We start from the raw sequence: 69242 nt of genomic DNA, 5'->3' as shown, positions 1-69242 counted from the left end.
AAGACAAGGGTGAGGATTCAGAATGAAGGGGACAGGGATCTAAGACCACTACCCTTCAGGTTGGAGCCCGGGAAGATCCCATGGTAACTATTAGGGTTGGTGGCAAAAACTTTGAAGCCTTGGTGGATACTGGGGCTACATTTTCAATGATTCCAGAAAAACCCCCCTGTGCAGGAACTAGTGAACAGCATGTACTTGTAGAAGGGATTGAGGGAATGCAAACTCGACTCCCTGTTTGTAAACCACTCCTCACCAAGGTGGGAGACCATTTGCTCGAGCACTCCTTTGTGTATTCTTCAAGTTGCCCGGTTGCACTCCTTGGGCAGGACTTACTCACAAAATTGCAAGCTGAAATCTTTTTCAGAGACGATCAGATGGTGGTCCAGCTACCTGTCAAGCAGAGCTCGAACTATCAGATGGCTCTCCTGGAGGACCGACGCCCTGCAGTAAGTCCAGAAGATCACATGACCGGAGTAGACCCCTCGGTATGGGCTGATGGAACCCCTGCGCGAGCTAAGTTCGTCTCCCCGGTAAGGATCGTACTCAAGGATGGGGAGGGGCCCGTTTGGGTAAAGCAGTACCCACTCAGCCGAGCGGCCAGAGCTGGACTCAAGCCGTTAATAGAGAAATACAAGAGGTACGGATGGCTAGTGGAAGGGTCTTCACCCTATAACACCCCCATTCTTGGAGTGCCAAAGGCAGATGGGGTCTCATACAGACTGGTCCAAGACTTACGGGCAGTAAATAAGAAGGTCCTTTCAGACCATCCTGTAGTCCCGAACCCTCACACGATTTTGACACAAGTACCGGGGGAAGCTGAAATATTTTCAGTGCTAGATTTGAAAGATGCTTTCTTCTCTATTCCTCTTCACCGAGAGAGTCAAAAATTGTTTGCTTTTGAATGGGAGGATCCAGATACTTTCCATAAAGCCCAACTCATGTGGACAGTTCTTCCACAAGGATTTATAGCAGCCCCCCATATTTTCGGACTTGCCCTTCAGAAGGACTTGGGGGAATGGAAGGGATCACACCCCGCAGTGACTCTCCTCCAGTATGTGGATGATCTGCTAGTTGCAAGCCCAAACTTGCAGCTCTGCGAGGAAGCCACCAGGTCACTCCTAAACACTCTGGGAAAAAAAGGATATAAAGTCTCTAGAGAAAAAGCCCAAATATGTCAGCCTGAAGTCACATTTTTGGGATATAAGCTCTCAAAAGGAGTCAGAGCCCTGAGTGCAGATCGCATACAGGCGATTCAAGGTCTAACCCCACCTAAGTCACCCAAGGAGCTGCGAGCATTCCTAGGGCTAACTGGGTTCTGTCAACTATGGATACCAGATTACGGTGGGAAGGCTAGACCACTGTATGAATCCCTGACTAAGGAGAGTCTCACTAAATGGAAATGGAATAAAGAAATGCAGCATGCTTTTGATCTGCTGAAGGCAGCATTAACCCAGCCCCCAGCCTTAGCCATCCCAAACAGTAAAAAGCCATATCGACTGTATGTTCATGAGAATTGAGGGGTTGCATCAGGGGTGCTGACACAGCCATCGGGCCCGACCTGGAGACCCGTGGGATATTATTCAAAGGTTCTAGATCCAGTTGCACTCGGGTGGCCAGCCTGTCTTCGGGCTGTGGCAGCCACAGCAGTGGTTGTTGAAGAAGCCCAGAAGATAGTCATGGGTGCGGATATGGAAATACTCACTCCTCATGGAGTTCCCCAGATCCTAGGGACTGAGGGAGGGAAATTTCTTAACCCCTCCAGACAATCACGGTATGAGATATTTTTGCTCTCTAATCCAGGACTTACTTTCAAACATACTACAGCCTTAAACCCTGCAACCTTGCTGCCAGAGCCAGGGCAACCGACGCATGACTGCCTTGAGGTCCTGAATCAGACCACGCAGGTGCGACCTGATCTTGCTGAGGACCCAATTGAAGACCCAGATGTTGAATACTTTGTGGACGGCTCCAGCTCTGTCATCAATGGAAAAAGACGAACAGGATGTGCAGTGGTAACCTTGGATAAGGTAGTATGGAGGGAGTCATTGCTGAGCTCATGGTCGGCACAGGCCGCAGAACTCACTGCGCTCACCCGAGCATTACAGCTGGGGACAGACCAGCGAGTTAATATATACACTGACTCTCGCTATGCTTTTTCTACAGTCCATGCGCACGGACTATTGTGGAAAGAAAGGGGTTTCATTACTGCCTCTGGGAATAAGATTGCTAATGGCCCCCAGATTATCAAACTACTAGAGGCACTCCACCAGCCTAAAGAGGTAGCAGTCATTCATGTGCGGGACCATGGGAAGGCTGCTGAGAAAAAGCATAAGCTTGGAAATGCAAAGGCTGATGCAGCAGCAAAGGAAGCTGCATTTACTGGGGGAGAAGCGGAAGAGGTATCCAAGCAGGCTATGTCCCATGCCATATGGCCATACGTTCAGGATTTAGTCCCACAGTATTCCCCTGAAGAAGATAAATTTGCACAGAAAGCTTGTGCAGAAAAGAACTCCCAGGGGTGGTGGATAGTACCAGGAGGGAAAGTCATGATACCCAGGCCATTGCTTCGGGAGGTGCTGCAACAGCTCCATGCAAGAACCCATATGGGAGGTTTGGCCATGGGTGATCTAATGATCCGCCAAGCAGTAGCCCCAGGGCTATATGTAGAAGCTCAGCGCATTGCTACCAGGTGCATTACATGCCAGAAAGTAAACCCTCGAAGGAAACCCCCTGTGCCAATGGGAGGTAGACCCTGGGCAGCGTACCCTGGACAGGCATGGCAGATTGATTTTGCCGAGCTCCCACGATCCGGACATCATGGGTTTTTACTTGTCATGGTAGACCAGCTCTCTGGTTGGGTCGAGGCTTGGCCCACCAGGACTGCCACTGCAGCTGCAGTAGTGAAGTATTTGTTACAGGAGATCATTCCCCGGTATTCCCTGCCTGAGTCCATCGAGTCGGATCAAGGACAACACTTTGTGGGAAGAGCGGTTCAAGAAGTCGCACAAGCTCTCAAGGTTACTTGGAAACTACACACACCATGGAGACCACAGAGTTCAGGACAAGTGGAACGTATGAATAGAACTTTAAAGACTTTGCTCACCAAAATCTGTATTGAAACACGCCTTAAGTGGCCTCAAGCATTGCCGCTAGCTCTTACTTGTATTCGAAACACTCCCCGACGGGGCCTCAAATTGACCCCATATGAAATTATGTTTGGCAAGCCGCCTCGAGTCTTACCTCCTGGGATGCGAGAGAATGTAACTTTTGAATTAGGTAATAGTGAACTTCATACATATGTTATTGCCTTGCAGTCTGTCTTGTTTTCTCTTCACAGGTATGCAGCCTCCTTTCAGCGTCTGCCTTTAGATGTACCGGTACATGACTTCTCCCCGGGAGACTGGGTCTTGGTGCAGCGGTGGAAAAAGGAGCCTTTGACTGAGAGGTGGAGTGGCCCTTTCCAGGTACTTCTAACAACCCACACCGCTGTAAAGATTACTGGCCATGATCGTTGGATACACCATACCCGTGTGAAACGACATCCACAAGCGTCAGAGGACAACAACTCCCAAGACGAACTCACTCCGGAAGCTGAGTCGTCTTCGGAACAAGAAGCCAGCAAGTGGAGCTGTGAACCTACTGGTGATCTCCAAGTGCGCCTGAGACGGCTTAATCAAAGCTCAGAAAATTAGACAAGAAAGTAAAAGGGAAAATATGGTGGGAATCTTAATGTGCCTTGTTGTTATCTGCATAATGAAAGAAGCAGAATTGAGCAGCCTTAACCGCTGGCTCACACCCTCGCTTTCCCAAATTGCTCCCCCAGGGACAAATTTGTATGTTGATATGATGGAAAGAATTGCAGGTACTTTTAATCTTACCAACTGCTGGGCCTGTGGGGGGCTTTGGGAGGCCAGAGGCCAGTGGCCTTGGAGGGCTTTTCCTTTGGCCCCGAAATGGCTAGTAAGTAGTAAGGCAGATGTTAAAAGTACTAGTCAAAAATGGGATGAGAACCACAGTTGGGAACTTTCCCAAGTGGCGTTAGGAGAGTATTGCATCAGTAATAATGGTACAGGAAAAAGGTTGGGACACAGCCGTTGCATATGGACTTTAAAAGTAAGATGGATGAACCTTACAAGATTAGAACGGCTTTATTATCCTAATAGCCCAGGGTATAATCGGCTAGTGTGGCAGCATCCCAATGGAACAATTGTGTGGTTTAATAAATATTGGAGTGCCACAAATCAAAGTGATGATCGGACAGATTGTACAGACAAGAACCAGGATGGGCTATGGGAATGTTCCATGAAAGGAGGCCACGCAGTTGCTGGTCCTTTGGGTCCAGAAGGAGGCTTGGGGTTTCCCGAGATGCCCTATGGTTGGTCCCCTCCAAATGCCACCAATAGAGAAAATAGGGCCTTAAGAGGATACTATTGGATTTGCGGACGACGGGCCTATACAATACTACCACAGGGGTGGACGGGAACTTGCTATATGGGAGTAATTGTACCAGCTTTCTTTTTGTTACCGTCTGAGGTTGGAAATAAGCTAGGAGTCTCTTTGTATGATGATTGGAAAAGGGCCAAGAGAAGTATTGATGTAAGTTTGACACAGGGTAGCTCCCAAAAGTGGAAGAAGGATGAGTGGCCCCCTCAGAGGATTATTGAGTATTATGGACCAGCTACATGGGCTAATGATGGGAGTTGGGGATACCGGACACCAATATATATGCTGAATAGAATCATCCGGTTGCAGGCAGTCTTGGAAGTAATTACTAACCAGACCGCCACTGCTCTCGAGTTATTGGCCCGACAAAGTTCTCAGATGAGAGCAGCCATATACCAAAATCGGATGGCCTTAGACTATTTACTTGTAGAGGAAGGCGGAGTCTGCGGAAAGCTCAACCTTTCTAACTGTTGCCTCCAAATAGATGACAACGGGAAAGCAGTCTTAGAGATTGCCAAAGAGATTAGAAAAATAGCCCATGTACCAATACAAACGTGGGAAGCCACATGGAATAAGGACTGGTGGTTTCAATTATTTGGAGGACCCTGGTGGAAAAAGGTAGGGTTTGTGCTTTTGTGTGCTCTAACTGGTTTGATTTTTATCCCTTGCCTTATTCCCTGTCTCACTAGATTGATAACCACCACAGTGGAAGGAATGCAGGTTGCAGCAGTCCCTCTAAAAGCACAGACTGCTACAAAGGTCATGGTCCTCAGAAAAATTCCTCGTAATTATCTTGATATGCCCGAATGAAGTAAAGATCAGAAAGCATCTCGAGGGGGGATATTGTTAGAAATATTATTAAAAATGCATTATCAATAGCAGATTTAGGGAAAAAAAAACAAAAACACAGCTGCTACCCCTCCTTGTCTCCTTAATGGGAGAGGGAAGGGGGGGGTTGGAAATTGATGGGAAAAACCACCAAAAGCCCATTGTACTAAGGTATCACTCCCTCTCTGTCCTGCAAATTTACTATCTCTTTGTTACACTAAATCACACTTTCTTTCATGACCCCACATTCCTAAGGCTAAGATAAGAGCAAATGCCATTTTTGCCTTCAGGTTGAACCTTGAGTAACCTTGGGTTCCATCCACGCACGCGTGATAGCCTAATGCATATTAAGCCTACCCGCCCCGCATACTTAAGTAGTTAATTATAATGCACATGGGACGTATGAAGCGACATGTTTACATATATGTTTGTATGAACCGGAAATGAGTTGTAAAAATTCCTCCTTCTACACACGTGGTCAGGAGAGGGGGGATAAAAGCCTGCTAATAATTGTGCTCGGGGGCAGAGTGATTGATCTTTTGTCTCTCTCTCTGACCCTATTTGCAAATATATACCTTTTGTGTTGCTAATAGAGTGTGTCTGTGAAGGTCTTTTTCCACCTCCCGAGAAACGAACCACGATTTTTATATCACCAAGATATGTGGCTACTGTGGAATGCAGTTTATAGTTAAAGGTAGAATAATTACTCAGCCTGTGTGAGGGACTGCATTTCATTTTTTATTATAGTGTGTGCACATTTTGAGGACCACCTAATAGTCTACTGCAGCTTTTCTTTTTTTTCATTTGCTGATGCTAATAGAATGGTTGCATAAAGGTGAAAGGTAGAATATGGCCTTTATGTAGTAAGTGGACTTTGCTAACAGTATTTGATAAGTGTTACATTCAGCCAATTCCAAATGGGAAAAAAATTACGTTTAGGATCAGGATAACATCTGTGCTTTCTCTTCCTTTCTCATTCACAGCTACCCCTCCCACCTCCCCAACCAATCTTTCACCTGTCTTTGCATTTCTTCTCTATTCCTCCCTCTCACGTTTTCCTCTGAAGTAGCTCTTTGTTCTGACATCCACAGATATCATTTCCAGTCTGAATTCCCATTTTTTCTGCTAGAACAACTGATAATGAAAGACTGAGAACATTAAAGGTTTAAAGCTCACAACCAGGGAACCAGTGAACAGGGACTGCCAACAGGGGAGCAGTTTACAGGCAGTTCTGGAGGCAAGAGTAGGGAGGAAGGAGGAGAGAAGCCAGGCCAGCCACTAGATCCTCCCTAGGAAAGGTAAGTGATCCAGCTGCTTTAGCTAACTGCATGTTTGTTTGGTGGCTGTGTGCTCCAAGAAGCTGGGAGTGAGTGCTGAGTGACTGCTGATTGTTGTTTGTTGTGGGATTGCTCACTGTGTGATTGCTGCCTGGGCCTGAGTCAGCCCAGGTCCAGAAGGGTATAAAAGGAGATTCCCCAGGCGACCAGGGAGCCAGAGACCAGGGACTGCCAACAGGGGAGCAGTTTGCAGGCCAGTCATGGACAGTTTCCAACAGAGTGAACGAGGAGGGGAGCTTAAGTGAATGAGGAGGGGAGCTTCTATGGGGGTGGTGACACAGGCCCCTGTCCTGCTGCTGCCTCTGGCCTGGAGCTCTTGTGACGCCTCCACCCAGACAGGCCCCTTGGATAGGGCAGCAGTGCCCTGTCCATGGGGCTTGCCTGGCAGGACCTCTGAGGCCTGGGGGTAGCATGGGGGCCAGGGGTTCCCTTGCCTGTCCAACGTGCCTAGACTGAGGCTCTGGAGGGGCAGGTGAGGGAACTCCAGGCAGAGGTGAGCAGGCTGTGGGGGATCAGGGCAATTGAAGAAGAGATTGATGGCTATTTTCATTCTCTGCAGTACCAGACTCCTGGTGGAGAAGCTGAAAGGGAATGCCCTGAAGCAGATGCTGGTGAATGGAGGATGGTCACCTTGGGGGCTAGAACTCCCACCACAGAGACAGCTGCCCGGTGCTGTTGGGAAACAAATATGAGGCCCTCGCTGCAATGGAGGAGTGTGTGGTGGGAAAAAGTTCACTGGAGGGGCCTGCCACCATCACTGAGCAAGCTGAGGGCCAGCCAGATAAGCAGAAGAAGAGATGCCGCGTCATTGTTGTGGGTGACTACTTGCTGGGAGGAACAGAGTGACTCATCTGCCATCCAGCTCCCTGGTGCGGGAGGTCTGTTGCCTGCCCAGAGCCAGGATCAGGGACATCATGGTGAGAATTCCTGACCTCATCTAGCCCTCTGACAACTATCCCATGGTCCTTATCCATGTGGGAACAAATCAAACAGCCAGCAGTAGTCCAGATCATCTCATGAGTGACTACAGAGCTCTGGGGACCAGGCGTAGGAAGATGGGGGCGCAAGTGGTCTTCTCATTGATCCTACCAGTAGGCGTCACGTCACCTGTGTTAGAGAAGTCAACCCATGGCTTCGGAGTTGCTGCCATCATGTGGGTTTTGGCTTCCTGGACCATGAACCACACTTCTGTGCAAGAGACCTCCTGGAACATGATGGGCTTCATCTTTCTGCAGAAGGCAAGAGTCTCTTTTCTTACAGGTTGGCTGACCTCCTACATTGGGCTTTAAACAAAGTATGATTGAGGATGGGGAGGCAGGAGATGGAAAGAGTCTAGAACCTACAAACTGTGAGGCATGCAGCAGTACACCCCAGGTAAGTACCAAAGGGCCCTTTGGGCATCAGAACAGGGGGGCACCATCAGGAGGGCTCAAGTGTCTCTATACCAGGGGCCAGCAATTATTTCAGGTGGAGGGCCGCTTACCCAGTTTTGGCGAGCTGTTGAGGGCCGCATGGGTAGCACCGCTCCTTGACAGGTGCCCAACTGCATAATGTCCCAGGGCCAGCACTGGTGGGGCCCAGAGCAGGGCACAGGCTGGCAGGGGTCTGTGGAGCCAGGCTTGGCTGCACCAGCAGGGAGAAGTGGGAGCTTGTCTGGCTTTATAGAGCCCCTGCTGGCTGGGACCCTGTACTCCTGCCACCCTGCTCTGGGCTCCACTGGCACTGGCCCCAGGACACTGGTGTGGTCCCCATGCTCCTGCTCACTCCCAGTGCCCCCCAGCCCTGCAGTACAGGTGGGGGACAGCGCACAGCCATGACCTCGCACTCACCGGCAGGTAATGAGCTGGTGCTGAGTGTGAGGAGGAAAAGCAACCCCTTTGTCTGATCTGTGGCCAGCACTCCCTGCTGCAGCTGCTCGCAGCCCACGTGGGGTTGTCATGTGCAGGCACAGGCAGCCCCACATGGGTTGTGAGTGGCTGCATCAGGGAGTGCCAGCCATGGGGCGGGTGAGGAGCCACTTTTCTCATGCTCAGAACCAGCTTGTAACCTGCCCCTGCAGCCAGCCTGGGCTCCCTGCTGGCTCCGGGCTCACCTGTCCACAGCTGGGAAGTGTTTGCTACCACTGCCTCTGCGCTGCCCAGTGCATGAGCTCCTGGCAGCAGCAGCAGCAAATGCTGCCTGGTGCAGCAAGTGGGGGTGCCGCAGCTGCTGCTGCCACAGTGCAGCTCCACTGGGCTAGCCCAGATCCACGTGGGGCACAGGCTAGCAGCGAGGCTAGGTTACAAGCTGGTGCTGAGCATGAGTAAAGTGGCCCCTCACCCACCCCATGGCTGGTGCCCCCCACTGCAGCTGCTCAGAGCCCATGTGGAGCTGCTTGTGCATGCTCAGGACAGCCACACATGGGCTGTGAGTGGCTGCAGCAGGGAGAGCCAGCCATGGGGCATGCAAGGAGCTGCTTCTCCCTGTGCTCAGGTTTTCCCTGGGCTCTTTCCCTGCCTGGGGTGCCCCCCCCACTTACCTGAGATTCTGGTGCCAGAGGAGCCACATGGTCCCAGGCCAGAAGCCCCTGTGGGGGCTTCCAGATGGGGGGTGGGGCTGGGTGGGCCTTGCTGTTGAGGGAGCCCGCTGGGCTTCCCCAGGTCCTACTGCCCCGGTCCCTGTCATTTTTGACAGGAACCAAGGACAAATCAATGTTAATTTTCACGGGCCATATTTTGCCCACCCCTGCTCTATACTAATGCTAGGAGCATGAGGAATAAGCAGGAAGAACTCACACTCCTGCTTGCAGACAATAACTTCAATTTAGTGGAGCTAATGGAAAACTGGTGGGGCCCTACCCATGACTGAGTGGTACACATTGAGGGCTACAGGTTGTACAGAAGGGACAGAGTAGGGAGGAAAGGGGGTGGGGTTGTTCTGTATGTAAAGGAGCATTATACATTTACCCTAATCAAAATGGGATCAGAGGAGGAGAAAGTTGAGGCACTGTGTGTTAGGATACATGGAGGTCAAGGGGAAAGGGACTGTTAGGGTAGCTTGTCATACTTTGTTTTAAAGTTGCACCTGTTTATAGAGTGGGGAATTATAGCATTGTTTAAAGTTTTCTTTTATATGCAGCCTAAAGTTCTGTATAGCCTCACTGTTATCTCAATTTTTCATTTAGCTGGTATTTACAATATCAACTGGCCTTGTTTCTTGCAAGCAGCTTATATCCTTGAGTTTGTTCGCATGATGTTTCTTGCCTTTTTCTATCACTGTGAGAAGGTTTTCTAACACAAAATAACAATAGTTTTGTTACTAGCTCAGATTAACTGAACTTGGCACTAACCAGCTGAATCAGAGGAATGGAATAATTAAATACGTTAATGAAAGGTGATAAAGGAGACCAATAGACAATGCTTAAAGTAAGACACTGGAAAAAGCCCAAATTAAGAGGTGTGCTCATAATGGGAATATTACACAAAGAAATATGCTGACTAAATAAAATATAACCCATAGGCTAACTGCATATAGACCAATCCAAAAGCAAGGAGTCATCAAAAAAGTCAAGTTAAAAAAGCATGAAAGGGGAAAGCAAAAAAGTTAAGTGGTGTTTTTGTCTTCATCATCATTTACACCATAAATCCAGCTTTCAACACCTGTCTGGATCATCCCAGCCAACGATGCACCCTTTGCTTCAAAAACTGAGTAGCTGTCTTTTTGATAAGGCAAAGTAACATCTGGGATTGGGTGAGATCATTATACTAAGTGTTTTTTCTCTCTAAATATAAAAAATAGCTGAGATAATACTTGTTGTATTAATACAGTTAGACTTTGATTTTAGGACACTAAGTTGTCTGTGTTCATATGTCACATTCCATCTCAGGGTTAATTGTGCTTTAACAATCCCTAAGCACCACTTGCTGGTCAGTGGTGTGAACAGGACTTGGTCGTGGGAGTCTGCTACAGACCACCACATCAAGCGGAAGAGCTAGACTTGGAATCCTTGAGGCAGCTCTCAGAGGCTGTACAGTCTAGAGACATGGTTGTCATGGGGGACCTAAACTACCCTGACATCTGCTGGAAGGAGCAGTCAGCCAAATCCTACCATTCACATAGGTTCTTAACCTGTGTGCAGGACCTTCACCTAATACAGGATGTATACATACACCTAGGAGGAATGCCTTACTGGACTTGGTGCTGGCTACAGGGGAGGACCTAGTAGGGGAGCTGCAGATTTGTGGTCACCTTGGGGACAGTGACCATCATTCAGTCAAATTCATTATATGTCGTAGGGTGGGTAAGATAACTAGTAGGGTGGAAGTGCTTGACTGTAGGAAGGCTAACTTCAGTATGCTTAGGAGTCTAGTCAATGATGCACTGCAGGAGAAGAGTATTGGTGAGATGGGAGTCCAGGAAGGGTGGTCATTCCTAAAGGAAGTGATCCTTCAGGTGCAGAGGGAGACTATCCCAGTATGAGGGAAAAGGGAGAAAAGGAGCCAGAAAACTTATTTGGCTAAACAGGGAAATCCTGGGGAGCCTAAGGGCAAAATAGAAGGCATGTAAGTGGTGGAATCAGGGGGAAGCTACCAAGGAGGAGCATACCTACTTGTAGGGAGGCAGTTAGAAAAGCCAAAGCAGATACAGAGCTGAGGCTGGCAACACAAAGATAACAAAAAGTCTTATTTTAGGTATGTAGGGAGTAAAAAGGAAGGTACAGGGCAGCAAAGGACCCCTACTGAACAAGAAGGAGCAATTAGTGACAGACAGGGAGGACAAGTCTGAGCTTTTCAATGATTTTTTTGCCTCACTGTTCCTGAACAGGGCTCAAGATAAGTCTCTTAATGGGTTCTTAGATGGGCATCAGAGGGACACCAGCCCACCAACTGTCAACGCTGACTTGGTGCAGCATGTGGATGGACTGAATGTGTTCAAGTCAGCAGACCTGGATGAGCTGCATCCGAGAGTACTGAAGGAATTGGCCACTGTCAAAGCAGAACCACTGTCATGGCTGTTTGAGCACTTGTGGTGCTCAGGTCAGGTCCTGGAGGACTGGAAAAGGGCCAATGTGGTTTCTATTTTCAAGAAGGGGAGGAAGGAGGATCCAAGTAATTATAGACTAATCAGTTTCACTTCCATCCTTGGAAAGGTCTTTGAAAGATTATGAAGGATCATATTTGTGGGAGTCCAGCATGAAAAATAATGCAGCAGGAAAACCAGCATGGATTCATAGCAGGTAGATCATGCCTGACCAATCTTCTTTCATTTTATGACAGGGTCACAAAATGCTTAGATGCAGGAGCAGAGGTGGATGTAATTTCCTTGGATTTTAGCAAGGCCTTTGATGCAGTATCTCATCCCATTCTCGTAAAGAAATTAAGAGGCTGTGACATAGATGTTTACACAGCTGGGTGGGTGGCAAATTGGCTTAATGGTTGCACCCAGAAAGTGGTAGTAGACAGGTCAGTGTTGACCTAGATGGATGTGGGCAGTGGGGTCCTGCAGGGTTTGGTCTTTGGACCTATACTCTTCAATATCTTCATCAGTGACTTGGATGTGGGTGTGAAGCATACTTTGTCCAAATTTCTGGATGATACTGAATTCTGGGGTGAAGTGCACATTCTGGAGGGTAGGGAACAATTGCAGGCAGACCTGGACAGGTTAGAAATGTGGGCAGTACACAGTAGGATGCAGTACAAGAAGGACAAGTGCAGAGTGCTTCATCTAGGGTGCAAAAATGTGCAGTGCACCTACTGGCTGGGAAGTGACCCTATCAGCAGCACAGAAGCGGAAACGGATCTCGGAGTCATAGTGGACTTCAAGAGGAACGTGAGTCATCAATATGGTGAAATCATCAGCAAAGCTAACTGCACTTTATCATGCGTCAGCAGATGCATGACAAATAGAACCAAGGAGGTGATACTTCCCTCTGTGCAGCATTGATCAGACTGGAGCTGGAGTACTGCATCCAGTTTTGGGTGCTGTACTTCAAGAAGGATGTTGATAGACTTGAGAGGGTCCAGAGGAGGGCCACTCTTATGGTATGGGGCTTACCATAGCCCTATGAGACGAAACTGAGGGACCTGGACCTCTTCAGCCTCTGCAAGAGAAGGCTGAGAGGTGATCTTGTGGCCACCTACAAATTCATGAGTGGGACACAGCAAGAGATTGGAGATGCTCTGTTCACCAGGGCATCTCTTTGGGTAACAAGGAACAGTGGTCACAAACGGACAGAGCAGATTTAGGCTAGATATCAGGAAAAACTTCTTCACGGTAAGGGTGGCCAAAATTTGGAATGGGTTTCCAAGGGAGGTGGTGCTCTCCCCTACCTTGGGGGTCTTTAAGAGAAGGCTGGATAGGCATATGGCTGATCTGACCCCAGCACTCTTTCCTGCTGAGGCAGGGGTTTGGACCCAATGATCTGTCAAGGCCCCTTCCAACTGTAGCAACTCAACTGGTGAAATAGTGTGTAGATATATATCTTCTCTCTGACTTTGAATCTAAAAACAAGCAAAATACTAAGACACCGTTCACTGACATTTGGAATGATATTCAGTTTATATTTAGAGTAGGATATTTGCAACTCTGAACTTCATTTTTAAATGAAAACTATATAGTGAAGAATATGATTAAAACCTCTAAGGTCTGATAAAGTTCTTAAGCTGGTTACATAGCTAACACTACTGACAACTCTGCAAATTGCTTATTGTTAGGAAAACAACATAGCAGTAAAACATCTTCACAAACTATTGCAAATATCTCTGCAAAGATGCAGTGAAGTAAGGTACATGACAAGCAACTGACAAAAGTGAATTTGAAGATCTCTGTCACGTATAACACAAAAGCCTACCTATGACTATGAATGAGAAATGTTATCATTTAAACTTGACTTCAGGCAAATATTATTTCTAGGCAAGGTCTGGCACTCTAAAGAGTATAAAACTAGAGACATCAAAGATAAATGTAACAGGTTATACAAGAACTCATACCAATGATGGGAAAATGTACTGCTAATACTCCCCAAAATACAACATTATTCATTGTTAGATTGAGACCCATTTCCCATTTTGAACAAGCGCTGAGTTGAAAAAGTTGTGGTGTGGAATTGGACTTGGTCACTGGGGCTCTGTATTTCTTACTACAGTATGAGAAGATATTTTCTTGTTATCTGTGATAGAAATGTAACAGACTCATAGGGCATGTCCAGATGTTCATGGATGTTGGTTCCCCGGGGACAACTAGTGACCTTGTGCCAACTTGGCCAACACTTCTTGTCCCTGGGGAATGCTTGTGCCACATGTGCTTTGGCATGCGCCAAATTGCCCCAGGTGGTGTAGGGGAGGCACTGTGCTGGCCCCAGTAACTTTACCTGGTGTTCAGGGGGCTTCCCAGAGCTGCAGCCATGGTGATCCTGCCAGGCTTGAAGCGGCCTGGCTCTGCTGTTTAGTAGTGCAGGCATGCTGCCCCAGCGTGCGTTGATTCGGGGTTTTTTTCCTGAAGTTTTTTGGGCCCCTGGATATCCAAGGGTCAAAAAAATGTGGAAAAAAAATGGAGCAGTGCACGCTTGGGCAGCAGGCCCTTCCAGTGCAGAGAACATCAGAGTGTGCAATATGTGGTATTGCAAACATGTTTGCAGTGCCACATACCGCACGACTGCACTTGTTTAGTATGGAGAGATCAGGGTGGAGCTGGCAGGAGCCATGGAGGGTAAATGGCAGCTGGGGCAGGGGGCAGATGTGGAGGCAGGGGGAAAGAAGATGCAGTGGCTGGGGGCCAGAGACTGAAGGGGTGAGGCATCTGCACAGTTGGCGGGGTTGTTGGGGGACAGGATAGGCAGACATCTGCTACAGCTCCAACTCTGACTCCAGCTCCAAGCTGCAGCTGTAGCTATAGAAGCAGCCACCTACCCTCCCTCACTTGTACTTGAATCCATGTTAAATGGCAGAAAAAAAATCCTGTCTTGGATTTGAGTAAATACGGCCTTTGATCTTTGGAAAAACTTTGAGGTTGACTGGGATGGAGTATAATGCCTTCAAGTTATTCTAAGCATTAGTAAGCAATGAAATGGCTACATTTTTTAATTTAGTTTTTTGTTAAGCTACCAATAAGTTAAGAAGTTTCCAGAGATCTAAATGGCACCATATGAAGAAAATATTTCCAACTTGCAGTCAGAGAAAATATCTAAGCCTATTTGCAAATGTTAAAGATTTTAGTAAATTTTAGCAAATTACATTCAATATTTTGACTGTTTAAGCTAACAGAAGCAATGAGGTCTAAAATCCTGGCCTTATAAAAATCAATAGGATTTTGTCACTGGCTTCAAAGGAAGCAGGATTTTAACTTAGCTCTGTATAGACAATTCCACCGAATCTGCACTTCTGGATACTCTTGTAGTTAGACTGAGGCCCTCTGGCCACATATATGATTTTCTGATTTGTGTGTATAAATATAGGTATGTAATTATGGGTATAGTATACTGGTTTATACAGACTTGATTATCACCATATTTGCTTGAATATAAGATGACCCTGAATATAAGATGAACACCAAATAATTAGATTCAGGGAAAGCAGTGGCTAGGGGCCCTGGTGCCCTTTGCCCTACCCACTTCTTCCCCCTGAGACCTTTCTGCTCCCCTTGGCACTTGCACTCCTTACTCCCCAGCTTCCCATAGCTTCTACCTCTCCACCAAAGTTTCAGACTCTTTCCCACTGCATTTCACAGTCTCTGGCTTTTCCTCCCAAACTTCTCCCAGTCTCTGCCCTTCCCCCCCCTGCAGTTTCTACCTTTTCCCCCTCCCCATCCTTATAGTTGGACCCTGTTCATGGTGCTCCATCCTAGAGCCCAGCATGGGGAAGCTCAGCACTTGCCTGGCCATGCAGCAGTGTCATCTCTATTGATCGACTGGGCAGGGGATAGAGTTTCCATGTGCCCTGTGCCTGGGAGAGACCTCAGCCCGAGTTGGAGCTGAACTGGATCTGACAGTAAAAGGGAAGGAAAGGGGTGGGGGCAGGAGCTGCCAAGGGGAAGCTGCAAGATGTGTTGTTGCCAGGCTTGCCCATTTTCAAGAGGCCTAGGCCTAAGCTGCAAAAGTGTGGCTAAGACAGAAGGCCCCAGAAGCCAGTATCTGAGTGACCAGAGCATGAACCTTCAAGGATGTAACAACTGGTTTGGTCAGCAAAGCAAAGGAAGTCGTCCATACATTGAATTAGACGCAATCAAACAAAGCACAAGGCTTGAGAGGAAACACTATAAGAAAGAACCTTAAGTAGTGATTGCTATAGCCCAATGTATTGAATGTTCTTTTGCTAAAATAGCTGTATTTGTGTTAAAAGGCTTTGATGAGTTGTAAAAAACAAAGCAGCCTTGTCAGACCATAAACTAAGGTGAAAAAGTAGCAGGCCGGTGTTAAACATGAAACAACATTCCACAATGGGAAGGGAAAGGAATAAAGACTCCTCCCTTTTGCTCCTTTTTCAGGATGTAAATTCCAACTAATTGACACCTTCAGGGCTGTAGTAAATATAGTTCAATCCAGTTCCAAAAGTTTTGGTGAAACAAAGACATTTTAAATAAATCCTATCAGGGGTCATTTATTACAATATTGGGGCCAGTCAGCTATAAATATTGGGCATAGGTTAGATGGGACTTCTGCATTAGTTCTTCTAGAAATTGGACTACTTTGGAGCTCAGCAAACCAGCCCAAGTGCCTAGGGAAACAGAGAAGCCTGGCCAGCAGATCTGTTTCTTCTCTGGATCCAATGTTACATAAACATTGTCTTTATTGATACAAATAAGTCTTTGCTGTTGCATTTCTGAATAAAGCTTCTGAGTTGTGTCTGGGATGGTTTTATTGCTCATTAAATTTCTTCTCACCCATAGGTAAAATTTAGGTTAACAAAGTGGAGGGGCAGGGTGAGGGGAGGTTGCTATAAGTTTGACTTGGGCCCTGACCCAGGCTCGGGGCCAGAGTCAGAGTTGCAGCAGCAGCCTACTCCCCCCTCCAATTTATATATGAATATAAGACAAGGGGCTTTCCCCCCATGCTGACTGGGGGAAAAAAACTCATATTCAGTTACATATGATATGTTGTCACGCACTCAGTTTCTTCAAGGAATAGTGATTCCCGGAGAATAACCCTAGTCACAGAAATTTACTACAAGCACATGGACAGTATTCTTCTATAAATGGCAGGGATATAACAATAAAAGCCATAGGTATTTTGAAGGGCAAGATGATTTCAGATTTAAAAGGTGATTGAGAAAACTAAAACTGCCAATAGAAGACAAGGAGAAAAGTAAGCAGTTTGTGTATCTGAACTGTGATGCCATTTTTGGGAAGTTATTAAATGCATGGGAGAAAAATCTTAATAGTTGAACCAATGCCAGAATGCCATTTCTGGGAATAGTGAATAACTTCTGAAAAGCAGTGAAGCTTTTTTTTTCCCCATAAAAACATCAGTTTTGAGAGAACATGGTTCATTAGGAGTTTTAATAAGCAGCAGAGCTGAGTGGCTATTCATTCCTAGTTTTAAATAGTATCACTTTTGCTCTGCATGTACCCCTTTTGGGTTTGCTTTCCATGGACAGTCATGTGATTGAGTTTTACTGCCATGACATGATTGTTCATAGGAAGCAAATTGCAAAGTTACATATGTGAGGACTCAAAAAAATGTCATTAAAATTGCATGTATTTTAACGTATATGTAAGTAATCACATCACAAGCATTTTTACATTCATCCAATCAGGAAACAACCATAATGGTCTTGGTTCTTCCATGTCTAGTCATGTTCACCTTAAAAAGTGTGCATATTGACTATAACCAGTGAATTTTTTTTAGAATAATTGAGAGAATTGAAACACTCTCCAAACAAAACCAACAAACACTTTTCAGATGACAAATTGTAGGTGACTGCAAGCTGTTTGCAAATATTCTGAATAAGAAAAGCAACTAGTTGGATAAATTATTAATTATGAAATGATCAGTAGCCTCTAGTAAGCAGATAACATGGAGTGGGTCATCTCAGTGTATGCTTAATACAGAGCAACCTCATTATAATAAACCCCACTGGAGTGGGAGAGAATTTAATTTAAAATGGTGTTTACTAAAGTAGTGTTAGTCAATTTACTGCAGCATAATACCAATAAAAAAATTGGTACTTACTTTTTGGATTGTTAAAACAGGACCTGTTGCTAAGTATTAGAGTGATGCTGTCACTGTAATAGTTCAAGAAATATGCAAGACACAAGGAATTTTGTGGGTGATCTTTTTATTGGATCATCTGCCTGGTTTGGATAGACTTAGATAAGCACCAGGCCTCCTTCTTCAGCTCTCTTCAGTTTATTATTAAGAGGTTGTACTGTATGTGTTTACAATAACTGAGGCAACACAGGCAGTCAGTGAAGATGTAAATTGAGGAGTCAGTGGGTGAGAGACAGGCTGGGTGGGGGCATGGGCAGAAAGAGGATGAATGTAGCAGTTAAATAGCAGAGAGGTACCTGGGGAGTCAGATGTCAGGCAGGTTATATAATGTGTCATAAATCCAATGTCTATATTTAGTCCATGATTTTTTGTATCCAGGAGGTTGATGAAGTGGAGTTCATAGGCTCATCTCTGAGAAGTGTTTTGTAGGTTTCCTTTGAGGATCAGGACTGAGAGATTGGAGAGAGAGTGGTTTTCTTGTGAGAAATGTGCCCCCGTGGGTAATTGGGGATTCCTGTCTTTGATAGATTTCCAGTGTGTATTCATTCTGGTGCGCAGTTGTTGTTTGGTCTCTCCTACGTATTTTCCATCAGGGCATTCGGTGCATTGGATGAGATATATTACATTTCTGGAGGTGCAGCTGTAAGATCTGGGAATGCTGATGGCTCTGTTGTGGGGTGTAGTAATTGTGGGGGTGGTGGAGATGTGTTGGCTGGTTTTGCATTTCGTGTCATGGCATGGTCTGGATCCATTCGGTGCATTCTGGGCCTGAGGAAATTGGCTTCTGGTGATGAGCTTAGTGAGGTTTGGTGCTTGTTTGAAGGTTAGGGTGGGTAGCTGTGGGAAAATCTCTTTAAGACTAGGATCTCTTTTTAGTATGGGTTGCAACTGTTTGAGGATTTTCCATATGGGTTCAAGAGAGGGGTGATATGTCATAACCAGCAGTGTGCGATTTGGGGGGGGGGGGAGGGGGCATGAATTTCTTCCAGGTGGCTCTTTCAAATGTGCCATCTATCTCTCTGGAGGAGAGTCCTTGTTGGGTGTCAAAATCCCTAGACTTTTAGGATGCCCCTGTACTTCAAGCAAAAGAATTTTCAATGACAAAAATTAGGTCACAGTCCTACAAAGCACTGAAGCTTGTGAGAAGTGTTGCTGACTTCAATAAGATCACACACAGGCTTTAAGTTAAATACATGGTCAAGTGACTGGCTGAATAGGATTGGATTTAAATATGCATTTAAGTGCCTTGAGAGTTTAGGGCTGAAGTGTTTTATTCAATCTGGGCCCCAGAGAGGAAAATCCTTCCTCTTTGAAAATCTTGTCCTTCCCTTGCCAACGGCAACTTCATTCTCTTCTGCAGTGTATTCTCTAGAACTTAATTCATCCTAGCATTTGGATGAGCTGACTCATGGGATGTCCACCTTTTCCTTGGGGAGTCTCCATAGATATATTTGAAAATAAACTCTGACAATTGTCTGAGCAGCAGAGTGCCTGCTGTGAGAGTATTAGCTTTTGGGTCTGATTACATCAAAAGTTTTAAGGGACACTTGAAGGAAGTATTATTTTTTAAATCCTCTCACACCTGATTTATTTTGTTTTTCAGTAAAGGCCAGTACAATACTTTCTTCAGATATTGACCTATTAAAATATGGAAGCTAGCTGTGTACAGAAGGTGTTTCCTCCATTAATCTGGTTGCCATTCCCTCTGTGCCACTGAAATTCAAAGTTAAACTTATAAATTATCTGATCTTAACATTTAAAATATGCCCTCTTCTCCTGCACAGCAGACGGTAATGAGCAGCCTGCAGTCATCTGGGCTATGTTTCCTTTCTTTAATTGCCCCTAGAATTAAACAAAAAAATGGTTTCCCAAGTCTCCTCTACTCTATCAGTGAAACAGGATAAAATACTGCAGGTCCTAATGAGCCAGCACACTTGGAGTTTTCCTCCTTGGTCTTTAACACCACATTTACGTTTTTCTTCCAGATTGCTCTAACTTCTGCCTCTTTATCTCCATAGAAATCAAATGCTATAGCTCAAATTCATGGAGCAGAGAAAATTTTGTACTATTAAAGAGAGATCGTCTTCCTTTCCTTTGCAAGGAATTTTGTTTTATTTCCCTAATGAAGGAGTTGGGTCTTGAATTACAGAGCTTTTTAAATCATAACATTTAATTTCAAACTTTGTCCTTTACACTCTATTAACTGAGGTGCTGTTTCTCTCCTTTCTCTCATTTTCAACTAGAAATTGATCTCATTGGGCATAAATGAATAAAGACTTCAAAGTATTTCAGGTATTCTAGGTTTCAAAAATTGATTGCTTACCTTTTTAAGGCCTTGTCAACACAAGGGATCAAATAATGATATGGTTGTAACTGAATGGGTTAGAAGTATTTGTAGCATTAATAGCACACGGTGTCCTTGAACATTGTCAGCAGTATGCTGTGTTAGAGGTAACTTATTTGCAGAGCTTTCAAAATAAACGTGAGGTAGAAAATGTGAAAGAACCCTAGTAGCCAAGTAGCCAAGCACCCAGTTACTCCCCATGATGTAACTGGGTGCTTGAGTGCCTTGGGCAGCAGCATGCCAGCGGCTCTGCTGCTGGCCGCAAGACTGAGGCTGTGGCTTGTGCCCGAGGCTGGTGGTCTGGTTCCACTTCATTGTGCTACTGGTAGCCACACTGGTATAATTTAGTTGCAGTTAGCAAAATGCTAACCTTTATTGAAGGCAAAAAAAAATTGTGACGTTCAGGGCTTTTACTTAATTTAATGCTAAGTGATTAATTTGTGCTATATGCAGTATGCAAACAGAGTATGCAAATCTCTTGTATTTGGTAACCAGGCATTTCATTGAGTGGGGTTTGGAGAGCCTGCTTTTGCTTGATGCATGTGCCTACCTCTGTAGGTAGGACACAGTAGGAGAGAAAGACTTAACATGACTGCAGGTGCTACGTTCCCAGCATGGTGTTACCTTAATGAATTTTTTAAATTAAAACCTTTGTCATAATCTGACAGACTTGCACAAACTTCCGTGTTGGGATGGTCTTCTGAAAGCACTCTAAACTTCTGTGGCCATACCCTGATCCACAGAGTGGCATTTCTCTAGCCACTTCAGCACAGCTCCAGCCAGAGTGCTGGTAAGGTATTGGCATTTCATTCAATTTAATACTAAAAAAAACCTTTTCATACAACAGAATAAGTTAGAATACATAGTATTCTAACTTGTTCTGTACAGGTAGATATGATAGAGGTATACCGCAACTGACAGAGATAAGAGGAACTATGCTAAGTGAAAGCTGCTTTAGATATATCACAGGGGTTTTTTTCCCTTCGTTTTATAATTAAAAGATGATAAAACAATGGTTTCTCAACTGTATCCTTTCTGTTGCTGTATATATCCATAAGGATATAAGCAATAACATTTTACTACACTAAGACAAATACTGCACCCATTTTGAGAAACTGTCTTTTGTCTGATATGGGTTAGGGCAAAATTCAGGGGGTTTCTAATTTGCATCAAAATTAACTTCCTTCGATGATTTCCAAATGTGGTTGCAAGATGCATGCAACCTTGAAATTATGTATTCAGACCCAGAGCCTGGGCCCTACTTTTGGATTGGAATAGCTACTTTTATGCTGCAGGATGGCAAAACAGATCAGTATCTAAGCACTTGCATTCACTCTGATGAATAAAACCAATTTAACTTTAATAAGGCAAAACTGACTTAGCTGAGAACGTTACTGACAGATGAAAAGGGTACAAGCAAGCTGCCTTTTATTCCTCAAGTTCAGTTTAAGTTCACATCCAATAGTTTGCCTGTGACATCTTAAATGAAAATAAGTCCTGCTGATCTTTGAATGATGCTGTTTTGCAAGTAGTTTATGATCAATGTAATACATTCATTTAATTCATACTTCAATTACAGCAATAAGATGCAGAAGTCAATAGAGTTTTACTGTGTATGGCAGGACTGAATATGGCTGTGATAGGACTTTTTCCACAGCTTTGGAATGTATCTTTTGTGCAAGAAAAGATTATTGTTATTATTTTAAATTATAATTACATTAAACCGGAGGCATATTAATGGGTCCACCCCAGTTTATAGTAAAAAACCTAACAAACTTCAGTAGTACTTGCATTATGAGTATTTTCACAGAAAATGGAATTTTGTTTGTCTATTTTTCCTTTAGCGTAAGGACCCCGCCCCCCGCCCCAACCCAAAAGTATGATACAACTGGAATGGAAAATTTTCCACAAAATATTGATGTCACTTTCACTAAGACCCAGATCACAATAATTAGGATCAGTTCAGATTGGAGACACAATCTGATAAAGAATACAGCTGTCAGAAATGCTCTGAGTCTCCACATGTATGAGAATGATGCATGGAAAAGATGGAGGAAACCACTTCTTAATTCATGCACATGTGTGCATTTCTTATGGGCTAGATTTTGGGACATAAACAAGTCAAGTCCTCCAGGTACAACTCACTTGATTTCAGTGCCATAGCTTGAAATGCAAGGTGCTACTCAAAGTGAAATAAATGTGTCAGTACGTAGGCCTTGGTGCCTTTCCAGTGAAAAAATACGTCAAACTTACTGTACCTAGCAATTGGGAAATTAATTAAAAATTTGTCTTTGTGTAACCAGAATCATGGCACTTCATGTAACCTTTATGAGCTTGTCTCAACAAAAATAGCATTTGCAAGCTGATTCATATTTACAAGGTTTGAAAGTAAACAAATCCCTTCCAAATTGATGTGTAATTACTTTGGGAGTGCCTCTGATAAGCAATTCCATTCTGCAACACCTAGGCTGAACACGAATATTCAAGGAGGCTAGATCCTTGATCAAGTTAAAAATAGTCACTCTATCTAGGGTAAGTCAGGATGGGTGAGGCTAGTGGGGAGGGTTAGGGGAATCGGAAGGAGCGTGGGAAGCTGGCTCTAGGGGAATTTAGGAATTGACAGGAAGACTGCGGGGGCAGTCAGGATCTATGGGAGGGATTGGGGGAAGGTGGGCTCTGCAGGAGGAATTGGGTTTGGGGGTACAGAAGGCATTTGCGGGTTGTCTGGGGGCAAGCAGGATCTGTGGGATGATTGGGGGCAGGCGGGTTCAGTGGGGTTTACTGGGGTCTGTGGAGGGGTTGGCAGGATCAAAGGGGCTCATGGGACCTGGGGATATTTTTAGCCCCCTGACCCTTCCTTCAGTGAACCTGCACCTCCCTCCCTCCTGCCTCTCCCCTGACTGACTCAGGTCCTCAGCACCCAGTGTTGGCAAATGCTGATAAAACTGGCACTGCGAGTGGCTTGTGGTACAGGGACTTGGGGAGATGGGCAGGGAGGGCTGCCTGGTCCTGGCAGGTTGGGGGGTAGGGGCTGGGAGGCTAAAAATAGCCTGGTGCCAGGGGAGTGGGTAGGAAAAGTACAGCCCTGGGACTATGGCAAGCAGCTGGGCTTTCCCAGCCCTGGGTCTGCGCTCAGAGCTGTACAGAAGTTTGAGTCACCGGTCTAACCTAAATTGATTGGATTTGAGTGCACATCAGCTGAGGTCTATCTTAGATCAGGTTTTGCCATTTTTAGACCAGTCCATGTGTGCCAAACTTCTGTACAGTTTGCACTTAGATCCCCCTAACTAGGGACCTAAGCCTGAAATCTGCACCTGGGCGAACTAAGTTAGATCGGGTGGCTATTTTAATGTGATCTAATCTCCCCGTAGCATCCCTAAGCATCTGTACTTAGCCCTGTTATTACTTTTGTGGATGGTCCATGCAACATGAGGAATCTTGACTATAAAAATGAACTGGAAGTTATTTAAAGAAGCTCAATGCTGGATTTTTCTCTGTAAATAGCCTGAGAATATACCTTTAGTAGAGCCTAGGGGGAATTGAAGGAAATATTTAGATGATTTTAAGCTGCAGTGCCCACAGTTTGTTATATAGTTGCATTTCATATAATGGGGAATATAATAGCAAATGTTGTTATATAAGTTTTAACAGATTTCCTTGGAAGGGTTTGCAAAAGTCACTACTAAGTTCTATGAAAGGAAACAGTTGACTACATTTGAAATAGTGACTCTTATGGTCTATGAGAGCTGTTACTGGTATTTTAATGGGAGCGCTATTCCCCGCTCTGCATTTCATTGAAGAACTGAAAGAATTCTTGACAGACTTTACCGTGGGACCATAACCTTTACAAAATCTTTGCTTACACATTTAATAAACGACATATATAAAATTACCAGCTTATACCCATAGTCAGTTACTGATTACAGATCAAAACATGGCAGCAAAAATAGGTTTGTATGTATGGTTTAAACTGGATAGAACAATGACAATTCATAATGCTGTTAGGAAGTGTCTGGAACCTTAAGTCGTTTATTTTAAGACTTTCTAACAGTTGAGATTTCTCAGAAACATCATTTTTTGTTTAGTAAAGGTTGTGGACTATTGTTTCTCTGTGTGAGCTGGCTTGCTCCAAAGCACATTCTTCATCTATTTCACAATTTTTTGACTTGGAAATAAACAGCATTCCCAGATTTTTGCCTGCTATGGCTGGGCTGGATTTTTATTTTTATTTTTTTTACCCCTGCTCTTTGTTCATCCAGGAAAGGGTAAAAGGCACAACTCTTCAATGATGATTTTACAGTTTTTACCCTCATTTTAAGATTCTTTCTGAAGTTCCTATTGAGTAATGCTATGCTTTGCACCTTGAGCTGCTGCATAGTCTTGCTATTCAGCTTACAAGGTTTTCACTCTATTAAACCTAAATCCTGGCAGTGATATGCACAATTAAGGGAAGAAAGGAATGAATCTTCTCACAATATGGCTCCATTACGTAACTGTCCCTCACAACCTTGAAGATGCTGAAATTTCCAGGATGGTACTGTGTGATCTGTGGGGGAGGGTAGTGGTGGTCAAAACATTTATTGTCTTCCCATTAGGCAATATTAAAACTATGAGAGCCTTGGGGCCTAATTTGACTGAAAGTGACCCTGGCATTGAATAAGTTGGTTATAAGAGAATACTCCTGTAGACAGTCATTTTAGTGACTCTTGGGCAGCAGTTGTCCAGGCCACTAGTATAAGGAATCCACTGGAAGGATGGAAGAAAAGCAAGCACAATCAGGTGAAAAGTGTGTGTGTGTATACTTTCCCCAAAAAAACCAGCTGGTAGAAATTGCAGTTCACATTATTTGTGAGCATGCACGCACACGCATGCACACACACACACACACACACACACACACACACACGCACACGTGTGCACGCAGTGAATTAATTGACCCACTTAACTGTAGTGAGTGAAAATTGAGTCCTTGGCTCCACTCCTATTGACTTAAATGGGGCCAGGATTTTAACTATGCTGAATGGAATACTTAGTTATATCTCTGAGCAAGAAAAGAATACTTACAAAAGCACACAGAAAAATATTGTATTAAAGTGTGAGCAAATTTGCCACTTCTGTGAATGACTATATATTAGAATAATGTGAAACTAGTGTATCCGTGTCAAAACTAAAAGTGAATTCAGTTTAGGCTCATGTATTTGCTTGCTTATTACTTGAATATGAAATACAGTTTGAGAACAAATTGATATTGTATCGTTTTTTCCCTAATAAAACTGAAGTCAAACTCTCCAGCTGAGTCCTGCATAGCATGTTGATTTATCCAATTCCCAAAGAAATTAGTGATCCAAATTTGTTTGTAGAAAATTGCTACCAAGACCATGAAACCTTTTCAGACTCTTGCTCATTGGAACACTAAAATAGGCAGTCTTCCTTTAAAAGAACCCATCAGAGCACCGAAGTGTTAAATAAGTATATTTTCCAGTCCCTCTGGAGGAAAACATATCTACTCTAGGCATTGATTCAACCCTCAAAATAATTTGATCATACTTGTAAATGACATTCTGACAAAAAAAATTACATCTGACAGGGCTATATCAATTTGGGCATAACTTCTCCAGCACAGCTCTTGTTAACACACTATTACTTGTCTTAGGAGAATTACTTGTCTTCAGGCATTGGCACAAGGAGTTGCCTGCTAATCCCAATGGTGTAAAGGACAAGGTAGAAGAGCCATCCATGATGGAGACAGGTGTCTGCAGGTATTTAAGCACCTCTGAGCCAATCTGCCATTCATCTGCTTCACACAAAAATGTGTTTGGTGTTAATATGCTCTACAGCCAGCATATGAAGAAGGCAGTTCTACCAACATCTAGGAAAGTGTGTACAGGACTCTGCTTTCCTTTCTAGGCAAGGGTCATGTTTAGGATTTCAGATTCCCAAAATGTGTTTACTTACATGTGGAAAAGAAATATGGTGAATCACAAGATTAGTTTGCTAAGAGAAGGTTTGACTAGCAGATTAACTCTAATGTACCACATTTCCTTGTATACAACACTCTCTGCAATACAATATATAGCCTGTTTTTTAAAGGCAGAATAAAGAAAAAAATCTTTTCTTGTAGTAAATAACTGAGTAGCAGCAGCTAGGAAGCAGTGCCTGCTCATTCGTCTGCTCCCTGTGAGTTGAATTCAGATCTTTTGCTTTTGGATCAGAGACTGTTCTTACCATATTTCGTACAAATAATGTGCACTACAATTGCCAGCAGGTGTTTTTTTGCTTTTGTTTTTGTGTGTGGGGGGGAATCCATGTTGTATGCAAGGAAATATGGTATATAAACAGTGACATACTTCCCCTTCCCCATCCCTCACAGCATCCCTCTTTTTTATAGTGTGGTTCAATGTGGAAGCTACAGATAATCTACTTTAAATCCTAATTAGAGTAAACATCACTCCACAACTGATCAGCTGGGCCATTCAAGTATCAGTTTCTGCTGCCTCAGTCTAAAGTAAGCAGAAAGTGAAAGAGAATGGATGGAGGTTTATCTGCTCCTCTACCACCTTCAGGTTGCTGGGAAACAGCCTGTCTGTTAGAGCACTGACTTCTTCCCCAAGACACACATGGCATAGGATTACTGAGGAGACTGGAACTTAAAGCTGCACCAGACACTAAAACATAACAGTTTTCTTCTGATTTTTTTGATATATGGTACTTTGTCTTTCAAGGCATAGAGTGCTCTCAGCTCCCATAGAAAGGTAGTGTAAATTGAGGGTAGGAGGCAACAGGTGAGTTTCATGACTCTTCCTTTTTTGGTGGCACACTACATGATTATGGTCAAATAGGCAGAATTTTCTATGCTCCTATTTTTCAAAATTTAAAATAGGAACAATTTTATTTAATAATACCTTTTAAAGTCCTTGTGTCGTTTACTGATGGAAAAATGTTAGATAATGTAATTGCTAATTTTTCCATTTTCAAATTCTACCCTCTGTAGTTTGGTACAGGTGACTTTCAGGTAGAGGTTTGTTTTGTTTTTTTTAATTAGGAAAAGTGACTATGGGGATTTTAACTAGTTTATATTTTAGAGTTGCCAAAAGGCTTTTTCTCAAAAAGTCCTAAAACTTAGACCGAGATCATAATTAGAAAATAATATTCCAGGAAGGTTTTGTTTAATGGCTTTGCAAGTTCAATTTACAGCAGAGTAATTTTCACTCCTCATTCCATAGTACTGTAGATGTCTGTGGTATATTTGGTTGACACACACGTGCAACACATCCAAGGGCACATAAAATGGCTAAAAGGAATTTAGGTCTCAATAAGTGTAGTTTGGAGGTCACTGCTACACTTCAGGTATTTCAGGGGTTGAGAATGGTGTTCAGTTTTTAAAATGAAAAATGAGGTCCTCTAATATTAAGTGCTGTAACTAATGAAATGAGGCTAATGAATTGTGACCTGCGTTATTACAGTGAAATATTTACAACAGTTGGAAATCTCAATTAGATTACAGAATTTTTACCTGATGGATTTTATGGAAAAGTGAAACCAGGAGAGAGGCTAGGAAGTCTTAATTTGTTGGAATGCTGCCAATGATACTCTGGAGGGCAGTTGTAAGTCAGGCAAATATACCATCTGCCCACTAGGGGATCTATTACTGGGAGCTTAGGGTATACGTGTCATTGGCAAATATTTGAGCCGCTATAGAAGAGGCCTGCCAAGCCAGAGTAAACTTACAGGAAATAACTTTCTGCTTAGGCACCAACAGCAAGTATTTTTTTTAAAAAAAAACAGTGTCATGCATGACTGGCATAATGACAGTAGCAATTGTTCTTACCACAATTGTAAACTGTACCAAGAGCACAAGAGCCATTTTGTGTAAATTAAAGGGGGGAGGGGGAGGGTTCTGATTATGAAATTTCAGGTGATTTGCTATTTTCTTTCCCTCCCTACTCTGACTAGCACAGATCACTCTGTCGTGGAAGTTGATAAATGTTTGTTCCAATGTTAATGCTTGTAATTGAATACAAGAAGGCAGAACGTTCATTGCAGGTAAAGGATGCCCTTAATACTTTGTGAAGTGAAAAGGATATAATTAATCATTACTTTCTGAGACTGTAGTGCAAATAATTGAGCAGAATCTGTACAGATGAGGATCTAAAAATCTGAGGCATTTATTAAGACAATCAAAATATACTTTAATAGTTTGTACAATTATAGGTATGTTTAATTGTTTGCTGCACTTGGTCTATGGTCATGGGGGTTACTTTATGCCACCTAAACATAGGCTGGGAGTGGCATGTGTAACTGTTTGCCACTCCTGGGATCCAGGCAGGGAACCCAATATAAATAATTCAGGTTGTGTTGGACCAGGAGGGTCCAGTGTGTCCATGGGTTGAGAGGAAGGGTTTGGTAGGTCTGGAGGTGAGGTCTGGTGGGATGGGGGTGGAAAGCAGGCAGTGCAGGGGTGGGTTTGGATCTGTGTAGGAGTGGCTTGTCATGGTTGTGGGGGAAGCTGGGAATAACATACTCTTAGGACTGGGGCAGGTGGCTGGTCTTCCCCAGCCCCACGACTGTGCTGAAAAGATGTGCAGGTGCTTGGGATGTGTACTATCTTAGATTGGATTCACCATTTTTTGACAGATTTAGACTGAATTCCTGCATGATTTGGCATTTAGATCAATCTTACCCTGGTTAGGCTGATTTAAATGTAACGCTGTACATACCCTATATCACAAAAATATGACTGGATATCTGTCAAAGAACAGTCTTGAACTGGGAAATACAGTGGAACACAAATAAAATTTTTAAAAATATTATATGCTTTCAAACTTCAAAAGTGGTTTTCATTTGAGTTTAGAGTTATAGGTCATGGGCTGGAGTGTGTCTCATTTATTTTACTGGAAGTCTTGATAATCTAAATTTGTTTTGGACAGAAAGATGGATTGTCTTCTCACTTAACCAGTGTTAAGTCAGGAGCAACTAGATTATTGATAATAGAGATGCACTAGTGGTAAACCACTATGAAATGATAATTTGTATCATGCTTGTGAATATCTATTGCTGAGAAATGCTGTATAGCAGTAAAATCCATCCTTGTATTTGGATGAAGTGTGGCAGTTTATACTTTGATTATACCAAAAGAGCTAGGCAATAGAGAAACAATAGAATGGGTGAGGCATATTCTGGGCACAGACAAAAGTGACAATTTTTGCTTGATCTGGCCATAGAAATCAGTCTATAGCCATGACCAAACACAAGTGTATAGCTGGGGACCCCTTTAAAGAGGGCCAATTATGTGAAAATCTGAACCCTCATTTGATGAGGGTTCAGATGAAGATGTTTCAAAACATAGTGTCTTCTGTAACTTGTGTCTGCACTGCCAGCCTGTTGCTGTTTTCAGAATGGGAGGGGAGAAAGGGAGTGGAGGGGTTCAGTTTGGGGTATTTTCACCCCTGTTCACCCACTGCACCCTCCAGCACCAGGTGGGGAACCCCTAGAAGGAGCTCCCTATGCTGCCTTTCCCTTTCATTCTGAAAACTGCAGAGGCTTGTAAGGAGGGGCTGCTGCTAAGAGGAAACTAGCTGTAGGCTGGCAGCCAGCAGCTAGATTCCCTTTTCCCTTGGAACCAATAGTGAACTTCTGTTTGGTCTGCAGGATTGTTGCAACTTGGAATGCTTGCTGCAAAACCTTCTCCATTACAGCAGAGAGCTGCAGTTCTGTTTGTGCCCTCTGTCACTTGCCCACTTTGTTTGGACTGTGCACAGACCTTCTTGACTAACAACACTGCTTTGTAAATGTAAATAGAACAGAATACAAAGATCACTGAAAACAGCATCTGGTGGCAATGTAGATTAGTTTTTCCTGTTGTTAATTGGAAATAATAAAGCAAGATTCTGATCAAGTGCAGTAGCTGCAAATAGAATTCTATGGTCTTCTCTCAGGATTCATCACACGCACACACACCATTTTTCATTCTCTTACAAAAGTGGGATGAGTCAAAGATTCTGATGAATCACATCCCTTGTCTGAATAGTAAAGGTGCATGCAGAAGATGCATACACAAGTTTTGGCCTTATAGATAGCCACAAGGTCCAAATGTCACTTTTAGTAGAAAATATATAGATCATGGCTTCCTTTGTCCTTTTAGCTAGTGCAGAACATAAAACTAAAAGAGCTTGTCAGTATAAGCAATTCCTGCAGGATGTCCTTCTTCAGTTGAGTTTTGCATGTTTGAATACATTTTTCACAATCATAAATTCTAACCCAGGATACTGCTGCTGGTGGGCACTTATAAAAACTAGACTCTGGCATTTTTAGCTTCTGGTACATGAAGTTCAGTGCACTGACGTCTAATCAGATCAGGGTTGTCACCTCAATTTCTATAATGCTAATAGGATGACACTGGAGCACGAAGCACACCACCGCCAATCAGCTTACATACTCTGTACTGGAAAATTTAAGGTCTGATTCATCTAAGCACTTAAGCCTGTGGTTAACTTGTGCTTATGCCCTGTTGACTTTGCTGAGAGTCAAACAGGTACTTAAAGACTCATTCAGGGTCACAGAAAATAATAGACAGGAAATGTAGAGCTTTCTTCAGTCTTGCAAACATTTCTTTTTGACCGCTGTTTCTGAAGACAAGTTACTGATGTGTAATTGTCAAGTGACACGTTCTTGAATTTAAAATGGTACTCTCAATACTGGTCCTAATTCTATACTTGTTTACACTCAGAATCTTAATAATTTTAAAATCAGGTAATATGGTGATGAATCGCCAGTCATCAACATCTTTGCCAAGACATGCAAGAAAATGGGACTGCTGCTTAACATTCAGAAGGCTAAGGTCTTCCATCAACAAGTTCTTAATGAATTCTTAATAAAGCTCTTAATGAATGGTCTCCAGCTCCAGTAATTCAAGTTCACAGTGATACTCTGGAGAATATTGAGTATTTCCTGTACCTCAGAAGCCATCTCTTGCAGAAGGCTAACATCGATAAAGAAATCCCACATTGTCTCAAATGTGCAAGTGCAGCCTTCAGACACCTGAGGAAATGGGTTTTTAAAGATCATGAACCGAGTCATGGACAATGTACAGATGATACCTCAAGTCATTGAAGAAGTACCATCAATGCTGCCTCCAGAAGATATTTTGAATCCACTGGGAAGACAGGTGCACCAACGTTATCATCTTTTTGCGTATAAACACCATGAGAATTGAAGTGATGATCAGCCAACATCAACTTCACTGGGCTAGCTGATGTCTAGGTGTCTGACTTCAGGCTCCTGAAGAAAATTTCATTCTCCCAGGTCAGTCAAGTTGTATACTCAAGAGGAGGGCAAAGAAGGTGCTTCATGGATGTCCTCAAGATCAACGGGAAAAATGCATCATCAATATCAACTCACAGGATACTATTGCCTAGGTACTTTGAAACCTTATGATGACAACAGGAGATTGAAAAGTGGGAGCAGTAGAAACAGCATGTCAAGGAACAAATCAAGAATCTAGAGCCACCCACCCTGCATGTAAATATGTTCCTGAGTTGCAACAGAGTCTGTTGATCCTGGATCAGCCTTGTCAACCATATTCAGACCCACAGATAAGACTGTAACAGGGGCTCAGGCAGGAGCTCCATTATTAGGATAGCCACAGGAGCAGGTAATGATAGAGAGCACTTTGCACAGGTGAGGGGAATGACACACTGAGGGAAAGTTAGAGTAATTAGCCTGCTGAGGCTGGTATAAACTGGACAGCAAGCGAGCTCACTTTGTCTTTGGGCACTGGAAGATAGAGGGAGGACTGCAGAAGAAGAACAGGAGAGAGGGAGAGAGAGAGATACCCGATCTGCAACCCAGGGGAGTTCCAGGACTGTAGACCCTAGGATGACCCTGTTTAGCTGATAAGAAGGTGGGGTACTCACCTGAGACCCACAGCCGGTCCGTTGAGTATGGGAAGACCTGGGGCTCTGGGAGATTGCTGTGCCAAGGGGAACTCTGAGGGAGAGTGCTCCAGCGTGGTACACGGGCAGTAGAAGTGGCACAAAGTCATCTGTGCCACTGGGATGTCTAGGAGCAAAGCTGGGTCTGCTATTAGGTAGGGAGGGAGCAACAGAGGCATCTCCTGGTTTGGGGCCCACAGAGGTGCGGAGAAGGCAGTCTGCTAATAAATCAATTAGTGGAGAGGGCCCAGCCCAGTACAGAAATAACCTAAGGCATCTGGGGCACTTTCAGGCTTCCAGAGTTTCCTTCTCAGGTATATTGGTTTCCCTCACTAATGAGGTAATTAGCAACGTGAAAGCAACTTTGTAATCCACTGCTAGGAATAAAATGCACTGTGTGAGTTCATCACCTGGGTGGTCTGTGGTGTTTCCTCACCCTTAAGAATAACACTGGGTCACAGGGCACTAAGGTGTCTGCTCCTTTAAGAGCAGAAACTGCCTAGAGAGAAGGTCCTAGCAGTCAGGCAGGAACCCACAGGTGCAGGTTACTGTAGTAGCAGGCCTAAGGAGGGAATTAGGTTGCACCTGCAGCTGGTCAGCTGACCAGAAGAGGCAGGGCCCTGGGCACATATAAACCCCAGGGCTGGGACTAGAGAGGCAGTTCCCTGCTGGTAGGCGAAGGGGAAGAAGCTTTCAGGAAGGAATTTCCTAGAGACACTGCAGCTGCCAGATCTGCTGCATTTAAGGCTAATGGGGCTCCAGGAGGTCACCAGGGACCCTTGCCTACAAGACGCTTAGTGCTAGGGAAGAAGTTTGACTCTTTTAAAGGGACAGAGCACACTCTGAACCTTTTGGTATTATGTTATAGCCCAGGGGCTCATATTTTTGGTTGCCGCTTTATAATAACAGTGAATTGGGCTGAGGCTATTGGGGAAGGAGGAGGCTTCATTGCGGGGCCCACTACAGTGTGAGGACATCAGTGCCAGTGTGGGCACAGTATTTGGGGTGAACAGACCCCAGTGCCAGCATAGGCTTAGGATTCAGGTGAATAGACCCCAGCGCCAGACACAGTGTGGGCACAGTATTTGGGGTGAACAGACTCCACTGCCAGCATGGGCACAGTATTCAGGGTGAATAGACACCAGCACCAGAGTAGGTGCAGTTTTCAGGGGTGAGCGGACCCTAGTGCTGGGGGCGCAGTGACAAAGGGAGTGAGTGGATTACAGTGCCGTGGGGCTCTGAGAGAGAGACAGGGCTGCAGAGAGCCCAGTGATGACCAAAGGCCAAGCTAAACTAAGGCCTTGGAAGGACGACATGTGAATGCCATCTGCAAGGCTTGTGGTGTGGTAAAGGGGCAGTTTGGAGCATCTAGTCCGTAAGGCTGAAGGTGTCCCAAGAGGCATCCATTTTGGAGCAGGACCCAACAGGGGTCCGAGAACCCACAGGGTTCAGTGGGGCCCATCAGGACCGTGCCCAAAATACAAACTTGAGCCTCCCTATTTATTATAGTTACAACAAGACATGGCAGGAAAGAGAGAAAGGGTGCCCACTGGGCAGGATTGGCACAGTCAAGGAGCCCTAGGGGTATCATGGCCATCCCTGGGGACCCTATCCCGTGAAAAACTGAACATCTTTTTTCATTCAATCCAAGTTGTGGCAGGTGAATTCAGAGGGAGACCAAGGTGTATACTCTGTTCCTCCCCTCCCCCACAAAGAAAGTCAGGGAAGACAATGAGAGATTGCTGATGAAGAATTTGGTGATGAAAATGTAATTCTTTATCAGCTTTTCTATTCTCTTCTATGGTAGAGAAAACAGAGTATTCAGATATTGTTAAATGCTGATGCACTTGTTAGATATTTAAAAAAGTACCATTTGCAGTTTAAAATAGCTAAAAATGTCAATGGTACATTTAAAAAAAATCACTGAGTGCACCTGTTTGGGGGGAAGGGGGAAATTCCAAAAATTCAGCACAGAAGGAGATTAAATAAAAAAACTGAAATTATTTCAAACCCTCTTTTTTTGTGATTGATTTCACTGTCCCTGAACCTGACTCCTAGTTTGGCTGAAATCCATACTGTGGTCTCAGCAAGAATAGCAATTTCTATATGTCTGCCTTTAGCCTTCAAGAAAGCTCTAGAATTCAGAAGTTTAAGTGGGAGAGAAGCAAAATCCAGCCTTGTGTATTTGTGATCCAGGACATCCTGCAAGAGCAGGATTTGAATGTCTATCCCTGAAGTGAAGTTTACAAGCCTGGGTTAGGCACCTCTATCATGCCTGGGTTGAAGTAGGTGCTTCAAAATGGGCTTCAGACCTATCAGCATGTTATTAAGGTAGCCAATAGGACATGCTGAAAAGAGTACTAGGTGCTTTAGGGGCTTCCACTGAGTTTTCACAGGCATGAACCCTGTCCTGGATTTTTTAACTTTCTTTGCAGAAAAGAATTAAATATCTACTGAACTGGAAAGAGAGAATGACTCTCAAGCTTAGTGGTTAGGGCACTCCCTTGAGTGGGGAAGTCTTAGATTTCAGCATCTGCCTCAAAGGTTATTTATTTCAGCTAATGACTGTTTAATATAAAATATCTGGTTCTTAAATGTGGGTTGGATTCAGTCAGCAGGCTGCCCGGGCAGCACTACTCTGTGTGAAGAATTGACTGTTATTGACAGAGACAGGATACCAGTCTAGATTAATGTTCAGAGAAATACATCAAGGCATTTAGAAATTCTTCTAGCATGCAAGTAAGGAAAACTGGAACATGCACAGCAATTTGTCATATATATGCACAATGACAAATGTGTAGACCTATAGAATGTTTGCACAAGGCTGATGTTATGGGAGAGGGCACTTCCACATCTCTATCTTCTGACTGTGCTTTTGATTGAAAATGGTGGCTTCCCCCTTTTGTACAGAATGTGATCTTGCGCTATGCGTTAGGCATGCTCCTAGCCTGCTTACTAGATTGGACTCTATGGCATGCCCAGATGTGCATGGACATTTGGTTCCCCAGGGAAAAGTAGCATCGGCACACCTTGCACCACAGCTACCTGTCCTTGGGGAAAGCCCATGTCATATGCCCTTGGGTGTATGGCAAGTTGCCCTGGGTGGGGTAGGGGAGGCTGGCCCCAGCAGCCTTACCTGGGATTTTGGAGGCCTCCCAGGGCCACAGCTGTGGCAATTCTGCCATGGGAAGCCTGGCTGGCAGCTGCAGCAAAGCTCAGAGAGGCCCAGCTCCACTTTTCACAAGCATCCGCAGAAGTAAAAAAACAAAACAAAACAGAGCAGTGCATGCTCAGGCAGCGCTCCTTTGCAGTGCGGAGAACATCAGACTGTGTGGTATGTAGTGCTGCAAACATGTTTGCGGCACCACATACTGCATGACTGTGCTTGTTTGGATGTGCTCTATGGGTGCATCCACACATGCAGGTGCTTGCACTTGTAGCAGCTCAAATAGGAGTGGCACAATTTTTGTGCTAGGGATTTGTGCCTCAGCACATGTGCCTGAACATACACTTTTGTGTGGGGCAAGTTGTGCCAGCTGGGGCAAACTGATCCTGCCCAGCTCCTCCTGGATCTTCAGCCGGGGGGGAGCTGAAGGCTGGGACCAGTGCCCATGCTGGCCTAAACAGTATAAAAAGTTGCCTTGGCAAGCAGCTCTGGGCTACTTGCCCTCAGGAGCTTCTGGCGGAGGAGCCTCTGGGAGGAAGTTGGTCACACCCCTTCCTGTCCCAGGCTGCTGCTGTTGCTGGTTATTGCAAGCTTGGTCTCAGGAGCTTCTTGGGAGAAGATGGCCAGGCCCTTTCCTGCCTCTGGCTACTGCTAGCTGCTGGCTTTGTCTCAAAGCTTTTGGGAGCAAGTTGGCTGCACTCCTTCCTGCCTTGGGCTGCTGCTGCTGCTGTTGCTGCCCCTCCACACTGGGGTCTTCTGCTGCACACTGCTCCCCTCATTGGGGAGGGGCCCACTACACTGCACGCCAGCACTACACCCCAGCTTCTTCTAGCATGCAAGTAAGGAAAACTGGAATGTTCCTGTTGAGCGTCTAGAAGAGCTGGGGACCTGGGTGGTCCTCAGCTCCATCTCTCCCTATATCAAAAGTTGGGCCCTTCTCCCCCAGATCCAAACCCTGGGGAGAGTTATCTCCCCAGTGGTGGCCCTCACTCTGGGGTGCCAAGACCCTGGCCTCCACCACATGCACTCTTTCCATTACCCGGAGGCTGAGGGGTGCCTGGCAATTCCTTCTCAGGGGGACCTGGTGGGGATTTTCTATACAAAGGGGGACTTGTAGTACTTCCAGTGCTGTACCCCAGGTCGCTTGCATCATGAATGCCCCATGGGTCAGGCGGGGAGGGCATGTGTGGGTCCCACTGGCAAGAGAGGTGCCCCTACCACCAGCACTCCTCCCCTCTTAAGTCCCCCTGGCACCACAGCAACAACTACGAGTACCCCCCAACCAAGGGGTCAAGGGACCTAGCTCCCAACTAAGTTTGGCGGAGTCCCAGGGAAGGCAGCAGCAACCAAGGGGAGAGAGGGAGCAGAGCTCCCCTGCCTCTAGTCATGCCCCCATCATACCTGCCCCGCTCCCCCAACCCTCACCTACTGGACCCTGTCCACCTGAGGACCAACCCATGGCAGAGTGGGTGCAGGTCCCCTCTGGGCGCAAAGGCAAGAAAAAGGCCCGGATGCAGCTGGAGCCCACTGAAGTGGAGGACTCCTCTCCCCCTCCCAAGACCACCTCATGGGGAGAAAGATTGACTCAGCCTCTGCAACAGGTCCCCAGCTGCACCTGACATCCCACCCCTGGGAAAGATAAAATGGGTGATCCCTATAGAGGAGGTTTTGAGGCTGGTAGGCAGCCCTGAACAGAAGCCCATGGAAGCCCCTCTTTCTGCTGACCAGGGCCTACCCCTGAGACCACAGGTGCCCAGGATGAGGCCTTGGCTTACCCAAAAGAAGGCCTGGCAGTGGAGCCTCTTCCTTCTGATAATCTGGGGGATACAGAGGCCTTGGGACTCACCCTATGAGTCCTGAGGGAGGAGGTCCCCTTTCCCAGGGCTCCAAGGCAGATGCTGAGGCCACTCCAGTGCCTGATGGGTCTTCTCCCTCCCCCTCCCAGAAAAACCTCACCTCCAGCCTGCCCCATAGTCCCACACCAGAGGGGGTCATGGTGGGATTCCCTAATCAACAAGCTGATTTTGTTGGGGATGCTGAAGAGACCACCCCTGTCCCAAGGGGCTGCAGGGCTCTCCCAGTTCCAACCAGAGTCTGGGGTCTTAGTGGATCGGGGGGGGTTCGGATGGTGCCTGAGGAGCCCACTGAGCCCAAGATGAGGAGTAGGATGCCTGAGAAAGAGCAGGCTCCATGAAGCCTGCAGAACTCTTGGTCCCGGTGGTCCCCAAGGGTGAACTACTTGCATTTCTTGACCGTGACTACGCCCACTGGTCCACCAGCAAGGTACAGCTTGCTTTGGACTGCTCGGGAGATTTTGACAGCATCCTCGCCAAGGCAAGGGCACTGGTGGGGGAAGACAAGGGGTCCAAAAGCTGCAATGCCCGGATCTATAGGTGGGCCTGAAGTTTCATGGTTGCACTCTATACGTATGGGAGGGTATTATGCAAGCTGGCAGGTCCCTCATCAGGTGTTGAGATGTGCAAGGCCCCTACTTCACCCTGTCAGCCATGAGGTCATTTAAGATCATGACCCTCAACATCCAGGGCTGCAGGAAGGGTCTCCAGAGATGCTGGGTGTTCTCCTTCCTTCAGGCAACCCTGATGACTTAAGTTAATGAGCCTAATTGGCAGCTGGAGTGGGGAGGCAGGGACTTTTTTAGTCACCTCTCAGCCACCTCTTTTGGGGTGGCCACCCTCTTCTCCCCAGGCCTGCAGCCAGAGGTTCTCCAGGACATTAAGGTAGTGCTGGGCTGCCTGCTGCACCTCTGGGTCCAGGTGCAGGGGCTGGTCCTGTACCTTCTGAATGTGTATGCCCCTGCAAGAGACCCAGGGTTGGTGGATTTCTTCTGCCAGGCAGCCACATACATTGGCACCCTCAACCCTCAGAAGTGCCTGGTCCTTGGTGGGGACTTTAATGTGCGCGAGACTGATCGGGCAGGAAGCGGAACCAAGCTGCTGTGGCATCCTCAGAGAGATCCTCATGCACTATTCCCTGGTGGACATCTGGCGTGCCTGTCGTCCTATCAACCCCCCTGCCTTCACTTATGTGAAGGTGGGGGAGGAGCAGGCACGCCACTTCTGGTTGGACCGTGTTTATCTCTCTTTGATGCACATTGCCTGGGCCCACTCCTCTGGCATCTGGCTGACCCCTTTCAGTGAGCACCACCTTGTCTCACGCTGGAGCCTGGGAATCCAGGGTCAGCCTACTGGCATTTCAATGCCAGTCTGTTATAGGATGTGGGCTTCAGGGAGGCCGTATGGGAATTCTGGATGGCCTGGTGGGAGCAACGGGCAGCTTTTCCCTTGGCTTGGAGATCGTGGGATGTGGGGAAGTTATGCATCCAGCTTTTTTGCTGCAGCTACACTCAGGGGCACACCTGACCACCAGGCAGAGGGAGGTGGTCTGGGAGCAGCTTGAGTGGGAAGTGCTAGAGCTGGAGAGGTGCCTGGCCACCAACCCAACCAACCCGTCCCTCTGTGGAGAGTGTCAGAAGAGATGGGAAGTACTTCGTGCTCTGGATGACCACCGCACCCGAGGTGCATTAGTCCACTTGTACGTCGAGCTCCTCCAGGAGATGGACCACAGATCCTGCTTCTTCTATGCCCTGGAGAGGAGGCGGTGGGCCAAGAAGTACATCACCTGCCTTCTGGAGGGTGATGGCAGCCCCCTCACAGATCCAGGTGAGATGCACCAGCGTGCACAGGCCTTCTATGAAGTGTTCTTCTCCCTGGATCCTGCAGAAGCCTCTCAGACCCTGTGGGAGGGACTCCTGCAGGTCAGTGTGGGTGACTGGGAATGGCTGGAAGCTCCTTTCACTCTGCCTGAGTTTTTGGCTGCCCTCCACCTGATGACTGGCGACAAGGTGCCAGGCATTGACAGGCTGACCATGGAGTTCTACCAGGCTTTCTGGGACATTTTCAGCCCAGACATTGCCATGGCCTGGGCTGAATCCAAGGGAAATAGGGAGCAGCCCCTGTCATGCTGGAGGGCTGTGCTGATCCTCCTGCCAACGAAGGGGGATGCCCATGACCTGAGAAACTGGAGTCCCATGTCCCTCCTCTGCATGGACTACAAGGTGGCAGTGAAGGCCATCTCACTGCACCTGTGGTCCATGCTGATGGACATGATCCATCTCAACCAGATGTACATGGTGCCTGGACGTTCCATCTTTGACAACCTGTACCTGGTTTGGGACCTCCTGGAGGCAGTGCACTGGCAGGGCTTGTCTTTTGCTCTCCTATCCCTAGACCAGGAGAAAGCATTTGACAGAGTGAGTCATGGGTACCTCACAGGCACACTGCAGGCCTTTGGCTTTGGGCCCTGCTTCATGCAGGCTCTCCAGGTGCTGTATGCCTCTGCAGAGTGTTTGGTCAAGCTCAACTGGACCCTGATGGAGTCCATCCCCTTCAGGAAAGGTGTGCATTAAGGCTGCCCACTGTCATGCCAGCTGTACACCTAGGCCTTGGAGCCCTTCCTTGTTCTCCTATGGAAGCGGGTGGTGGGGTTGATGCTCTGGGAGCTGGCGGTGCACCTAGTCCTGTCAGCATATGCTGACAATGTATGGCCAGGACTCAGGGGATCTGGTGCAGGTGAAGACCTGCCAGGCTTTGTAGTTGGTGGCATCCTCTGCCTGGGTCAACTGCATCAAGAGCTGTGGCCTGGCAGCGGGTGATGGGTGGCAGGTGGGCTCACTCCCACCCATGCTCCACAGGATCCGATGGAGTGCAGACTCACTACTGTACTTGGGGGTCTACCTATCCCCCACAGACCCCTCCCCACCAGAAAACTGGCACCAGATGGAGGCAAGTGGTGGAGCCACTCTGGGCATGGGCAGGGCTCCCTCTGTGTGGGAGAGTGTTGGTGTTGACCCAGCTGGTCCTGTCCATGCTCTGGCACTGATTACATACCCTGTCTGTATCCCCTGAGGTCCTGGCGCAGCTCTAGAGATGGGTGCTGGAGTTTTTCTGGCCGGGATGGCACTGGGTCGCTGCAGAGGTCCTGAGCCTCCCCTTGTGGGAGGATGGCTAGGGCCTGGCTTGCCTGCACAGCCAGGTCTTGGCTTTCCGCCTTCAGGCCCTGCAGCAACTGCTATACAGTGTCAGTAGCCACGCAGCATGGGGCCATTTGGGGCGTGCTTTCCTCTGTCACATCTGGAGGCTCCAGTATGACCAGCAGTTCCTTAGCCTGCAGGGCTTCTCCCTGCCACTTTCCTCTCCCTTGTCCATGCATGTTTCTGGGCAGAGCATGAGTGGGTGGCATTCACTGTCTCCTTGGATGCCTTTGAGGACCAGCCCAAGGGGTTCTGTTTCGTGTCCTCCTCAGGTACACTTATTTTCATGTTTTGACCCTTTGACCCACACAACACCCCTATCCCACTTTTTTCATTAGTTTAAAAAATTTAGTTGTACCACTCACTTATTAGACCCAGAAGGGGTTACTAGTTAGCCAGGTTTGTCTTAGGGCCTATGGTATGAGTGTTACAAATATACAGGAGTGTCTGAGGTCCAGCCAGTTGACCTATGGGGACACTAGCCCACTGTGCCAGCTGGACTGCTGCAGCAGCCCTGACCTAGAGCGGGCCCTGCACTCTTTGCCAATGCAGCAGTCTGGCAGCAGGGGGTGCTGCCTGACTGTGACCTGCTGCCACCTGTGACAGCATCTGCACCCTTGGACCTACAGCCCCATGTCTTCATGGCTGCCTACTTACCTGGGACAGTGCCTTGCCCCATTCTTGTTTGCCTCATCATGATAAGGCAGCATGCTGGGGCAGCAGGAGCACCATAGAGATACTTGGGCCAAATACCAGAGCATCCCTCTGGAGGACCCAGCCTCTGGTTCCTCAGGGCACACTGCAGGACTATGCTCTGCACTTTCTTTCTGTGGGATTTTTTTTGATACCTGGGTTTCCAGGTATCAAAGTTAGAACCTGTGCTGCAAACATGCAGCACTTGGTAATACAGGCATATATATAATGCTTAGTTTCTGAATCCTGATTGGGTTTATGCATGAAGTAGGCATTAAGCTGCAAAGTCCTGAGAAACTTGAAATGTTTCCTGATATGTAAAGAAGCAGAACTTGAAGTTTGGTAAAAAGAATAACTTTTCTGGCAAAACCTTAGGTCTGTTAGGGTGATTTGGGGGTGGGGTGGAGAGTGGGTGAAGTGAGGTGTGGGGTGGGGTTGAGGTTCAAAATCTTGGATTTAGGCACCTGGTGCCTAAGCCATTCATAGATTTAGACCACTGGAGGAACAGGAAGGAGTGGTCTATTATGGTCTATAGCAGTGGGGGCCAACCTTTTTGGCAGGTGTGCCACAACTTAGTCCCACACCTTCCCCTGTGCTGTCTGTTTTCTCCCTTGTGCTCCCTGCCTGATCTGCTGCTGTGTTTCCTACTTCCTGCCCTGTTTAATGCTTTGCTGTCTGTTCTGTCTGTAGTCTGCAATGGACCACACAGAGACTGCCTGTGCTGATTTAGGCATGTGTGTTATAGGTTGGCTACTTCTGACAATTAGAGGCAGGGATCTTTTGGAAATTTGAGAGAGAAAATTGTGGATAAAGCAAGCAACAACAGTTTATTTGTCCTCCAAGAGAAAATGAAGTATGGCTGGTGGAGTTAAGGGAATGAGACTTGAAAAGTTTTTGACATTTTTTGAAAAATGTGAACTTTTTAAGACATAGTTTCACCCAACCTCTCAGTTTTTTGAGTGTTGCATTATTAGTAGTATTTTGAAGCAGTTGCGATCATATTGTTGCAGACCAGAAATGAGGAATAATGCTTTAATTCTCAACCAGGTTGCTGTGAGATCCTTATAAGGGTGGTGTGAGGTGCCACACAATATTAGCACTGCAAGATGCAAAAGCCTATTTATGATTCACAAGTTAAATCCACAGATTTCAGGTAGGCATCCAGTGTCAAAAACATTATGACCTATTGTGGTCTTTCTGAATTCTTTGCAACAGAAAAATTGTTCTTTTATTTTTCTGCAGTCAGAAAATGACTGCAAAGTTTCATAGTTTCTAGGGTTAGAAGGGACCTGAGCACATCATCAAGTCCGAACCCCTGCCATGGCAAGAAAGAGTATTGGGGTCAAATGACCCCAGCAAGGTGTACATCTAGCCTCCTCTTAAAGACCCCCAGGGTAGGAGCCAGCACCACTTTCTCTTGGAAGTTGGTTCAAGATCCTAGCTGCCCTGACCGTGAAGTAGCGCCTCCTGATATCTAGCCTAAATCTACCCTCTTCCAGCTGGTGACTGTTATTCCTGGTCACTCCTGGCAGTGCTTGGGGGAACAGGGACTTCCCCAGTGCCTGCTGGTCCCATCTGACTGGTTTGTAACAGGCCACTAGATCCCCCCTCAGCCTTCTCTTGTGGAGGCTAAACAGGTTCAGGTCCAGTAGCCATTCCTCCTAGGGTCTGCCCTGCTGCCCCCTGATCATGTGGGTGGCCCTCCTCTGGACCTTCTCCATGTTGTCCACATCCCTCTTGAAGTGCAGTGCCCAGAAATGGACTCAGTACTCCAGCTGCGGCCTGACCAGTGCTGCATAGACGGGGAGTATCACGTCCTTGGACCTGCTTGAGATGCATCTGTGTGGATGCATGACAAGGTATGGTTGGCCTTCCTGACTGTATTCCCACACTGTCGGCCCATGTTCATCTTGGCATCAATGATGACTCCAAGATCCTTTTCTGCCTTTGTACTGACAAGAAGGGAGTTCCCCAGCCTGTAGGTATGGTGCCAGTCGTTCCTCCCCTGGTGCATCACCTGGCACTTGTCGGTGTTGAATCCCATCCTATTCTCATCTGCCCACCCCTGTAACCTGCCTAGGTCTCATTGCAGCCTAATACTCCCTTCTAGCATGCCCACATCCCCCCACATCTGAGTGTCATCAGCAAATTTGAACAGGGTGCTATTTACCCCCTGATCCAAGTCACTGATGAAGATGTTGAACAGTGCGGGCCCGAGCACCGAGCCCTGGGGAACCCCACTGCCCACATCCCTCCAGGTCGAAAATGACCCATCCACCATCACTCTCTGGGTGTGGCCCTCCAGCCAGTTGGCGACCCATTTGACTGTGTAGGTTTCGACATCACAGTCCCCCAGTTTCTTATTGAGGATGGGGTGAGAGACAGTGTCAAAGGCCTTCTGAAAGTCCAGGAAGACTATGTCCACTGCTACTCCTGCATCTAAGGATTTGGTGATCTGGTCATTGAAGGCCACCAGGTTGGTCTGACAGGACCTGCCTCTAATAAACCTGTGTTGGTTGCCCTGAACCATAATCTCCCCTGCTGGCTCCTCGTGGATATGCGCCAGAATAATTTTCTCAAAAAGCTTGCCCAGGATTGTGAGGTATGACTAACTGGCCTATAGTTTCCCAGGTCATCCTTCTTCCCCTTTTTGAAGATGAGAACCACATTGGCCCTCTTCCAGTCCTCTGGCACCACACAAGTGCTCATAACGCTGTGCCAGGGGTCCCACAATGACCTTGGCCAATTCCCTCAGTACTCTGGGGTGGAGATCATCTGAACCAGCTGATTTGAATACATCCAGTCCTTCCAGAAGTTCCCTAACTAGTTCCTCACTAACCTTGGCCTAGGTGTCTAAGGGGGGCCCAGAGGGAGGGGGGTGACTGTTCCAGTCCCTGTTCAGGAAAATGGAGGCAAAGAACTCATCATATATGTTGGCTTTGTCGTCTGGTGTAATGACCACATTTCCTAGAGTGTCCTGCAGGGGCCCCACATTACCTGGAACCTTCTTTTTACCCCCTATATATTTAAAAAAGGACTTCTTGTTGTCCTTGATCCGGGAAGCTAGTCCCAGTTTCATCTCCGCCTTGGCCTTCCTGACTGCCCCCCTGCATCCCCTAGCAACTGTAGTATAATCCTTCCTGGTGATGGCCCCTCCCTTCCAATGGGCGTGTGCCTCCATTTTAGATAGGACACATTCCTGGATGCTTTTGGTGAGCCATGGGGGCTTTTGCACCTTCCTGCCCCCTTTGGTCCGTTTTGGGATTACCTCCCTTTGGGCTTGGAGGATCGTCTCCTTAAGGAGCAACCACTCTTCTTAGACACCTGGCTCTCCTCCCCTCTGGGACCTCAGTGCTTCTCTGACTATATTCTCCTTAGCTCATTGAAGTCCGCCGTCCTGAAATCTAGGGCTGCTGCCTTGCTGTAGGCCTTTGCCACCTTGTGCTGGATGGTGAATTCCAGCAGGCGATGATCACGGTCCCCAGGTGGTCAGGCACCTGCAGCCCCGTCACCAGGTCATCACCCATGGCCAGCACCAGGTCCAACAAGTCACCTCCCCTGGTGGGGCTGTGCACTTCCTGGGTTAGATGGAGGTCCTGCATTCTGGATAGGAACCTACGTGAGCAGTCAGACCTGGCTGACTGCTCCTCCCATCAGATGTCTGAAAAGTTCAGGTCCCCCATGATGACCACATCCTTTGACCTAACTACCTCCGTGAGCTGACTTAAGAATTTCTGGTCTAGCTCTTCCCCTTGGTTGGGTGGTCTGTTGTAGACCCCCATCATTAAGTCTCTTTCCCTGCAACTGCCTTGTAGGCAGAGTGCCCTTCCTCTGATTCTTTGCTAATTGATGAGAATGTGTATTCCTCCTTAATGTAGAGCGCCACATCCCCACCTTTCCTCCCTTTCCTATCCCTCCTGTACAGCCTATAGCCCTTGATATTCACCACCCAGTCATGCGTTGTGTCCTACCATGTTTCAGTGATCCCCACTATGTCTGGGTTGGTGTCAGCTAGCAGGAGGGTAAGTTCCTCTTGCTTGTTTCCCATACTACAAGCCTTTTTGTAGAGTCATTTGAGGCCTCCTGTGGATGTGTGCACTGGCCCCCTACTTTCAGCATTACCCTGGCCCCTGTTGCTTACCTGTGTCTATGTTCCACTTGTTGGCCTAAGCTGGGCTGTTCTTGTGGGTGTTGCTTTGTTTGGCAGTCCAAGGCTTCCTCTGCTATCGTCTTCCCCTTCCCCCAACGACCCTAGTTTAAAGCCCGCCAGAGATCCACCAACCTAGAAGGAAACACATGCCTACCTTTAAGGGAAAGATGGAGCCCATCCCATCTGAGCATGTCTCTTGTTGTGATGTGCCGGTCATTGTCAAGGAAGCCAAAGCCTACTTCAAGACACCATTCCCGAAGCCACCAGTTGGTCTCCGTGATACACGTCACATGCCATCTTCCACATCCACTCACTGGTAGGATAGAAGAGAAAACCACCTGTTCACCTATCTCCTTCAGCACATACCCCAGAGCATGGTATTCCGCCTTCAGGCAATCAGGGCTTCTCCTGGCTGTATCATTAGTACCCACGTGGATTTGGACCATGGGGTAGTAATCCATGGGCTGGATCATGGCCTGGATCATCCCCTTCATGTCCTGAATCTTTGCTCCAGGTAGGCAGTAGACCTCACATGTTTAGGGGTCCTGGCGTCAGATGGGGCCCTCTGTACCTCTCAGGATGGAGTCACCTATGACAATCACTCAATGCTTTTGCCTCCTGGCCTGCTGAGCTCCTTCGGCCTATTCGGAGCATGGAGAGTGTGGAGTTGCCTCCTCTCCTTCCTTCTCCTCCAGAGTTGCCAGCTGTAGCTGTTCTCCAGCTGGACTGGAGGAACTGGTACTGCTGTGTTATGAGCAGCCCTGGTTCTGGAGGTGACCGTCTGCCACTCTGCAGTGGAGGGCACCTCCCAGGGTGCTTCTTGCTTGGGTGTGAGACCCTGCAGGGAAAGGAAATAGCTGTCAATTTCTTCCTCTGCCCCTCTGATTCCTCTCAGCCTGCTAACTTCCTCCTGGAGCTCCCTCACCTGCGCCTCCAGGGCCTTAAGGCAGGTGCCTGCAGGACAGGTGTGGGGGTCCCCAATCCCTGCCCCACCAGGCCTTGCTGGGTAACTCCCACAGGTGAAGGGGTGGGGGGAGTGAAAGCTAAGAGGTGGTATTTTCTGAAGGATGCCTACTGCGTAAAAAAGTTGCAAATCACTGCTGCAGGAGTTAACAAATATTTTGAGAAAATGCATGTTTAGTAGAACTGTGGATAGATAACATAAAGCAGAAATGTAAATTGGATCACCCAGTGTAACACACTAACTCTGATTCTCTGTGACAAGTATAGTTAACAAAACTACCTGCCCCTCGAAGGATTTATGAAGAGTAAAACTGAGAAGTAGACTAGATAACACTTTATGGGGCTCGCGTAGAGGAAGTTCAGTAATTGTACAGGGTGATGGATTTGTAAGAACAGTATTTTCCCAGTTTATTTTCAGTGATTCTATGATCTATATAGAATGAATTGTGATTTTTTGATATGATTATTTCACATGAATAAACATTTTTGTTGATTATTTTATGTGTATTGGCAAAGTACCTGGGAGGGCTAGTTGTGGAACAGTTTTCCATGGGCTAGGTACAGTACAAACACAGAATGAAGATATTCCTATCCTAAAATTTTACAATCTAAATATTAGACAAGAAATACCATGGTTCCTGATATGTCTTTGCACCAGGAAGGATGAAAACCTAAGGGACAATTTAGCCATTTCTATAGTGAGATTTTCCGTGTTTGATGTAGCACTGATTTTCTTGAGTTTCTTATTTTTACTAGAAATAACAACAGTACTCTTGGAATAAGGTTTTTCAGTTTAATGCATACAATATATGATCCTACATAAAGTGAAATCTTATTTTGCCAGCAAATTCTGAATGTGAAGAAGCAGTTTTGGAATCTGAAGGACAGTCCACATGAGGCTGTCACCATTAGATATTAATTTCAAGAAGGGGGCTTGATTTACTCATGCTTCTTTAAATGTATTGCTAAAATCTGCCAACTTCATTTTTGTCTCATTTTAAAAGGTCAAAAAATTCTTATTTGCTCTCTAAATATATATATATTATATAAGAAGAAATCAGTATATATGCACTTCTTTCCTAAACTTTTATTTAAAGAAGACTGACTTGTATTGTAAAGAAACAACAGTATAACAGCATAACTGAGAGATTTTAAAGATTTTACGAGTGACCAGCTTGCACGCTGCCCTGTTTATAGTCTGCAGGTGGGGACCTCGCTTATCTCCCATGCAGAGCCAAACAGCAGGTTACACATCACTTTCATCAAATAAAGCACATCTGCAATTTCTTTAGGAGAAAATGCTGCTTTCTTCTTAGTCACTCCCATCACAGGTTACCCTATTTTTCTACAGTGATTGATATTGAGTCTTAAGCAGTATTTTGGCAAGCATCCATGGTAATGTTTAATTGAACATCTGTTAAATGTAGATAGATTGCATTTGTTAAAATCCTTCTTTCAGTAATAAACACATCTAAGCATTCATTTCAGAAGTGCTTATGTTTTATATCCAATGTGTACTATGCCATATTTTAGATCTTAAATTGTGCACAGAGACTACTCCATATACTGCACTGCTGAATAAGCTCTGCAGCAAAAGAGGAATTATCCTGTGGAATTAAACAATTACAGAATCATTTGATAATTCAAAAGCTCACTGAAGCACCATTAGAAATGTACCACAAAGTGAACATAAGGCAAATGCGCATTTCTTTCGTAGCAAAGTTGTTTCATTCTGGTGGGGTTTCAGTGGAAGGGGAGTCTTCCAGACAGTGGGTAGCAGTAACCTGGGCAGAAGGTGGAGACATTTTCTTGGGAGAAAAGGGAGAAAAGGGAGAGGACAGTAATAAGCCGCTCATTTCCTGATTTTGCACAAAATGTCTTCCATGTGGGGAGCCCAGACATGCAAAAGTGAAATCACAGGTGGACAAGTAAAAAGCCTGAGGCGTTACGTGCTACGAAGAGACTTGCTCTGTGCTTTGGGGGCAAAAAGTAAACTATATTGTAATATTTGGGTAATACACAGAATCCTAATTCCAACAGGGTATAAATATTATATTATAAGTAAAGTTAATCCTTGCAGAATCTGGTAGGTATAACTGTCACAATTCATTTGAGATACCAGAACAAGTTCAATACTTTTTGCGTGAGGTAGTGGTGCTGCTGGAGAGAGAAAAAGAATGAGTGAGAGAGCTACAACAAACAGCTTGCACTGCAACCTTGAGAAATGTCTCAAGAGAGCTTTTGGATATACTAGCTGAAAGAAGCTTGGTGTTTTGAACAAAGAAACCATTTCTTTCAAGTCCTTCTGTTGTCAGGCATGCAGAACTTTGTATATTCTTTGTACATAAGGATTGCATCAAGGAAATACCTGGCTCTAATCATTAGTTTCTCTTTCTGAGTGGAACAGCTTTCAAGACCTACATTGTTGGCTTTCCACTTAGCTTAAAAGGAGCTATAGAAAGATCTTACCCTTCTCTAGCGGTTGTAAATGTTTTGGCTAGTTTAAGTAAATAATTATGGTCGCTAAACATGTGAATGAAAAGGCATATGCTGAAAAAAGCAAAAGGCACTGTGCATGGTGTATTCTTAATAGTCCACTTAAAATTAGCCCACTTACACCACTTAAAAATGTGTCCTTTAATGGATCTTCCATATTCTCGTGCATTGACCTAAGCAGTAAGAACAGCAGGAGTAGGCAGGAATATTGCTGTACATGTGTCTGTATTTACCACTGTGTGCATACATGACAAATAGAAAAGCATATTCCTGTGCTAGTTTACCCCATCTCTCAAGCTAGAGAACTGCTAAATATCTTGATTGTTTCTATAAAAAAAAAAAAAAAATCTCCTATACTTGTTTCCTGTCACTCAGAGTAATAGCAAATAGTTGGAGCTTTAGGGTGTTTGTAGATGGCAGTTTAAAACAGGGTTGAAGTGGGTTAAATGCCTTTTGCACAGCTTTAATGGCATTGCTGTTTGCACATTTGGCACTGTATTGTGTGTTAATTAGAGCTGCTGTAGAATATTTGGCAGCATAATGAGCTTTAAATGACTTTGGGACACAGCAAATGACTTTGGGGCGCTGCAAAGTAAAACATCTCTGAGGAGTTTGTTTCCTACTCTATAGCCGTGGAGGGAAGCTCTGGGCTCTATGCAGCTCAGGGGCTGTGCAGGCAGACCATGCAGGCAGCCCAGCAGCAGCCCAGGAAGGCAGGCTCCACAGAAGGAAGCCTGATATAGATAGATAGATAATTTTTTCCCTCAGAGCCTGCCTACCTGCCTGCCTGAGGTGCATGGGGGGCCTAGTGCTTCCTTCCATGGCTGTGGTGCCCTTCAGGACTGGTTGAGATGGGTGCCTGAGGACAGGTGCCACCTGGGGCAGAGGGGCATCAGCCCCCCCCTACCCCGTGGCTCAGTAACCACTCTGCCTATGAGCAGCTCACTCTCCCCTCCTGCCACTGGAGAGGCAAGTAAGGATTGGGCTCTGACACAGGTGTAAATGACATGGGGGTTTACTTTGGAGAATTAAACCCCTGTTGTGTACAAACCTCCTTAAAGTATTTCTGGCACAACTGGCATATCAGGGGTCAATTCTGGCATGTAATTAAGTTCCATAATATCTGTATGTCTTAATGGTGTAAGACAGAACTAGGTGGAGACATCTAAACTGCCTTGTACAGACTACCTCTAGAACCAAAAGCAGTATGTAGTAGTAAATGAGCGCTGATTAACTTAGACTCAGTGTCCTGCACATGCAGTTCCAGAGCAAGACTGTTCAGAGATTTATTTCAGCAAGTAAATGAAGTAAAGTACTACAAAGGGGCTGATTTTTCACTATTGTCTTTTATTGTGTTGTAGAAGATCTTTAAATAGACATCAAATCCTGTTATGGATTTTGACAAGACAGAGGAGGCTCTTTCTCTTTAATGACCCACCTGAATTGGAAACCAATCTGAGAAACTGAGAGAGAAATTAACCCAGCCTTGTAAGCAACAAAAGCAACAGGTGAAGGCTTTTTCAAATTTCTTTTCCTAAACATGTACCCAAATATAAGATGTTGGATTATGACTGACTTCAGTCCTTGGTAACATCTGTGAAACCACCCTCTCCACCAGGATGTTCTGACATGTTGTTCACTGATTCATCGCTCTTACTTTTGCTGGGGCTGGAAGGGACCTTATAGATCATCCAGTCTGTGAATAAATTACTATCCCTTTATTCAGACACCAGTTATTAATACGTTTGATAATCATGCATTAGAGGAAGGCAAGCTTCATAGCAGACAGCTGTTAATGGACTACTTCTAATAACTTGTGCCACACATTTCTGGCTTTTTTCTGTACTGCAATAATTTTTTTGTGAGATGGTGGGGCTAGAACTGAGTAACTTCTAAAGTGATGGCTGTACTCTCAATTTATATACTAGCTGTATAAAATAACCTCCATCCCTGTGCCTGAAGAAGGGTGTTTGCAAGCTTGCAAAGAACAATTTTTCCAACTATTTATTTTGTCTAATAAAGTATATAATATTTGCCTAAAGAACCTTGTCTGTGTAAAATAGCCAGTATTCATTGTGTCCCGTGCCCTAAGCAGTTTAATATCTTGATTGCTTTTGACACCCTTGTAGGTTAAGAGGGATTTTCACTGAGAAGTTGACAGGAACACACAGGTCTTTTCTTAACCAGTTTCAGCTATTTAGTAATGTGGCAAAATGTTCAAATTTATTCCTTCCAGTTTGCTGTAACGTGCATTTATCAACTGTGAATTTCAATGTTCAGTTTAGTTAATAGAAGACAATAGCACATTTAACAAGCAAAGTATTTAATCCTCAAAACATATAAGGAAAGAAAAAAGATTTGGGATTTAAAACCTTGGGAAGGGCACAGGTATGATGTGTGTAGGTTGCTAAAATGCTGTACAAGTTCCTGTCTGCCTCATAGTTGTGTCAGAAAGTACCAGTGCACTTGAATTATGATTTGAAGTACCTGAGCTATTTCAGACCAGGCATAGTCTAGCTCTCTGTAGTGTTTCTGTACACCTGAAAGAGAATCTGGTAGATCTATATGGATGACTCTTTGACATCTGATATTTAGTAGGGTATTTGGTGAGTTGCAAAGTGTAGCAAATGGGAATTTTATAGTATTTTTATGGCTATTATGTTGACCTTGTTTTTCTGTTCAGTTTTGTATTGCTATCTTGACTAAATGCAAAGAAGGAAGCATAGAGGTACACCTTATAGACCAGGGTTGTCCAACTGGTAGCTCGTAGGCTGCATCTAGTCCATGAGGAGTTGCCATGTGCTCCCCAGGCTCCCTCCTTGCTGTCACTGACCCATTGGTCTGGCTGCTATGTTGATGCCAGCTGGGGTCTCTGGGGCAAGACAGCATGGCAGGAGGTCCAGTGAGCCTGCTGATCATACAGCAGTGCTAGTGAGGGGGAAATCACCTGTGTGGTGATGGTAGCAGGGAGAAAAGGGGTCTCAAACTGCTCATGTTGCAGCAGTGGCAGGGAGATTGCTCATGGAGTGGTGGTAGCAAGGGAGGTTGAATAGCAATAATGGTAGTGGGCTTTCACTGTTTGTATGGTGGGAAGATGCATGTGGCAAGGCTCCCAGAGAGCCTGCATGACTCCTAAAGTGTTCAGCATGAGGCCTGCAGTCTGTACAGCATATGTCTTTCAGTGGCTCTGAAGCTGGACAGTCATTATAGACTAATTGAATTAGAGATGTATAAGCTTTCCTAAGTAAGAGCTCACTTCACCTGATAGCATCTGATGCAAAGTGCTCTTGCTCACAAAAAGCTGATGCAACTCTGATTCAGTAAGTCAATAAGGTACTTCTGTACCCTGCCTTCTGCCTAGTTTCAGACTTGTCTCAAAAATGCATAGAGTTGAATCAAAGGCGGCTATAGAAAAAATTTTGTTAAAGAAGCAAGAAGGAAAAGTAGAATGATGCCAGAGATGGGTCTGCCTCAGGTACAGAGCTTCAAAAGAGTTGAGATAAGAATGGTTGGCTCTATCCAGGCTAGAATAGAGCTCACCCTCCAAAATGAATCATGGGCTCACAAGGGACTAAAACCTCAAAGACTGAGGGGAAAAAAAGGGAGACATTTTGAATGATCTAGGAGAGTCTGATGGACTGGAGTTATCCTTGCAGAGATAGGGGAAGCATTCTGTAAGTGGTGCAAGGTCTTCCTGGCAACCTCGAGGAATCAGACTGCCCATTCACAGCTGTGGATGAGACAGGTTTGGTTTGCGCAATGTAATATGCATGCATGATACTTTTGTTTGTACCTTCAGGTAGAAAAATAAGTTGTGCTTATGCAGGTGGTCAGCTAAAGGCACAGGTTATCTTGTGTTAGGCAGGTTGTAATATGTCATAAATCCAATGTCTATATTAAGTTCATGATTTTTTGTATCCACTAGATTTATGAAATGAAATTTGTGGGCTCATCTATGAAAGGTATTTTATAAATTCCCTTTGCGGATTAGAACTGTGAGATTGGAGAGGGAGTGATTGTCTTGTGAGAATTGTGCACCAACATGTAATAAGATATTTTTGTCTTTGATGGGTTTTTGGTGTGCGTTCATTCTGGTATGCAGTTGTTATTTGGCTTTTCCTATGTATTTTCTATCAGGGCATTTGGTGCACTGGATGAGATATATTACATTTCAGGAGGTGCAGGTGTAAGATACAGGAATGGCAATGGTTTTGTTGTGGGGTGTAGTTATTGTGGGGGTGGTGGAGATGTATTGGCAGGTTTTACATTTCTTGTTCTGGCATGGTTTGGATCCATTTCGTGTCATTTGGCTCATAGGAAGTTTGCTTCTGGTGATGAGGTTAGCAGGGTTCAGTGCTTGTTCAAAGGCTAGGATGGGTGGTTCTGGGAAGATCTCTTTAAAAAATTAAGTCTTCTTCTAGTATGGGTTGCAACTGTTTGAGGATTTTCTGTATAGGTTCCAGGGAAGGATGGTATGTCATTACTAATGGTGTGTGATTTGTGGGTATTTTCTTTTTGTACTGCAGCAGTTCTTCATGTGGTATCCAGATGGCTCTGTCAAAAGTTCATTCTATCTCTCTGGAGGAGTAGTACCCTTGTTGGGTGCAAGTCCTTTTGAGATTTGTGAGGTGATGATCATGGGTATTCTCAGTGCAAATTTGGTGGTATTGGAGATCTTGGCTGAAAATTACAGCTTTTTTGGTGCGTTTAGTGTGATTGCTGGTTCTGTGTAGATATGTATGTTGGTCCGTGAGTTTCTTTTATATGGTGGTTTGTATGTTACCATTTTGGATATTGATCATGGTGTCTAAAAAGGAAATGTTGGTGTTGGAGTATTCAAGAGAGAGTGTGATGGAAGGTGATGATTATTGAATTTGTGATGGAAATCAATCAGAGACTGCAGGTTTTTGGTCCAAATTATGAAGATGTCATCCATATATGTCAGGTATAGCATGGGTTTGACATTGCAGTTCTTGAAGAATTCTTCTTCTAGATGGGTCATAAAAAGTTTGGTATATAGTGGGGCCATTTTGGTGCGCATAGCTGTGTCCATGGCCTGGAGGAAGTGTTGGTTGTTGAAACTGTTGTTGTATGCAAGGATGAAGTGTTTAAGTTTAGTAATACCTTGAGGTCTGTACTCTGAGTTGTAATCTTGCTCTTGTAGATATGCAAGGCAGGGCTTGGATGCCATTCTGGCATGGAATGTTGATATATAAGCTGGTGATATCCATGGTGGCTAGGAGGGTATTGCTGGCAAGGTAGTGTATGTTTCTGAGTTTTTGCAGAAAGTCTTTTGTGTCTCAGATAAAATTCAGTCTTTGGGTGACAAGAGGTTTTAGGATGGATTCAATGAAACCTGAATAAACCAGATTTTGCTCTGTGGAGAGAGATAACAGAGACTATGCAATTAATTCAAATGTCCAAGAGGTGAGAGTCTATTGTTCAGCATGTCAAATCACCATTATCTGTTTTACTTCAGTATGCCACTAGGGTTCTGATAGTAATGCTGCTGTAAAGTATTATTATTTACTTTCCCAATTTACATGAAGTTAAAGTATATGAAAATTTTTGGTGGGAAACTAAATTTCAGCTTTCCATTATCTCATATATGTGACTGAATGGAAAAGAAAAGAAAAGCTCAAACCCAGAGATATATTCAGTTTTTAATCATTTCAGCCTTCACCTACCTTAAGGTGCAGTTTCTCTATCTTCTCTCTCCTCAGGCCATTTTTGGAGCAGTTGTTCTATGGTACTTTATGTGGGTATTAATATTAGTCCATCACTGTTCTGTTTGAATACTGTACAAAGTAGAAACTGAGATGAGTCATTAATTATTGGTACTGTCCTGTCACTCTTTGCCTGCACCCTATAACTGGTCTAGGTTTGAGTTTGTACCATCATGGCATGTTTATATATCATGGAGGATACATAGATCTTCTTGCTACCCTGTCGTGTAATTTCCACTACTCAGAATAGAGTCTCTTTGAAATAAAAGCAGAAAAAAACCTACTCAACCAACCCACAAAAGAATTCAAGAGTAAATAGCTTAACATTGCTGACATAGGATTTCAATCTGATTTGAAATAAAACATCAAAGGGTATGATTCTGTGCTGTGCTCTTAAGATGTGTGGTATAGAACTAATAGCCCAAGAGAAATAGGGACAAGGGTTGCTTTATGTCCCCTTTGTGCCTTCCAAATTTTGGGGTTCTCTGAGCAGCTCTTAAACCATCCCCAAGGTTGTCTGAATTATAGCAGAAGTGCTACTCAAAATATTTATGGAGCTGGATTCTGTAGCCTTATTCTAGGACATCTTTGTAGCAACCTGCATGAAACCTGGAGGAAGAAACAGTTTTACAAGCAAGAAAGTGTTGCAAAGAGGCACCAGGAATTGAACCTGTATGAATATGGTGGGAGTACTAGGTACAGTTATAGAATTATCTGTCTATATTTGTCTTAATGAAAAGCGCTTCAATTTTGAAGCTAGGTTTTTAGCTGTGTGCACGTAAACTGAATCTGTAATGGTTCCCCCCCAGCTCTTTCCTTCTCTGCCTTCTACTTTCCCTCCAATTTTGTGAAGGCTGATACAGCTTTTCTGACTTCCAGTAGCAGGGCTTGTGAAAAGAGAAAGGTCTTCATTTGTTTCTGTAGTTGGAAATTCTCTGCCAAACGAAAGTAGTCCTTCAGAGCACCTTTACAATACAATAGCCCTTTTATTTCTCACCTCTGGGATTTTCTCTCATGAGCCCCACATCTGCTTTCACGTGGTTCCCAGATGAGGATTGGCTTGCCACATGGACATTTTACATAAAGGGTTATGAACCTTTTTAGACTCAAGCATCCGTTGGAAAATCCCAGCTTTTCATTTTTACTCATTTTTTGACTATAGAAAAATAGTCAAAATTGAGCGACTCTTTTGTTACAAAGAATTCAGAAAGATAGGAACAAGTCAGAACGTTTTTAATACTGTGGAGTCCTATTTGTAATCTCTGGGCTTAGCATGTTGAACATATTTGTACACCTAACAGTGTTAGCATTGTGTGGCATGCCATGGCACCCTTGACACCCTTGAAAGGATCTCACGCCACTCCAGGGTGCCACGATACCCTGATTAAGAAGCATTGTTTTACATATTACTGTAGGTGAATGTGAAGTGGGAACCTGTTGTCTGGTAAGTAATTTCTCATCCAGGCATAAATTTATCTCTGTGTGTCACAAGATGCTAGGCTGGCTAAAACTGATTGAATGTTCTTTTTAAAATGCATTTCAGAGGACTATGGCTTCTTTTCTGAAACAATACTTTCCATAAGAAATTTGAGTAGCTTGAAGAATGCAAAATAAATAAATAAATAAAGGGCTAAGCCCTGATTTTTCGATGTTTTTTGGGATTTGCTTTCCTCTGCATTCACCTTAAAATAAAATAAAAAATCATTTCCATTAAATTTTGCACATGTTGGGGAATTAGATCAAGGTTGAGGGGTGTGGTAAGGGCAGAAAGCTTTCTCTGTCAACTCTAACACACACTTTCTTTTGGGGGTAGCCCTTTACCTATTTTGCAGTATGGAAGGTCTTCACTATTTAAGTCTGAGAGATGAGTCAGTATTTTTGTCATGAGTCCAAATACATCAGTTTTTGGGAGGAATGGCAAGAACTCAAAAAATGTTTCAAAGTTACCTCTGTGTCAGATGTACTTTCAAAGTTCAGGAAATGATGACAAAGTTAAATAAGGTTAGTAAATAATAATAACTAAAAAAAAAAAAAAAGTAGCTGAAACTAATTAATGCCGACATTTTTAAACATGATGGAGCTGGGTTGAGAATAAATATTACTTCTCTTCTCTACAAGCAAGGGAGAGAATTTTACTCATTGCACTTTATTAGGATTATGAGAAGTACATTGCTGCTGAGCCATCAACCAGGACTGCAATAACTCTCAGTACACTGGTCAGCAATTATTGCCAGCATCCAAGTATGAAAAGCTGAGCAGACAGAATGGCCTCTTTTGCTGGTTATTTTCTCTGCATATAATCTGTTACTTCAGTGCTACATGGCACCTTTTCCCTCCTTCTCAGAAATTTTCTCTGTTGTACATAACAACTGCCTCCAAGGACAGCCAGATCACCTCATCTCCTTAAAAAACAGCCAGCAGAACGGGCTGAAAAACACATTTTTATTTTGCTGTGCACAAAATGTATATTGATTTTCAAACATACATAAAAACTTGCCTGCTAGTAGTACCTGCCTTGGAAAACTCAGGAAATTCAGAATTGCCTATGAACTGAATGTGAACATCTTCAATATGTTATAAATTCTATTAATTTAAGTATAGTTTCCCACTGATGCCCCAGTCAAGTGATTGACTTTTGATACTACAACTTACATGCTTTAAATTAAGAATGTGATTTTGCTGATTCAGAGCGTTAGACTTTCTCTTTATGACTCCCATTTTTATCTGTTGTATAATTCAAATGCAGGGCAAAGATTCACTTTCAAAACTGCCTGTTAGATAATGGTTCTATACATCATTATCTTTTCATGCATGTCTGGGACCTCTAGTATTTTAGGGAGTCCTTAGAAAATATTTTAAAGGTGTATTTAATAAAATGCATTTGTGAGGCGATTTGATTGTGAAAGTGAAGGATTAAGGGCATTAGGTTGAACTAAAACAAACTACTACATATCTTGCCTTATAGATCTTCATCCTAGCCTACAGCACTGCTACTCCAGTCTTGGGTTTCACTAGAGCACAGGTGCTAATATAAAGTTAGAATACTTCATACTTTATAAAGCTCTTTCCATTTAATAATGTCAAAGCTTTTAAGGGATTAATGAATTTAATCTTACAACATCCCTGTGAGGGAGAGTAGTAGTATTCCTCTTTTATATGTAGGAAACAAAGTACCAAGAAATCAAATAACTTGCTAATGGTTAAACAGGAAATCCTTGGCAGAGCCAACAGCAGAACTCGGATTACCTGACTCCAGTCCTGTGTTATACGATCAAGAGACTGTCGTCTTTCCTTCTTGACTGTGACTGCCAGTTGGAGTTGCCCTTTATGTCAAAAACTTTGGTAAATGTGTAAAAATATCCTTTAGGGACTTGTGATTCAGTGTCAATACTAGAATCTTGGAAAGGAAGCTTATTTTAAAATAGTCTTTTGGATATAACATTAAAAGTTTGTTCTCAGCAATAAAAAGTAAGAGATTTAACATTTAAACCTGTCGAGTGGGATTTTTAAAGGATCCTAAGTGATTTAGGATGGTAGCATAGCTAGCGTGGATAAGGGGGGCATGAGCCCTGAGTAATGACTGATTAAGGGGACGCTGGAACGCATGCTACTGTATCACTTGTTCAGCAACTTTAGGCTTGGGCTCTGTTGAATGGGACTAGGAGCCAGGCAGTGATAGACTCTTGGGCTCCCAGGCCCTGGTGCTTAAATACTTTGAAGAAAGAAGCAGGGGGTCAAAACAGAGCAGTGTCCCCTAAGATGCTAAATTAGGGTATGGATGAGGGGGGAGGGGGAGGAATAAGCAAGAGGTTTAACTCTTTAGCTGAGGGGCACCATTCCTCATAACTGCCAGGACGCTAGAACTGCAATAAGTAGGCTGGCTGGCCTACAGCAGACATTTTGGTTTCCAATATTATTTGATTATAGGGCCCAGGAATAGGGAAACTTGTATTGGCTCCATATATATTAAGGGGAGGTGGTGGAAATGAGAGTTCCTACTTTGCCACTTTTCACCAGTATTAAAGATTAGATTTTTGTTCCGTTCACCTGCTCTGGTTCATTCAAATGAGTAATAGTCAGTACCAGATAAAAACTAATGTAAGGTGTCTTGAATTTTTAACAAAGTCATTGGACTTCATTTCAAGCAGACTTTCAGCTCACTATTTTTTGTATTTTTCCTACTAAATATTTCAATAATCAAAAATGTTGACAGAAACTTCAAGGGAGAGTAAGGGACAAAATTGAGTTTAAAAATCAAACACAACTGTCCATGGGTGATGTGCTTGTGAGGTTCTCATCCAACTGGAGGACAGCATCCTGTGTTGGCTTTGACCAATTGCTGCTACACATAGTTTGTATTTTGAATATATTAATTCAACAACAAGAGTAAAATATTTTCAAGGATGTGTACTGAATTACTGCAAGTGATGAAATGAAAGGTGTTGCAGTTACTTTAAAGGCAGGAAAAAAATGCTGAATTTGTAATGAATTATTCTGGAGCACTAGTTGGAGTGTACAGCAGTGCTTTCCTGCATTTGAAGTCCTTGCAAGGTAGCTGGCCATTCCAGCCAACCATTGTCCTTATATATGCATTGCTTTGAAGTTATCAAGTCCCTGTTTACAAGTTCTTACCAGTGTTTTGGAAGCTTTGGAAGAGCTCTACAGAGGATTTGCAAAACCTCTGAAGCAGCATTTCTTTAATTCACCCTGGGATCCTCCCAGGGCATCTGACAGCATCAAAATAACTTTTTGCTGTTCTGAAGACTGCTTGTTTCTTGGCTCTCCAGCATGGCTACTACCTTCCTGCCAGTTGAGAGCTATAACTGGAAAACGTTCAGCAAACGTAAGATTGTCATTGTTTTCTCTGCCAAGGGAACTAAGTCTTGCTGAAGCTTTGACAGCTGTGCCCTGTCACAGAGAAAATCCTCCAAAGAAAAAAAAAATACCACCACTGTTTATCTCTGTAGTTTGTTACTGTCTAATCACTAGTTACATTTGTGGATAAGTTCCAACAGCACATACATGGCTTCCTCAGTTCCACCACACAACCTCCCAAAAGAACTTCCTTTTTCCTTTCAAAGCAATTATGTGCCTTGCATTTCTTTTTTTTTGTTCAATCCCCATACAACTCATAGGAGCCAGTGAGTGATCTGTGTAAGGAGTGCAGGATTGTGTCCATGTAGAAGATTACTTTTGGTCTAAACCAACCAAGAAATGACCCAATGTACCATAAAAAGCATGTTACAGTGAAAAGAAATCACACGTCAATGCCAATTTCAGTTTTCATTCATTCAAATGCTCTATGAAATCTGCAGACAAGGTTCTTTGTGTGAATCTGATATTTTTTATTAGACCAACTTAAATAGTTGGAAAACAATTATTAAGCAAGTTTTCAGGTTCAAAAACCCTTCATCAGGCTGAGGAAGTTTCAGCAGCTGGCGTGTGCTCTTCCTGGATGGAATGAAAAGTAAAGAAGCCAGAGGCTGGGCTGGTGTGCATGCAAGACAGGCAGTCAGTGAAGATGTAGATTGAGGAGGCAATGGGTGAGAGACAGGTGGGGGGAGGGGAAGAGAGAGAAGGGGGATGAATAGTGGAGAGATACCTACGGAGTCAGATATCAGGCAGGTTATAATGCATCATAAATCCGATGTCTATATTTAGTCCATGATTTTTAGTGTCCAGGAGGCTGATGAAGTGCAGTTCATAGTCTCTCTCTGGGAAGTGTTTTGTAAGTTTCCTTTGAGGATCAGGACTGAGAGATTGGAGAGAGAGTGATTTTCTTGTGATAAATGTGCCCCCACAGGTAACTGGGTATTCCTGTCTATGAAATCTATGAAATCTGCAGTTTTTGATAACTGTCAGAGACAGTGTGCCTTTAGAGATACCACTGTGGTTGTACTAAGTAGTGTACATGTCTGTAAAATATCAAAGGTGATTTTTCTTTGACCCAGTAGCTTCATTGAATGTGGGTCAAGGTTAGCTTGATTGATTTTTCAATAGCTTTAAAAATTAGACCAATCGTATGATTCATACAGATAATCAAACTCAATTTGCCATATCTTCCTATTTCCCTGAAAAGTGCTGAGACATGTAGGAGATATTGCTCTTGGATACACTAGCACATCTGCAGACTGAGTGCCAGCATAAACTTCTATGTCAAATATTACACCTTGTCAGAAACTACAGGTATGGACATATTGCTCTCATTACTACTGAACTTGGGTGGGTCATTTTTAAAGGAGAGGGAGCATATAAAACACAGTGAACCGGTAGACTCCAGGACCTATCCAGAAATATATTTAAGCACATGATTGACTTTAAAAACACATTTGTAACTCTGAAGTGCTTTGCTGTATTGGGGTATAAGGTATTAAAACAGCTTTTCTATGGCTATGGTTGTGTAGGTCTATCTTGGGACTACAGGAAAGGCAGTATCTACTGAATTCAAGCTACTATAAAACATTAATTTTACAGAGGTAGCATACCCATGGTTATGTTGATAGAAAACCTTGGGTGACTCTTAAAAGGAAAAGTGTATGACAATACCAATTATGTTTTTCTGCAAGCTTTTTGGCACATGCCCCTTTTCAGGCTTAGGGAAAATTAAAGATGGTATAAAAAAATCTGCATAGATAGAAAATAAACTTAATTTTTGCATAGAGGAAGCGGAAGGTGGAGTCTGTTCCTCTAGGTCCATGAAAGTGTCTTTGTGAGTTGGTCTTTGATGTGCAGATAAAGTAGGATTCCTTCCCTGGTGGTGTCAGATGGCAGGAAGGCAGGGAGGTGTAGACATCTTTCTTGTTTTTAAATCTTTTTTGTTGTTCAGCAATTAAGTTAAATCCACAATCGGCTAAAATTTGGCATCTTCCATGCCAATTGGTATTGTCAAGAATGTATTTGGTAGCCATATAGGTCTAAGACGAAAAGAAATGCAAAACTCTAGAACTCTAAAGCTTGCAGAAAAAGATAATTTTTTTTGTGTGATTTATTAGTTGATTTATTAAAAAGTATCATCTCTGAACCAAGAGTTTCTAGGGTTTTGCATTTATTTTTGTCTCAGAACAACACAGCTACCAAATACATTTTTGACCATACCGATTTGCACGGCAGACAATGCTACAGTTGAGTTGCATCATCACTGTATAATGGGGAAAACTAATGATGGAATCAAGTATTTCTTTCAAAGAATCCTGTTTTTTGTAAAGGAATGTACATAAATTCATGGGGGCTTTTGTTTTTTTCATAACAGAGCAGGAATCAAGCAGCAAGCTCCCAGTTTAAGCCCCTTTGCAGGTAGCACTTAGCCCAGAACTTCTCTCTCTCACTAGATTGTTGCCTTCTGATGTTCCCATCTTTTAGTTTGAATGGAAAGCAGCTGTCATTACTAAGAGCTTCAATGATATGAGCTTATCTATATCCAAATGCAGCAAGAATAACAACACTTAGTCTTTGGATAAAATGATGAAGTTTTATGTTACAAGAATGTTAAGTTTTCAAAAATAATATTTAGAAGTTATGGAGTGCCCCATACGTGAAGTGTTCATGTAGGCCTCATGGGAACATTGGTTGATATGTATATACTGGTGACTCAAAGGCTTTACTAAAGCAGAGCATACATGATCAGTGAACCTGACTAATGTGTGAACTCCTCATATTAAGCAAAACTTGGTATGTGGGCCAGATGTGGACTCCTGCCAGGAGATGGGAAGGGTAGATAGCTTTACAAAATGTAGTATAGTCCACTACCCAAGATGATAAGGTTGGAATGGGAACATCCAGATCAGGATGTGGAACAAGCCTGTGGTACAGGATCATTTAAGATCTTCAAAATATTGGCGGAATATAATATGTAATTTGGTTTGACCACTGTATAAAGGAGAATTAAAAATATTGGAATTTTGTGTTGGCCTAGGGGAGCCTACACAGTATTTTGCTAATACCTTGTCATGAACATTACATGTGTAAACACCTTGGTTGTCAGATCACAAGTGTGTTAGGACCATGCCTTATAGACAATAAACCTGGCTAAGGTTTTGCAATTGAACTGAGTCTATGGTCATTCTTTAGACAAGACTGATGTTGGGATCTCCAGGTTGCAAGTTTTTGCTGGTACTGCAGTCCCTGAGATTTAACCACTGACAGTACATCAATAACACCAGACGAGGACAGTGACAACAACCGTTGATACAGTTGGACCCCACGTATATATTCAGTTTTCAACTACATATTGCTTTTTTTCTCCACAGAAAGCCTGGTTCATTCAGTTCTCAGCATGGAGTATGCTTTTGCGAATGAATCGGGGTTGTGTAATAAAGCATTCTGTTATCTGTATATCCATGCCACACTTGTTGCCTAAACTGAAAGGCTTGTAGTAGATTAGGGAAGGGACTGTAGAATGGTTTTATTGCTTAATGCAGAGGGGCAAACCATGGGCAGATCAGGATTTCAAGATCAGGGAGTTCAGGAACAATGACCTCTGCTGAAGGCCTGACTACACCCTAGCTCACAAACTAGCTCTCCCCATCCTTGCCCACCTGGGAGGGAAGATCACACTGCAGGAACAGCAGCAGGGGCATTTTTTAAGACTCTCAAAGATGCAAGATTCTTCCTTTGCCCCTCTCTACATCTCTGTGCTCAGAAGCAAGTTTTCTCCCCTACCTTGCCCACTGCTGCTGCTGTTTCCTGCTGATGTGGGGGAGAGGGTGGCTCTAGAGCTGCTCCTGCACTGCCATGGAGTGAGGCTCAGCCAGACACGGCAGCAGCAGCAGGTGGGTTCCTTACTCTGTGCCTGCTCCTAGGGTTGGTAGGTGACACTGAGAACAGTGGGCAGGGACCTGCGCACCGCTGCTGCTGTCCCTGGCTCTGTGAACCTGGCTAGACCAGGCAAGGGCAGGTCTGGAGCTTCCTCTTGGCTCTTGGCCCTTTGGTAGCTGGAGATAGTGGCAGCAATGGGCAGGGAAGAGTGAGAGGGAAAAGGAGGGGAGGGAATGTGCTACTGGGTGCAAACGGGAAGAGAATGGGGGAATTCTTTCTTGCTCTGGGCACTTAAAAAGTCTCCCACTGCTGTTCCTGTAGCATGGTCAACTAAAAGGGGAGTCCACCCCTGCCACTGTATCTCCCCTGCATCCAGCTTGGGGTCAATCTTTTTGGCTGGTGTGCCACAAATTGGCCCCACACCCTCCCTGAGTGTCACTCAGATCCCCTTTCCTGACCGAACTGTTGTTTTACTTTTTGTATCCTGTATTTTTGTGGAAAAGAACATCTCAGCTTCTTGGCTACCAGTCTTTATGGTTCTTTTGAATTTCATTTTCTCCAGAACTAGAAAGTAAAATTGACAGGGGCTTTTGAGCACAGCTGCTAAAAGGCAGAACAGCTAGAACTGAGGTATTCTTGCCTCTTCCACAACTTTTGGGCAGATAGGTCAGCAAGCCAGGTACGCAGTGTCTCTACTTGGCTCCAGATCTGGGGATGGAGCACAGGGAGGAAAGGATGCATGCCACTGTTGTCTCCCTTTCTGGAAGCCAAACATTTGAATAAGGCAGCATCTTGTCCTTCTCTCCATACTGTCTAACCACCATAAACTGGAGAAGCAAGAGCACAAGAAACATAATCTCTCTTGCATCTGTTTAGTTCTGGTGCCTGTCACTTCAGTGGCCTTGGGCAAGTTGCAAAGAGCAATTACAGGGAAAGTTCTGCTCAGCCCCTATGGCCTTGAGTTCCCAACATCTACTTTTAAGTATATGCCTATCTCATTTATCACAATTATAATATCACTTTCATTAATGCAGTAGCCTTTTGCTTCATAGACACGAGACGTGCCATCTTTTCAGTGTGCAGAAGTTTGGCGGGACAAGCTAATTGTAGGCAGAATCTTTTGAAAATGTAACTGTCAAAATCTACTTAGTAAGTTTCTGCTCAGCACGTACAAACTGAGAATTTTTTTCCAGAGGTTTATAACTTGCCCAAGGTTGAATTTAAATAAGGATGTCAAAAGCCACACCATGACAAGTCCCTGACAAGTCCCTGCTCAAAAGATTGCATTCTCTCTTACCTTAACTATAACCAGCACAACCAGTAAATTTTAGGTTCACTTCCTACAAGGGACAGAGAGTTAGAGGGTTATTTGAATCCAAATATTCTGCCCTGCTTTCTATTATTTTAACTCTTACTGAGGAAATTTACTGATTAAAAAAATGCTTTAACATTTCTAAAGGTAACCCTGACTCTTTAAGTCATTCTCCCAGGGACAATTCATAGATCACAGATGAAAAGCAAATTTTATGCATCTTGTATCGGCTTCAGAAAGAATGTGGGAAAATATCTATTGCAATGAGAATTAATAGAAATAACTGAAGCAAAAATTAACCAGGCCTATAGCTACCTGGATATTATCAGGTTAAATCACCTCTTCAGTCCTACTTTCTAAGACATAGAAAGAAGCAGAACATTAGTTACTCATCATACCCTGGACACCTGGTTGAAATACTTTGACTTTGTTTTCACTGTTTGTAGTGACAAATACAAAGATGGGGAGCTGTATGGGCTATTGTTTTTCTCTCAACAGCCACATTTTGTACCGTACTAATTTATCAAAGAAGATGCTGTGTTGTCAGTGTCTTCTGATTCCGCCTTCAACTTTTTATTGTAGATATTTACAGTGAGATAGTTGCGGTGTGTGTTAAGTATAGGGCAGATACATGGATAAAACAGATATCTGGATTTCAGGAGCACTCTCATTTGAGCTTAAGAATTAAAGCCTCTTGGCCTTATCACTGTCTTTTTATGACTCTCTTGCATGTTTGCTCACTCATTTACTTGATTTTCCTTTTTAAGAAAAGAGTGACTTACCCAATTAACAAACATAAGGTGAATCTATTTCTTTCTCAAATGTTAAGCAAGTTATGTGTTCACTGTATTCAAATGAAATGTAAAGGACTTTAAAAATGGAACTATTATTTTAGTAACCTCTAGGTGGCAGATAGTTATTGTATCTTCTGTCCATCCACATTAAGCAGTCTACTTCACTGTCACTGAATATTGCCTTTTTTAGTTACAGCACAAGCTTGGCTCAGCTTTGAGACCATGTTAGTTACTTCCTTTATCCTTTAACACTGGCTTTTCCCCGGTTTGTGGCCTTGTACATAACCTCTAGTAAAATACATTATCTTGGTCCAAATTAAGTCTTCCAACTCTTGACTAACCACTGTCTTCAAATCGTTCTGTCTTAAATTATGCATTCTTGCTGTACGAATGTGTTTGTGCAGTTGTAACTAATTGTATTTGCTGGGTTTGTGTGGGTGCATGTTCAGAAGACAGAATTTAGCCCTACGGTTGAAACATGGGTCCTAATTATGAGCACAACAATTAGACACACAACTTTAAGCATTTGCTAACTTTGCCAACTCTCAGCAATGCATTTAATACCTCTTACATCCCAATGGGTTGTACGCATATGCTTAAGTCCATCCCACAAAGAGCTTAAGTATGTACTCAAACTTAAAAATGTGCGTAAGTATTTTGCTGAATTGTGACTTGTACTAATAGCTCTACTGTTGACTGTTGGGAAGGAGGAAGACAATCTTTTGACTGTATTGATACTACAGGACTAAAAATAGCTGTCGCTAGGGGAGATGAATATCATTCTGAATACGCATAATTTTCCATTTAGCATTAAAAAGGTAAAGGAAATTTTAAAATATAGAAAACTTGTTAAGGGTCTGTTCTGCACAAACAGTAATCCACAAATGTCAGCAACAAATAATAAGCAATAGTCTCAATGGAATCATAGTAGGTCCAAAAAGCCCGCAGCTGGATTTGCTTAAGGTAGTGTCTTTTTCAGGGTATTAAAGTGCATAATGGTCATAAAAAGATGAATGACATGGGTTGACAGATAATTAACTGGTGTAGCTGATGAAAGTTTCCTGTTCAATACATTTGCATTAAAGATTAAAATTACTCTGAATACATCTCCTTTAGGAAATATTATGGCAATAAAAGACATTTTAAGATTGAAGTATCTGAATGAATATACCTTACAACCTGATTTGCCACCACTGGGGCTGCTGCATTAATGAAAGAGTGATAAATCACTGTGATAAATTACATAGCCACACACTTAAAAGTAGAAGTTGGAAACAAATTCTATTTCTTTTATCGTTGATATCAGGTTATGTTACAAAATTTGAAATGTTGGCAGATGTGATGTTGGCTTGTGAGAGAAGCTGTTTTTAAAGGCAGACTTTGTAAAATGGTTATAAATTTCCATTATTTGAAAACCATTATGATACATATTCCTGACAGAAACATGGAGCTGACATGTAATATTGGTACCTAAAGAACACATGTGAGATGCTATATAGGTGCACTCTCCTTGATAAGGAAAACAGGCTTTGAGTCTTTTTTACAAGAAAACTTTATTATGAAAACACAAGTTCACCATAACTGAGAATAATCCCCATTATATGGCTGATTTTTAGCATAGCTCTAATTGGCTATTTTTTTTATGGTTGTTTCTTGGAAGAACAATTCATAACATTTCACAAGCAAATGTTCTTACAAAGGCATAAAAATGGCTTCTTTTTAAATAAAGAACATATGAACTCAGCGAGGGCTGAGCAATTGGTGGCCTGCTGGCTGCATGCACTGCACAAAAGGGTTAAATTGTGGTCCTTAGGCTCCCACCTGGCTACTGCTCCCCCCATTGCTCCAGCTGACGGAGCAGCAGCTGATGTCTCTGGGCTCCCCCTCCTTCCTTCAGCTTCTAATTCTTGGCATTTCAGCCCCAGGGGACAAAATGGTACAGCATGGAACGTGGGCCAGGGGCCAAGTATGCCTGTGGCCCAAGGTCGCTACATGACACAATGCAGCAGGTAAGCCTGTGACTGGAAGCTGAGAGTGAGGCCAGGATGCCCATGTACACAGTGTAGTTGGGGCCAAGGGCATCCGTGTGTGGTGCAGTGTGGGAAGGTGTCCGTGCATGCAGTGTGCAATCGGGTGTGGGGGGGAGGAGGTCCTTGGCTCACTCTGGTATCTGAACTAAGCCCTATACATTATAGAATTATGTGACAGCTCCAGAGGTAGTCACCTCCTCCTCTTTCTCAAAAATGAAGAGATACTGGTTAGGCTGTCATTGTTGCCATTGGATCAATAGTCTCTGAACAGTTCAGGCAGTGCCCCAGGTCCCATTACAAAACTCCTGTCTCTGATTTAATTTTGTAAGCCACCTCATTGGGTTCTATAGTTGAGAGATGATTCTTTGTTCAATTCTTTCAGTTCCTAGATATATTTCTGCCAAATTATGATGGTTCAGTAAAACTCCCTTGATGTCATCATCATTAAATTCTATTGACCTTTTCTCTGAAGGCTAACCTTCTATCTAAAAATTATGAATAAAATCATCTCCTTTTGCATGTTTGGCTATGGGTAGGCTATTCTGGGTCAGAAGTCTGTCTGGATCCCGTCAAAGATTTTCCAATGTTGTCCCACTGAGAAGATGGGTTTACTTCTTTGAGGAAAAAGCTACCCCACCCCAAATCTTCTACATAATAGTGAAAGCTGGGACCATGTGTGCTGGGTATTTGACAGCAGGGGGCATTTGGATCAGCACTATCAAGGATTCTGCCCACTCTAGTTAGCCCTAGACACACTGTAGTTAGCCCAGGGGATTGCTGCAAAAAATATTTTAGGTTGTGTTATCTTGTCTAAGTATTTTCCATGGGGCCCCACTGCAATTCTCTAGGCTATTTCTTCTATACAGAATATACTCTTCGTGGAATTTAAGAACAAAGAAAACTAAGGCCTCCCTCTACATGAGCAGGTAAAGGCATGATGGGATCTAATGTATGAGCCACACAATCACACCTCCCGCCTTGCCACATGTGTATGTCAGGAGGCATGATTATTGAATTACGCATTAGATCCGATCATGCCTTATTGATGATTCTGGGCTCCCCCTGCACTGGCAAGAAGCAAGTTCCCACAGCTGAGAGGCCCCCCTGGGACTGGGGGATCATGACAGCTGCAATCTAGTCTCAGAGGTATGTGAAACCCCTGAACCAGGGGAGCCCCTGCTACATGTGAAAATTAAAGCTCGATAGCAAACAGCTGTGAAGTTAGTACACATTTTTGAGGTCTAACTTTATAGCTCTTGGAGCTTTTTATTAAGTTAGCTGTTTTGCACATATAGCTGGTCTTAAGGTAATTGTGCAATTAATCAGTTAATTGTGTGATACCTGTAATGTGTAGAGGGGGCCTAAGGGTGGCAGAGATGGTTAGTTTCCTTCCATGTGGAAAAGGTGAGATCAATGCTCAGAGAAGCCCTGTACGTAGATCTCAGGAGAACAACTGGGGCTCTAAACTATGGTTTATTTAATGGCATATACATAAAAAAAGAATCTAATGCTACCAATACTATTACTTCTCCATTTTTAAAATGTAGGTGAACTGATTTAAATGCATTCAATGTTCCCACACATGTTTAAGCTATTTATTTGAAAAGCTTTACATGAAAATGAGAATTTCAGTTGCAGGTTAACAATGGAATTGCAAACTGACCCTTAGAGAAGTGCTGTTGATTGCTGCTTTAATTTGGGAGATCAGTAGCTCCTTTAGTTTTTTGATCTTCTCTTGTAGCACTTAACATCAACCACAGGTGGTAAGTAGTGAAAAATTAAGATATCAGTAGAGTTGGATGAAGCATTTTCCTTTAAATATATTTTCATCAAAATATGCTGTTTTATGAAGACGTATCCGTTTTGATGAAGTTTTGAATGGGAAAGTTGCTGACGTATAAGGTTCTTTGATTACTTCTAACCAGAGAAAGAGGCACCTGAAACAAAATCTTGACACTTTTGGTCAGAAAATTGATATTTTGACATAGCTTTATTTCACAGCAATGTTCTTTTATTTTCAGTGCAGAAGAAAAATAAGTTTTGA

The 69242-nt window shown here is 44.2% G+C and overlaps 1 pseudogene; it reads right to left on the bottom strand.

The window, feature by feature from the left end:
- Positions 1–9767: 9767 nt before the first annotated feature.
- LOC149870464 (uncharacterized) lies at positions 9768–18726 on the bottom strand (annotated as a pseudogene).
- Between the last annotated feature and the right edge of the window lie 50516 nt (positions 18727–69242).

This window comes from Crocodylus siamensis, chromosome 2 (genome assembly GCF_052110815.1).
Source record: "Crocodylus siamensis isolate JL-2025a chromosome 2, ASM5211081v1, whole genome shotgun sequence".
NCBI lineage: Eukaryota > Metazoa > Chordata > Crocodylia > Crocodylidae > Crocodylus > Crocodylus siamensis.
The sequence above is the reverse complement of the archived record's forward strand: the minus strand, read 5'-3'. Positions and strand labels throughout refer to the sequence as shown.